At 37.2% G+C, this 72089-nt stretch overlaps 2 protein-coding genes across 5 annotated transcripts; both read right to left on the bottom strand.

Moving 5' to 3' along the window:
- Positions 1-15212: 15212 nt before the first annotated feature.
- LOC121387496 (multiple epidermal growth factor-like domains protein 10) lies at positions 15213-40054 on the bottom strand. 4 transcript variants are annotated; one of them, XM_041518642.1, is made up of 13 exons: positions 39954-40054; positions 36605-36736; positions 32802-33011; positions 31670-31930; positions 31097-31300; positions 30562-30690; positions 29330-29486; positions 25953-26096; positions 24194-24334; positions 22747-22893; positions 17308-17459; positions 16965-17070; positions 15213-16323 (listed from the first exon to the last, which is right to left on the bottom strand). In XM_041518642.1, exons 7-12 carry the CDS (start codon positions 29481-29483, stop codon positions 16984-16986), a joined length of 825 nt encoding a protein of 274 aa, XP_041374576.1. In that variant the 5' UTR covers positions 29484-29486; positions 30562-30690; positions 31097-31300; positions 31670-31930; positions 32802-33011; positions 36605-36736; positions 39954-40054; the 3' UTR covers positions 15213-16323; positions 16965-16983. The 4 variants fall into 4 exon arrangements, with proteins under 4 accessions (XP_041374576.1, XP_041374573.1, XP_041374574.1 ...); XM_041518639.1 differs by having other exon boundaries at positions 29330-29473; XM_041518640.1 differs by having other exon boundaries at positions 29330-29473; positions 31097-31247.
- Positions 40055-46014: 5960 nt separating this feature from the next.
- On the bottom strand, positions 46015-66419 carry LOC121387492 (multiple epidermal growth factor-like domains protein 10). Its single transcript, XM_041518635.1, has 13 exons — positions 66249-66419; positions 65227-65441; positions 64475-64678; positions 62589-62717; positions 61796-61939; positions 58688-58831; positions 57890-58030; positions 57157-57303; positions 56248-56391; positions 52487-52630; positions 51939-52082; positions 48627-48744; positions 46015-47383 (listed from the first exon to the last, which is right to left on the bottom strand). The coding sequence occupies exons 3-13, from the start codon at positions 64500-64502 to the stop codon at positions 47035-47037; spliced, it is 1632 nt and encodes a 543-aa protein (XP_041374569.1). The 5' UTR covers positions 64503-64678; positions 65227-65441; positions 66249-66419; the 3' UTR covers positions 46015-47034.
- Positions 66420-72089: the final 5670 nt, after the last annotated feature.

The following is a 72089-nucleotide window of genomic DNA, read 5'->3' as shown; positions in this document are numbered from 1 at the left end:
TCAAAAGCAAATATATGTAACAAAACAAAAGTCACACTGAGCAATACAATATGTGAGAGAGAGAGAGAGAGATGAGAGAGAGAGAGAGAGAGAGAGAGTGCGTGAGAGAGAGACGAGCCCGACAGTCTGACACAGAGACACAGAGAACCGAGTTATGGAGTGGCAACGTACCGGCTGCTCTCTCTCTCTCTCTCTCTCTCTGTCTCTATATATATAACTATATATATATGCTCAATATAGTTCAATCCGTATCGAGAGAGAGAGAGGAACTGTCGGAGAGATACAGAGAGAGAGGCAAAGAGAGACCAGCACAGAGACAGAGAGAGTGAGAGAGAGAGAGAGACAGAGACACAGAGAGAGAGCGAGTTATGGAGTGAAATCGTACTGTCTCTCTCTCTCTCTCTCTCTCTCTCTCTCTCGAATATCTCTCTCTGTCGGATATAATATATATATATATATATAGCTATATATATGTATACCGTGGGGAGAGTGTTGATGAGAGAGAGAGAATGAGAGAGAGAGAGAGAGAGAGAGAGAGAGAAGAGAGAGAGAGAGTTATAACCCATTTGTTATGGTGTGCGTTCGTTTTGAGAGAGAGAGAGAATGGGGGGGGGGGACAAGCAGTGAGACTGAGCAATACATCGAGAGAGAGAGAGAGAGAGAGAGAGAGAGAGAGAGAGAGAGAGAGAGAGAGAGAGTGAGAGTGTGTGTGTTATGGTGTGAAATCGTTCGAGAGAGAGAGAGAGAGAGTTATGCAGTGAACTCGTTGTCGTTGTAATGATTGGCAAGAGGCTAGACAGTGGGCCAAGTTAAAGGTATGAGTAGTTATGCAGTTGCATGTGCAGTGTGATCTAATGTATCAGTTCAGGCGACACACTGGTTTTAAACAGTAGGATTTTGCTATTTTTGTTTGTTTATTTAGTATGGTCTTTAAATATTTTGATGTTAAGGTTGTGCAATTTTCCGATGTGTCGTGTGACATACATTGCATCGTTTTGTTATTATTTAGGCCAATTTGGACAAAACCCATTCATACCCATTTTGTTTCGTCCCTGGCCGATTCGAACACACTGCTGTTTTATACCCTAGACGATTCGTACCCAGTACATTTAGGACAGGTTTTATGTTGAATTGCTCAATGATAATATTTGGTCTGTCTCAGGCAGTTGTTCGCTTGAGGGATTTTAACTGTTTATATATGTGTATATGGGGAAAACTATTTACATCTATTCTAAATTAAACAATAACTATATTTCTTGAATCGACAGAAAATCTCAAGGAAAATCAAGCATGTTTTCACAAGAATTATAGTACAACTGACAATAGTTTTTCATTATATGCCTTTTTTGAAACTGTAAAACAACGAAAGAAAAAACTATATTGTGCCTTTATTGATTTTTCTAAAGCATTCGACACAGTTTGGCGAACAGGTTTATGGCAAAACAAAAATCTTAAGTTTAGATATAAATAGAAAGTGTCATAGAATTAGTTATAACATGTATCAAGGAATTAAGTCATGCATTAGTCACCATAACGAATATTCTGCTTACTGTTTATGTCAAAACGGTGTACGCAAAGGCAAACACCTTTCACCTATTTTATTTGCTATGTATCTAAATGATTTATAAGATTCATTAACAGACACACCATGTAATGAAATCAAATTAGATATTGTAGATAGTTAGAAATACCTAGGCATCATATTTTGTAGAAATGGATAATTTATTCAAGCAGAAAAGACGCTTACATCGCAAGTTAAAAAAGAATGACTTTGTTCAAAATTTAAATTTACCTATAGATTGTCAGTTACGCATTATTGATAGTACTGTTGTTCCAGTTCTATTATATTCTTCAGAAATATGGAAATTTACAAGTAATCAAAATATTTAACACATATAGTTATTTGTGTTTGAAGACTTATTAAAACATAGAAAAAAGTACCCCACTACATATGATTTATGGCGAAACAGTGTGTTTTCCCTCTGAATATTCGGATCAAAACCAGGATGCTTAGCTTTTGGGTCTCTTTGATTACTGGAAAATGTTTCTAAAATATCCGCAACAATATATAGAATTATGCTATATAAAACTGCCAAGCATGGATATAAATTTAAGTTGTTAATTAATATAGAATATACTCTAAGCTAATTGGGTATGGGCAATTATTGGTTAAATCAAAACATTATCAACAAGAACGCATTCGTTCATATTGGGTATCAAAGGTTAAAAGATCAATACAGACAGGTATGGAATGATAATTTAAATATCTATCCAAAATGTATTACCTTATTAGAATATTCAAATCAACACATTCATGCGAAAATTATATTTTTCACTTACTGGAGAAACTATGGACAGTCTACATTCGATTCTGGACTAGTAATCATTATTTAACAATTCAAACTGGCCGATGCCAAAACATTGAAAGACAAAACAGAATACATCCTATTTGTAACACTGCTTTAGATGGCAAATATCACTGTTTATTTCAGTGTCCTTATTTAACAAATGAAAGATCAACATATCTAAACAAATACTACTACAACAGGCCAAACACTTTCAAATTGTATCAGCTATTTAATTCTACAAAGCTATCAACCATAAAGAAAGTATGTATGTTCATCAATGCTATTAAAACCTTTTTTTTTTTAAACATGTATATGTTATAATTATATCCAGTGTATTATTATATGATATGTAACACGTCACAATTTGGCGTTCTAAAACGACCAAAAACAGTTTTGTTTTCGTAATATTTCAACCAATCGAACAAACCAGCTACCAACCAAAATTAGTTTGCTGGGTGACATCATTTGCATATACCAAAGTTCAAATCATGTTTTCGTAATATTTCAACCAGTAGAAAGAGCTATATAAGTACACTTGCGCACTTATTAACAATAGTTTCCTTGGGATGTTTACCGCACGATACGTCTGTTAAAAATCATGCAACGTGCGGAGCTGTAGTTAGTGTGGTAGGGATGTTAACTAGTCTTCCCCTATCAAATAAATTCCCCAAACTGAAAAAAGACATTGAATATTATTTCTAGTTCTACATATCATAAAATGATTTTAGACGATCTAAATATTAAAATGTTCTCAAAAATAGCATTTTAGTATTTAATTCTCCATACCATTCCCATCCCGAGAAATATAAACTACGTCCCTGAGTTTTAATATATTCCGATACCAGTACAGCCCTAACACACACTGATAAAACTACCTCATACTGCATTTGCACGTGCGATACGAACAAGTGAAATAGACTGTTTCATGTTATTTTCGTTTCATTATTTACTACTTTCTAGTTATTGATTTTATTTGCCACAGAACTACTATAATAATTCACTCGACCTTAAGTGGGGTATAAGTGAATTATACCCACACTTACTCGGTGTATCGGTGAGTATCCCAACAGTGTTGGTCGCGAGAACCTCCGAGACGAAGCCGAGGAGGTCCCACGACCAAACCTGTTGGGATATTCACGATACAACTCGTGAAGTATGTTTCAAAGTGTCCATGTAACCTGCATGTGTGTGGATATTATATTGTCAGTATGATAATGTTTTGCCTATAAAGGACAACGTTTTGGTTATTATGCCTTTGATTTGTAACACAGCAACATGACATTATAATGATAATACATTTGCCAATTTTGTGGTTACACCGATTTTCACAAATTATATACTAGTATATAAAAAAAATGTTATCGTCACCACTAGAACACATTGAGTTACTAATCATCGGCTATTGGATGTGAACCATTTGGTACTTTTAGACATATAGTCTTAGAAAGGAAGGATGGAAAAAGAGTAAAGTTTGTTTTATTTAACGACGCCACTAGACTAGAGCACATTGATTTTTTTTATCTTATCATCGGCTATTGGACGTCAAACATATGGTCATTCTGACACTGTTTTTTAGAAGAAATCCGTTGTCGCCACATGGCCTAACCACGACGCCACCGAGGCCGGTGGAAGGAAGGAAATGGTTTATTTAACGACGCACTCCACACATTTTATTTATGGTTATATGGCGTCGGACATTATGGTTAAGGACCACACAGATATTGAGAGAGGAAACCCTCTGTCGCCACTTAATGGGCTACTCTTTTCGATTAGCAGCAAGGGATATTTTATATGAACCACTCCACAGACAGGATAGTACATATCTTTGTTACACCAGAAATAGCCCGATGGGCCCACCGACGCTATGAAAGGAAATCCGCAAATGTTTTCATTACTAGCAAGGTATCTCTTATATGCACTTTCCCACAGACAGAACAGCACATACGACGGCCATTTGATATACCAATTTTGCATTGATTGGGAAGGGACAGAATGCAGCCAGATATCCGCTGGGATAGTTCGATTCTACGACTCACGTACCACTGGCGAGCGCTCTACCGAATGAATGCCGTCCCTCACAAATCATATAAGTAAACAAACGAGGTGGAGAGAGTGTATATGTTTGTTTAGTAACTATATACTTTTTGTAATTCTCAACAATAACAGCAGCCGCCTGTTTGACTGGGACTGAAGTGTCCTGGCCCTGAAAAAGAGCTCAAATACCGGCCTTGACGACGTAGTGGTTAAGCCATCGGGCTAAAGACTGGTAGGTAATGGGTTCGCACACCGGTACCGACGTTCCACCTAGAACGAAGGAAGGAAATGTTTTATTTAACGACGCACTCCACACATTTTATTTACGGTTATATGGCGTCAGACATATGGTTAAGGACCACACAGATATTGAGAGAGGAAACCCGCTGTCGCCACTTAATGGGCTACTCTTCCCGATTAACAGCAAGGGATCTTTTATATGCACCATACATACCACGGCCTTTGTTTCACCAGCTGTGGTGCACTGGCTGGAACGAGAAATAGCCCAATGGGCTCACCGACATGGATCGATCCCACACCGACCGCGCATCGAGCGAACACTGTACCTCTGGGCTACGTCCCGCCCCTCACACAGAGACAGAGTGGATGGGTGTAGGTAGGTGAATGTTTTTGTCTGTGGCGTATGTATGTGTGGTGTCTGTGCATGTGTGCGTGTGTGTATGTGTCTGTGTGAGTGAGAGGTTGGTGTACGTGTGTGTGTGTGTGTGTGTGCGCGCGCGCGTGTGCGTGTAATTGTGTATTTGTATAGTGTGTGTGTGTGTGTTTGTGTGTGTGTGTGTGATTGTATATATATGAGTAGTGTGTTTATATTTGTGCGTGCGTGTGATTGTATATTTGTGTAGTGTGTGTGTGTGTGTGTATGTGTGTGATTGTATATATATATATGAGTAGTGTGTGTGTGTATATATTTGTGCGCGCGTGTGATTGTATATATGTGTAGTGTGTATGTGGGTGGGTGTGTGTGTATGTATGTGTTGTGTTATCATTATAATGTATTGCTAACGTTACAATACAACGCAAGACAGCTGAATGGCTTAAAGAAATTTTTAAAAACACAAAACACAAAACTACTAAATAAACCAGATCTCCCTATACATGTGAGTAATAGCACGTGTGTGCGTGTTGCCTCGAGTGTGTATGTATATATGCGCGTGTGTATATGCATGTGGCATATCTAAAGGTTGAGGAAAATTGATCATGTGTGTGTGCGTGCGTGCGTTTGTGTGTGTGCGTACGTGCTAGCTTGTATGTATTTATATGCGCACGTGTGTTTGTTTGTTTCTTCGTTTATTCTTCAACAATAAAAATAAGAAGTGGTATACCGTGGAAAAAAAAAAAGATACCGAGTATGAAACCACTATGGTACGAAATGACCAAACATTATGGTACGAGATGGTAAAACGTAGGCACGAAATGGCTATGGTACGAAATGACTGTGGTACGAAATGACCAAAGCACTATGGTACGAAACGACTATTGTACGAAATGACTATGGTACGAAATGACCATAAACTATGGTACGAAATGGATGGTACGAAATGACTTTGGTACGAAATGACTAGTAACCGTATATATATATGTATGTGTGCGTGTATATATTTTGTTGTGTTTGCGTTCCTGTGTATATACGGCATGTAAACACCTGTAGTTGAATACCTACTGTATATCCTAAACCGAAATCCACACGCTTATCACATCTAGCAGTTATTATCCTCATTACGATTAAACTAACACATAATACTTTATGACAAAAGCTTTCTTACCTGACTGTGAGTAAGTTTTAAAACAAATCCACGATGCCACGAGAAACAGACACGACCAAAACGCCGACATTTTCGGACGGCTCTCCGAACCAGGAAGTAAAAATGTCGTCCACGGTACACGATATACGGGGTACACGGTTGTTTTGCGTTGTGTTTCGTGGTTTGGGGGTGGGCAACACAGGGACAAATGAATCCGGTAGCCTAGCTATCACGGTCTGATCATATATATATATATATATATAGTTCTGTCGCCTGTTCGTTGAGGGTTAGCCTGAGTACTCTGACTGTAAGAGAGCTAGACGGATATTTGGACATAAATACGCTCTCATTACAGTCAGAGACCAGTTGAGGGTGTACACGACAAAATCAATTCACGTAGGCTACAATAGCCTCTATTATAAGCATACTTATCTTCCCTTGATTTGCGTTTAGCGGCAAGAACATCCACGTTCAGGTTCTAATAGACCAAAGCAATTCCTATTGCCGATAATGTTAACATTTACTAATAAAATTGGTATAAGCAGCGTATCAACACACCCAGTAAATAAAAAGTGTGGCACCTCACATCCAATCTACCTGCAAGAAAATGGGGGGGGGGGGGGGGGGGGGGGTCATATTTAATTAATGTTTTTATTCATAGGCGTCGGAAGATGACAGCAACTGGGGAGGGGGGGCACTTATTAAATGCGAGTTCATATTGTGCATTATTGTGACACCCCCCCCCCCCAGTTTCAGAGTTGCGGGCCAGTGCCCCTCTGCCCCCCGCCCCTTCCGACGTCTATAAAAAATAAAAGTGTAATTATTTATTGTCAGTGGATAATGTCAATGTATTTGCACAAATAATCAACGTCACATATTACTACCAATCCCAGCCACAGCTGTTTTACTTTGTAAATATACACCTTGAACTATGAAACGGAACTATCTTTTTCAGTACCATGCAACCTCCAGTTGCTTGCAACAAATGCCCTTTTGTTAGTAACAATGTACTACTGAATCGTGGATGTGTACTTTTTGTAATTCTCAACAATAACAGCAGCCGCCTGTTTCTCTAGGACTGACCTGACCTGACCTGGCGCTGACAAAGAGCTCAAATACCGGCCTTGACGATCTAGTGGTTAAGCCATCGATCTGAAGACTGGTAGGTCAGGGGCCTAGCTTGGGATTATCAGGTGGTACGCAGACTTTTTCGGCGATGAAATATAACGCATTATACACGCATATATATCATATATTTAATTTGTTTTTAAATATATTATAATCTCAGGTGGTACGCAGCTGGAAGCTCGAAGCTCGGCCCCTGTAGCTACTGGGTTCGCACCCCGGTACAGACTTTCCACCAAGAGCGAAGGAAGAAACGAAATGTTTTATTTAACGACGCACTCAACACATTTTAGTTACGGTTATATGGCGTCGGACATATGGTTAAGGATCACACAGATATTGAAAGAGGAAACCAGTTGTCGCCACTTCATGAGCATGAGCTACTCTTTTCAATTAGTAGCAAGGGATCTTTTATATGCACCATCCAACAGACAGGAAAGCACATACCATGGCCACGGTCTTTGATATACCAGTCGTGGTTCACCGGCTGGTATATCAAAGAGTTTAATTATTCCATGTGTAGGTGCAAGACCACTATACCGACTTCTCTCTCGCTAAGTTACAACTAACCACTACCCCACAGGCGATAGGTTGGTGACGTCACAGCAGTTTGCTTCCAAGACTTTGCAATTACAAGGCCTGCTACATGTCATAAATTCCGTGGCTAATGCATAATCAAAAACTAATAAATTAAATAAATAGCACGTCAGCGAAACCGAATCACATTGGGATGAATTCACGAAGCTTTCACGAAGCCTCTGTCAATCAATCTCTATCAATCTCTCTCTCTCTCTCTCTCTCTCTCTCTCTCTCTCACTCACTCACTCACTCACTCACTCACTCACTCACTCACTCCACTGAACCACTTTCTGGACCGACACGATATATTGCTATTATTGTAGAGATATATCTTGCTACACCTAGCATAGCTAGAGAAAATAATTATTAAATTATTGTCTTCTATTAATAACGTTGTTTTTGTTGTTGTTGTTGTTGTGTGTTTTTTGTTGTTGTTGTTTTGTTGTTGTTGTTGGGGTTTTTTGTTGGTTGTTTGTTTTTTGTTTTTTTGTTTTTTTTTTTTTTCTGGGGGGTGGGGGTGGGGTGGGGGGTGGTGGTGGGTGGGAGGGGTTATCTTACCATTATTCGTGGAAGTTACATTATATACACCCAGACCCTAGTCTGTATGGGGATATTTACATAACAAGATCAAGTGTCGAAATAGCCATCATCCCGCCAGTTTGTGATATAACCGGTTTAACGAACCGACAGAGAAATATGTGTAACTATCAAGGTCAGGTGACTGGACTCGCATGACTTCAAACGTGTGTGCCGACAATCAAATTCCGCAACACTGCTATAACGACAGCTCAATCATGTCATAAAGATAGAAAAAAAGTTATTATGATCAACCGAACTTACATCCATGCGTGAGTATGTGTGTATGTATGTGTGTGTGTATCTGTGTGTGTGTGTGTGTGTGTGTGCGTGCGTGTGTGTGAGAGAGAGAGAGAGAGAGAGAGAGAGAGAGAGAGAGAGAGAGAGAGAGAGAGAGAGAGAGAGAGAGAGAGAGAGAGAGAGAGGGGAGGGAAGGGGGAGGGAGAGAGAAAGTGGGTGGGAGGGTGCAGGTAGGTGTGTGTTTATTTTGTTTGTGTGTGTGTGTGTGTGTGTGTGAGAGAGAGAGAGAGAGAGAGAGAGAGGGGGGGGGGAGGAGTGTGTGTGTGTATCTGTGTCTATGTGTATCTGTGTCTGTGTGTGTGTATATATGGCTGTGTGTGTGTGTGTGTGTGTGTGTGTGTGTGTGTGTGATTGTATATATCCGTGTATCGTGTGTGTGTGTGTGTGCGCGCACGCGCATGTGTGCGTGTGTGTGTGTGTATGTATGGCTGTCTGTGTGTGTATGTGTGTGTGTTTGAGTGTGTTTGTGCGTATGTGTGTGTGTGTGTGATTGTATATATCCGTGTATCGTGTGTGTGTGCGCTTTGTGTGTGTATGTGTGTGCGTGTCTGTGTGTGTGTATGTGTGTGTGTGTGCGTGTCTGTGTGTGTCTGTGTGCGTGTCTGTGTGTGTGCGTGTGTGTCTGTGTGTGTGTGTGTGTTTGTTATCATTACAATATATGTTGCTAACATTACAATACAATGCAAGACAGCTGAATGGCTTAAAGAAATTAAAAGACAAAACACAAAGCTACTAAATAAACCAGATGTTCCTATGCATGCGAGTAATAACGTGTGTGCCTGTTCGCGCAAGTGTGTATGTTTGTCTATGTTTGTTTATAAGCGCGCGTATATATGCATGTGTCGTATCTAATAAAGATTGAGGAAACTCGACCGTGTTTATTTGTGCAGGCTCGTAGGAACCGGTGGGGGGGGGGGGGGGGGGGGGGGGACGTGCGAAAGCGAGTCAGATACCAACACTGTTCACGAGTTTCATAAAAATGGTATGAATGGTATTTTATTTATTACAAACCAACTGCAAACAAGCCGCAACGCAGATGTAAGCAGATGTCGAGATCTACTACACGTTATTTTTCTACGAATTGGGTCAGCAAGTGATCTACGCCACGCTGATATTATACTAGTTAGATATTGAGTGATTGTTATGACATGAGCAATATCTTAGATTGGTGTGTAATATATCTCTATATATGTACATGTATATATATATATATATATATATATATATATATATATATATATATATATATATATATATATATACATACACATACACATACACACATACATACATACATACATACATACATACATATATATATATATATATATATATATATATATATATATATATATATCGTGTTTGCGTTCACGTGTATTTACGGCATGTGAAAACTGGCAATTGAATACCTATCACTAACCCTTACCCTAAACCTTAGCCTGAATGAACTGAATGCTGGAACGTTCGGAAGTCTTGTCAGTAACACTTTATTGACAAAAGCTTTCTTACCTGACTGTGAGTGAGTTTTAGAATAAATCCACGATACCACGAGAAGCAGACACGACCAAAACATCGACATTTTCTGACAACTCTCCGAACCAGCAAGTAAAAATGTCGTCTTCGGGGTAGACGGGCAATACTACACGGATTTTTTTTTTTCGTTATCTTTCGTGGTTTGGGGGCGAGTACCTCCCAACACAGGGAGTCGGAACGGTCTGATTATATATAGGCCACAGTTCTTTCGCCTGTTCTGTTCTTTGAGGGTGTACACAAGAAAATCAATTCACTTAGGCTACAATAGCCTTTATTAGTAACGGACTTATCTGTCCTTGATTTGCATATTATGAGTTAAGCGAAGTGGCGCGAACATCCACGTTCAGGTTCTAATAGACGAAATCAATTCCTATTGCCGATAATGTTAACGTTTACTAATCAAACTGATATAGACAGCGTATAAACACACCCAGGAAGTAGAGCAATAAAAAGTGTGTGTCACGGGGATCCTATAATACCCGTAACTGAATAAAACACGATTATCCAAATATCTCTCCTAACTGTATATCTATTAGATCTCTCTGTAACGGGCAGTTATACCCACGTTGCTCGTCTAGGTATGATCAGAGATAAGATCTTATATTAAGTATATAGAATATAGCACGTTAGTTCACTAGAAAACACAACAAAAACACAATACACTTTGGAATCTGTATTAACCTACGCTGACAATGTACTGCCGCAGTAGTTAATTAACAACAACAAATAATAACAACCCAGAACTGATCACTTATTTAGTTAATCTCTAGGTGTCTAGTTTACACAATATTCTAATCACTTCACCGTGACACAACACCCACACGTGCGATACTTGAGAAACGCTTCCAGGGGAACTTAAGTAATAAAGGAATTACAACTCTATTCCTAACTGGTTAATTTTTAATTAACCCTTAACTACTTATTCAATAACCTTGTAATACAGAATTAATACTGGTACTTATCACAATAAAGACAATAACCTACAGTTTACCTAGGTCCTCTAGGATGACTGGTTAAGCTTTATATATATAGAACAGTGAGCCTACAGTTTACTGCGTCAGATTACCGGCAGCACCGTCTAAATAATATTGGTATTATACAGTATTAAAATATTTAAAGTCACATCAATCACATCAAGGTTATACAACAGAGCAGAAATAATATTTACCAAGTCCAAACGGACGCGTTCCCTGGAAGCCTTCCAATATGTTTCTGTCCGATATCTCTAAAACCCTAGCTATTTATTATAAAACCCGAATATCGCCTGGGGGCACATCGCGGTACCGAATACCTACAAGTGATATTTCCACAGCGACCAAGACGTCAATTTTCCTTAGATGGCCAGACTTGCTGACGCCTAGTCGCCAAATCACGGTCGTAAAAACCGCACTCGCGGAGGTATTACGTTACTACTGGCCGCATGGCCTCCGCACCTGGGCTGGGTGTGTAATAGGCACAGCTCGACCACGGTCGCGCGGAGGTATTACGTAACAAGTGCCCATCTGGGCTTAAGTGTATATTGGAACTGCACACGGCCCTCTAAAACAATTAATATCGCCACAAAATTAAGAGCATGTTCCGTCACAGTGTGGCCTCTCACATCTAGTCTACCTGCAAGAAAATGGTGTGTGTGTGTGTGTGTGTGTGTGTGTGTGTGTGTGTGTGTGTGTGTGTGTGTGTGTGTGTCACATACTATTTAAGAGATTTAATTAATGTTTTTATTCGTAGACGTCGGAAGATGGCAGCAACTGGGGGGGGGGGGGGGGTGGACTTATTAATTGCGAGTGCACATTGTGCATTATTGTGGCCCCCAGTTTCAGAGTGGGGTGACAGTGCCCCCTGCCACACCCACACACCATTTCCGACGCCTGTGATATTAGCAACCGTCATTTTTGCAAAAAATTGCAGTTCTATGTTTGGAGGTACCCTGCATTAGTTTCAACCTCTGGTATATAGGTTCTAATATACCAAATCAATTCCTGTTGCCGATAATGTTACCGTTTACTACTATAACTGATATAAGCAGCGTATCAACACACCCAGAAAGTGCATTAATAAAAAGTGTGGCACCTCACACCTAATCTACCTGCAAGAACATGGGGGGGGGGGGGGGGGGGGGGGGGGCATATACCATTTAAGAGATTTAATTAATGTTTTTAATAGCAACCGTAATTTTTCTGAAAATTGCAGTTCTATTTTGGGAGGTACCCCGCGTTAGTTTCAATCTCTCGTATATACTGCATAACAACAGTATAACAATTAAAAGTGTATTTATTTATTGTCAATGGATAATAGTATTAGCACAAATAATCAACGCCACACATTGCTAACAATCACACCCACAGCTGCTTTTACTCTGTAAATATTTAACGGTGCACCTCGAACGGAACTCTCTTCTTTGGTACTATGCAACTTCTACTGCATAACAACTGTAGAACAAATAAAAGTGTACAGTGGCGTAGGAAGGTGCCAAAAAGTGTGTGTGAGTGTGTGTGTGTGTGGGGGGGGGGGGGGGGGGGGCACACTCTTATATTTGCACACTTTTATACTATTATAAAGTTATTATAAAGCAAAACATCTGAAAAGTGGGGTGCACATGCCCCCACGCCCTCCCCCAGCTTCCTACGCCAGTGGTGTATTTATTGATTGTCAGTGGATTTGCACAAATAATCAATTAGGAGATAAACATACTCTGATTTCATTTTCGAGGTAGGTTATCGTGGATTTAACACCGCTAAATGTTACATTTGAAACCTTACGCGCTAGAAATTCCCCGGTCCTCCACTACACATCTCGTGCCATGCTTAACAACGACCCTGATCATTAACCCACCCCACTTTAAAAAAAAAATGCTTCGGCGGGCCCCACAGCTCATATACTAATATTTATTAATGCAGCTTGCGCTACAGAAAACTACAGCTAGTCATTTAGTGTACACTTCCTTTCGTACACTGTGATATATACACAAACGCATTCATATTAGCGTCAAATATTAAAACTTTTATTAAGATGCCCTTTAAACGAGCCAATGTGCCCATTTATTCTTGATCCCCCTCTAAAATTATGTTTTGGATCCGCCCATGTATCGGCCCCCTATTTGTCTCTCTCCCTCACACACACACACACACACACACACACACACACACGCAAACACACACACACACACACACACACACACACACACACACACACACACACACAGTGTGTTCTTTGTATTCTTTGATGAGTAACAGATTAAAACACAACACTAAATATATTTACCCAACAACCTTTACTTCAAAAAGAACGTGGATGTATTTATTTATTTACTAATACAATCATTAGTACCACAAAAATATTATACTACATTCTAGTGTTTGCATCTTGCCTGTCAAAACACATGCCTACTAGTTACTTAAACACAATCATTTCAACGAAAACATTTCATCCGTTATATATCATTAAGAAGATGTTAGGATTTAATTAAAATGATACAATAACAGAAGAGAAAAAATCATGGAATATGTATAAACCTGATGCTCTTTAGCTCAACCATAAGCATGGGGCCTACAAGCTACGCGATCGATCACGCTTATGTCCACGATCCAGTATGTATTGATGTATGAATATCTCTATACTGTATGTATGTCGAGGTTAATTATTATATACATAGATATTAACGCACTGGCGCACGGGATAATTAAAAATGTTCTGGCCTCACAAATTATGTCATGCTGTTCCTGGGGCTCGACCCTATGACACCGAATCGCCTGCAACATGTATACTTGCCATATATCCCATTTCTAATGCTAACTAGTGTGTTGAAGCAGAAACATAGACGAAGAACAGTACATATACGCATGTATGTATGTATGTAAATATGTATGTATGTGTGCGTGCATGCATATATGTATGTATGTATGTATGTATGCATGTGTGCGTGCATGCATGTATGTATGTGTGTGTGTGTGCATGCATGCATGTAGGTAGGTAGGTAGGTAGGTAGGTAGGTAGGAAGGTAGGTAGGTAGCTATGTATGTAGGTAGGTAGGTATGTATGTACTGATGTATGAATATCTATATATTGTATGTATGTCGAGGTTGACTGTTACATACATAGATATTAACGCACTGGCGCAGGGGATAATTAAATCCTTTCTGGCCTCACAAATTGTGCCATGCCGTTCCTGGGACTCGCACCTATGGCACCTAATCGCCTGCAACATACATACTTGCCACGGTACGTTCTGATCTATCCAGACATCCAAATTCTAAAAAAATATGTATGAAGTCGGCCCAAAATCTCCCAACTGCTAACTAGTGTGTTGAAGCAGAAACATAGACGAATAACAGTACATATACGCATGTATGTATGTATGTATGTATGTATGTATGTATGTATGTATGCATGCATGTGTGTGTGCGTATGCATTTATGTAGGTAGGTATGCATTTTTTATATTTTGAATAGCTCTATTCTATGTATGTCGGGTTTTGACTTAAACATACATATATTCAATGACGCACTGGCACAGGGGATATTAAAACCCTTTATTGCCTTCACAAATTTCCACATGCCGTTACTGAGGCCCGAACCTGTGGCACCCAATCGCCCGCAATTGTTGGGCCGGAACGCTACCAATCAGACCAAGTACGTTCCATACTGACACTGGCGCTGGCGCATGGGATAATTAAATCCTTTCTGGCCTCACAAATTGTCCCATGCCGTTGCTGGGACTCGAAACTGTTGCACCTAATCGCCCGCGAATTGAAGACTAACCACGATGCGTTCTGTGCTATCCAGACATGTATGTATATATGTATGTATGTATGTATGTATGTTTGTATATGTGTGTCTACCTATCTACCAGTCTGTCTTGTCTGTCTATATGTATATATGTTAAAGTTAAAGTTTGTTTTGTTTAACGGCACCACTAGAGCACATTGATTTATTAATCATCGACTATTGGATGTCAAACATATGGTAATTTTAAATTAGTAGAGAAATATATTTTTTGTGCACCATCCCACAGACAGGATAACACATACCAAGGCCTTCTAATTTGTTATGGCTTGCTTTTTTATTATTATTGGAAGGTCGGGAAGGTAATTCGCATGTTTTCCGTGTATTTGTTTTTTTTGGCAAAAGTAACTTTAGTTTATAAAAACATTGTTTCTACGAATACAAAACAGCATTTTATTTTGTTGAAATATTTCTTCTTCGACTACAAAATCCCTCTTAAACATAGCATATATTGTAACATTTGTATCTTTACATTGGTAAATAGTCCTGCAGCAGAGGCTGAAAAAGAGCCTTAGTTTTTGGGGTGCTGAAGGAAAAAAACACACATATATGTTGGCCATCTGCGAAATTGCGTTTAGGGGGTCAAAATTACAACAACAAAAAATTGTAGTATACGAAATTAGGATTGTGTGGAAAATACATTGTATCTGAGTATAATAGAGTGCCACACGCCATGTTTTTTTATGTATCTTTGTTCGATTATTTCTTTAGGATTCGTTTAAAGTTAAAGGCCGTAACTGTTAAAACACGGCAAAATCCTCATGAAAATCAAACTTGACCCGTAACCACACACGATAAAGTTACACACAACATTCTAGTTCGATATCTCGAGTCGTTGTGTAATAAATCTCATAATGACAATACCTGTTTAAAACCGCAAGGTCAAAGTCTGAACGTTCGTCAACCGAATGTTGATATCGTCAGGAATATTATTTGCCGTTTGTCTAAACACCAGTTATCCTATCGTAGTCATTTTCCGGTGGGTTGGATAAATCAAGCTTTTCGTATTCATTCGTTTGGCCTGCATTAACATAGCCACCTCCAATGTCAAAATTACTCGGTTGGGCATCCATTTGATCACGTGATCTTGGATAATTGGTCGAGTGAGACATGGCGACGTCTTGGGAACTGGAACCTCTGGGACTGTTGTGGCCGCCATCTTGTCTATCGACGATTTCATATTCTACAGCACTGGGGTCTGTAGGATGGCTGGATGGGTTCGTGTTTGTTTTTCTCATCTCTTGCTGATACGAGTCTGACTTCATTCTGTGAGTTTTAATGTGCCTACAATATATATATATATATATATATATATATATATATATATATATATATATATATATATATATATATATATATATATATATGTATATATATATATATATATTATACACGCTACTGAACAATTACAACAAAATAAAAGTTTACATTAGATCATATAAATTTATTAATTACCGGCTATTGGATATCAAATATTTGATATTTTTTAAACTGCTACATTTTGCAAGCGATCTTTTATATGCACCATGTCACAGACAGGATAGCACTACGACACCAATAGAGCACATTGGTTTATTAATAATCGGCTACTGAATGTCAAACATTTGGTCATTCTGACATAGTCTTAGACAGGAACCTCCTACATGCTTCTTCTAGTAGCAAGGAATCGTTTGCATGCACCATGCCATAGGCATGATAGTATATACTACGACCTTTGATATATCAGTCGTGTTGTGCTGGCTGGAACGAGAAATAGTCTAGTGGGCCCACCGACGGGGATCAATTTCAAACCGACCGCCATACGTTCTGCCCCCCCCCCCCAAAAAAACCCCACCCCACCCCCTCCCCCAAAAAGAAAAGAAAAAGAAAATAAAAGTTAAAATAAATTGAAAATAAAATTAAACATAACAGTGAGATCTACTTGCCAGAATAAAACACTCGTCACTATGACCAACAGTACAAAAAGCACCCCAGCCACAACGGAAATGGCAACAATGGCGGAATCACCGTTACAGTCTGTAGCGGCTTGGGCTGCAAAAAAAGAATATGTTCGAATATAAAATGTTCGTGCTACTCTTAATGAGAGTGCGTTAGGGTCAATTGTAAATCCTTGTACACTCCCATTTCTATTATCAAATATTTTATAACGAACTAAACGGTATATTTTATAGTTAATATATTTAGTGAATAATTTAAAAAAGAGGTTCGGTCGCATCCTGAATCCCCACTGTAACAGGCCTGATTGTTTTAGTTCGTAATCGCACTTACCTTCAACACATGCAAGTCCTCTCCACCCTGGCAGACACCCGCCACTGCAGTATCCCAGTTCATGATGATAGAGTCCCCCCCCCCCCCCCCCTTGCAATGTCTGTCTGCACATATTGATTCACAATTCTGACCATAATGATCTGCATTACAATCTGAAATTTAAAACATATATATAATATATAGGAAGAGCTTCACAAAACATGTTATGTAATTATTTCTAAACAAAAATACATACAAACCCACCAAAAAACCCAGTATACATGCACTCACAGATTGGTACTCACGCACTCGCAGAATATCTTTCTGCTAACATTTAGTGCTGGGGTGTCGTTACACATTCAGTCATTCATTCATAAAATTATATATGTCCCATTAACCTTCATGTTTTTATGGTAGTGTTTTGTAGTTTTGTCATAGCGATATATGTTGTATCAGCTCAATATACATGTATGAGGTTTGTCGTTTTGTGAGAACTCTCAACAAATAACGATTCGCTGCTAAATAACGCGTTGAACACGATATCCAGTTGTACAGCCGTATTTAAGCCTCGTTGACATCAACAAATAATAGCAAGTATGTTTGAAATAGATATTTTATGATATGAATAATTACATAACTAGATTTTTAGGTAATCACTAATCTTCAATTTCTTCTACTAAAATATGTAAAAATGTATATATGCAATATTTCTCGTTTATTGATTTGGAATTTGTGTAATCTACTTACATAGAATTAGTTGCATTGTAAAATAATATTATAGAAAATGTTTGTATATTAAAATTATTCTGCAATGATATATTTCATTTCTGTTGATAACCGTGAACAACCAGTCTGAGAGAAATGTTAAAGCAATACATGCACCCTATCGGGCCCCACAATCTTCTAAGATCAAGGGTTATATTTCTGTTGATAACCGTGAACAACCAGTCTGGGAGAAGTGTTAAAGCAATACATGCACCCTATCGGGCCCCACAATCTTCTAAGATCAAGGGTTATATTTCTGTTGATAACCGTGAACAACCAGTCTGAGAGAAATGTTAAAGCAATACATGCACCCTATCGGGCCCCACAATCTTCTAAGATCAAGGGTTATATTTCTGTTGATAACCGTGAACAACCAGTCTGAGAGAAATGTTAAAGCAATACATGCACCCTATCGGGCCCCACAATCTTCTAAGATCAAGGGTTATATTTCTGTTGATAACCGTGAACAACCAGTCTGGGAGAAGTGTTAAAGCAATACATGCACCCTATCGGGCCCCACAATCTTCTAAGATCAAGGGTTATATTTCTGTTGATAACCGTGAACAACCAGTCTGGGAGAAGTGTTAAAGCAATACATGCACCCTATCGGGCCCCACAATCTTCTAAGATCAAGGGTTATATTTCTGTTGATAACCGTGAACAACCAGTCTGAGAGAAATGTTAAAGCAATACATGCACCCTATCAGGCCCCACAATATTCTAAGATCAAGGGTTATATTTCTGTTGATAACCGTGAACAACCAGTCTGAGAGAAATGTTAAAGCAATACATGCACCCTATCAGGCCCCACAATATTCTAAGATCAAGGGTTATATTTCTGTTGATAACCGTGAACAACCAGTCTGAGAGAAATGTTAAAGCAATACATGCACCCTATCGGGCCCCACAATCTTCTAAGATCAAGGGTTATATTTCTGTTGATAACCGTGAACAACCAGTCTGGGAGAAGTGTTAAAGCAATACATGCACCCTATCGGGCCCCACAATCTTCTAAGTTCAAGGGTTATATTTCTGTTGATAACCGTGAACAACCAGTCTGAGAGAAATGTTAAAGCAATACATGCACCCTATCAGGCCTCACAATATTCTAAGATCAAGGGTTATATTTCTGTTGATAACCGTGAACAACCAGTCTGAGAGAAATGTTAAAGCAATACATGCACCCTATCAGGCCCCACAATCTTCTAAGATCAAGGGTTATATTTCTGTTGATAACCGTGAACAACCAGTCTGGGAGAAGTGTTAAAGCAATACATGCACCCTATCGGGCCCCACAATCTTCTAAGTTCAAGGGTTATATTTCTGTTGATAACCGTGAACAACCAGTCTGAGAGAAATGTTAAAGCAATACATGCACCCTATCAGGCCCCACAATATTCTAAGATCAAGGGTTATATTTCTGTTGATAACCGTGAACAACCAGTCTGAGAGAAATGTTAAAGCAATACATGCACCCTATCGGGCCCCACAATCTTCTAAGATCAAGGGTTATATTTCTGTTGATAACCGTGAACAACCAGTCTTGGAGAAGTGTTAAAGCAATACATGCACCCTATCGGGCCCCACAATCTTCTAAGATCAAGGGTTATATTTCTGTTGATAACCGTGAACAACCAGTCTGAGAGAAATGTTAAAGCAATACATGCACCCTATCGGGCCCCACAATCTTCTAAGATCAAGGGTTATATTTCTGTTGATAACCGTGAACAACCAGTCTGGGAGAAGTGTTAAAGCAATACATGCACCCTATCGGGCCCCACAATCTTCTAAGTACAAGGGTTATATTTCTGTGTAAAATGAAGAAGTTCTATGTTCTGGCAGAATTATGGCACCCAACTGAAAGTGAAAACTGACCTGTGCTTAACTGTGTCGCACATGCGCAAATCGCAACGAAAGTCAAATTGCATATCTAACTCTATCTACTACAGGATAAACTATTTAAATTCGATATCTTGAGGCATTGTGTACAATGGTATGAGAAATTATATGTGGGATAGACGGACAGATAGATAGACAGATGCGAGGTCGGTCGGGGATCGACCCCCGTCGGTGGGCCAACTGGGCTATTTTTTGTTCCAGCCAGTGCACCACGACTGGTATATCAAAGGCCGTGGTATGTACTACCATGTCTGTGGGATGGTGCATATAAAAGAACCCTTGCTAATAATCAAAAAGAGTAGTTCATGAAGTGGCGACAGCGGGGTTTTCCCTCAGTATCTGTGTGGTCCTTAACCATATGTCTGGCGTCATATAACCGTAAATAAAATGTGTTGTGTGTGTCGTTAAATAAAACATTTCTTTCTTTTCTTACTGAAATCGGTGATTTCTCCTGTTTTGGTATCTGTAACACGATCATTTGATCGTTTGACATATGAATTTACATGTACATGTACATCACACAAGTTGAATACACGTAGAAGTGGCACTATTTTCACGCACTGTCGCGACTATAACTGATAAATCAAAGTTTCTAAGTTTTGTGGAACCGCAACTCTTAAATATGAAGAGCGGTTGTCGGCGGCCTATGCCCCAGGATGAACAATGAATATAAGTAAGTAAGTAAGTAAGTAAGTAACCCGTATACGTCCACTTATTGCTGAATATACCTGTACAGTCGATTCCCAACCATCCACTCTGACACGGACCATTAATCTGACACGAGGGCTAGACGATCTTTTTGTTTTACGACGACTGACGTTATAACTCATGGTTTTCGAATTTATGTTTGCCATTTCACGTTGTATCATTGTTCTAAAAATATTTAAACAACTTAATGTTTTCAACTTTATTGTTAAGTTGTTGCATTTGTATGTCGTTGCATAAGTTGGACTATACTTTTCAGCGTATGATTAAATGAGTTTCATTGTTTGTAGATGAAGTGTTTACGAATCGGCGAACAATAAACAAACCGTACATAGCTTACAAAATTATTGTTTTGTTACTGTAATTAAATGGGCAAGAAAAAGAATCAATCACCGTTGTGAGATATAGATAAGGCAATTCCAACCCTCGGGAAAAAACGTGTTTATAAAGGCCTCGGTAAACCTCGACCCCCTCAAAAAAAACCCATTGTGTCCCTCGTGTTGAAATTGCCTTATTTATACCTCACAACGGTCATAGATTCTATTAGCATGATGTTGTGGGTAAGTTGTGTTTATTTCCTTCCTATAGACGAGGCACTAGATGGAATGTACCGCAATTTTGCCAAATGCCCTTTCTACTCCACATTTTGGCCCTGATCACGTATTGTAATTGAAATTCCAACACAGTGTCCCATCAGCGAGTGGCGTCTGGTCCATATGCATAATTGAGGATTTCTTAGTCAAACGTAAGAGACAAATACCACTGTCTGACTGTCCACTAATTATACAAAAATATTTCACCATTTCTTAAAACGGCTCTTAATCCAGTCGCTTATAGATTTCTTGATTGTTCTCATCTAACGACACCACTAGAGCATATTGATTAATTAATCATCGGTCACAAAAACAACCAGTCTTCAGAAGAAATCTGCTACATAAGCAGCAACGGATCGTTTATATATCTGTACTAAAAAACCGTTATCCGCGGTCAAGAACGTAGCTCTGCACAATCCTGCATAATTCCATGTATCATAGTGTCAGGAAACTACTGTCTTTGATATACCAGTCGTAGGGCGTTGAATGACACAGAGTAAAAACACATTGGGTCCGACGGTGAGGTTCGATCCTATATACTTAAGTACCTCAAGCAAACACTCGACCGACTGAACTAGATTCCGACCCTATTATGAAATTTTCGCAAGAATATATGTTATGGAGGTAATGGCATTAAACATAAACGAAATGAATAAGACTTACTAATAATATACTCTAATATATGAAAACACCAAGCTTCAATTTACAGACTGCGAACATACTGCACCGATAGGTATGGTTCTGAACCTACTGCACTGATATGTATGGTTCTGAACCTACTGCACCGATATGTATGGTTCAGAACCTACTGCACCGATATGTATGGTTCAGAACCTACTGCACCGATATGTATGGTTCAGAACCAACTGCACTGATTCGCAGATTACTGACTGATCATCGTGTGGTATCAATACCACCGATGACGTATCATTTGAACCCAATATAATATTCTGACTGTGTATCCATGCATTTGGTTAGATTAAACGGGCCAATCACAACTTGCATTATTACCAACAATACGTACAAATTAAAACCTATTTTCCTATACATAGCTTTATACATCTATATTATTGGGACATCAAATAAGGATAACCGATATGAGAATGAATGACGTCACAGATTCAGCGTGAATCTGCATGTTGACATATGGCTGGCTGCCATTTCGATGGATACGTTGTGAAGGTCTCTAAGTATTTTCTATTGTATTCAAGGATTTTTGTAGGATCCACAGTTTGCACTAAGCTACAGCACATTACAAGTTTGGCATATTGATGTTGTGCTAAGTTTAACCATATATCGTATGGATTGATTTGTATGTGTGTATCAAAACCATTTACTATCAGTCTGTATGAAATTATTAATTAAAAGTTAAAAAAGTGGGAAAAAACTTGCTGCTTTGTAATGGAAATGTTTCATTTAACGGAGTACAGGTTACACACGAAAGACAACATAATTACATAAGAGTAAAATAATATGTATATTATGTTTGATTACTTACGGGTGTTACAACTTGGACTCTTCCATCCCGGCTGACAGCCATGCTGACATGAACCATTCTGAGCATCACAAGATGAGCTGTCTCCTTTACAGTGTCGTTCACTACACTTTGACTGACATCCGGGCCCAAATGTACCACCTTGACATTCTGTAGACATATACACGAAGAAATCTTAATTTAACCTACTGGTATGTAGTTCAAATTAATTTTAGCTTTCGGGGAATTTGGTAGTGTTCCATCAATCAGCTTATGTGCATCATTAATTCCCTTGAGAGTACACTCTGATTGTTGGTCCACGATTTTAATATGAAAATTGTATGATATATACATTGCTATCTGTGGGAAATTGTACATACAAACATAATAATAGTTTATAATGTGTCAATAGCAGTGGTTTTGTGTCAACGCAAAGACCATGAAGTTAATTTGTTTTTGTTTATTTGTTTTAATGTTGTTCATTAAAACAATAAAGATATCTAAAAATATTTGCAAGATGTTGCAAAATAATCCTACAAAAAATATATACTGATTCCTTATACTACAAATGTCAGTTCAGTACAAATATATAGTACAGTTATGAAAATAAAAGAAATTATTGCTTAGCAACACGTCAACACGCTAGTTACTGTTTAATCTCTCTGAGAAAACTAATGTAAAGGGAGTAATGTCATATATATGATGTTACAATATATATATATATATATATATATATATATATATATATATATATATATATATATATATATATATGCAGTATTTGACAATGATACATGGGTGAGTCCGTTTTGGGGTTTTTATCAATACCACGCCTCTTCATGTTTATATACCTTACACAATATTGCTTAACTCTAACCTACGCTACTGAAACGACGACCAGAGATGTCACATTTCTCAGTAAATGAAGGTTCAAACACTAGCAAACTTGATAAGCGTAGATACATAATATGGTAATGGATCCCCCAATCGTTCAATAATATCGAAATGGTCTGTTGAATTCATGCCAGGACGAGCAAGCCTTGGGGATTATCCAAGGTCTGTAAGACCATCTTGTAAATTGTAGAAACAAATAGTATCATGTGTACAAATATACTGACGTCCAATTGAAAATTTACTTACATAAAATGTGAATAAATGGATAAATATTGTTGCTGATCGAAAATAACCTATTGAGAAACCACCTTACAAACACTTTGGATGTATTACTAAATGCATAGATCTTGAACTTTATCAAACTTTCATATCTCACCTTACCATTTCTGGGTTTTCTATAATACACTTTTATGCTTTGGACATCAGTATACATACTGCATCACAAACAGGAACAATAAAACCGATAACAACAACACTATCATCATCATCAACAACAACAACAACCAAACCAAATTACACCACAACAGTATAATACGTTTTTCATAGTGATTCGTAAATAATACTTTGAATCACCTACCAGTTGTGCAGTCAGGTAACTCCCAGCCAGCTTGACAACTACCTGTACAGTTTCCATAAAACACGTCACAGTCCTTACTACCACGACAGTGTCTGGCATCACACGACTTGTTACAGTTAAATCCATAGGTAGCCTGACATGCTGAAATGTATTGATCAAAACAAACATGATTAAAAATACAATAAATAGCTATGCCTGTAGACAAATGTGAAAACAAATGGAAAAAAACAAGTCGAAATATAATATGGATTTTGACATACTGGGAATATAAAACAGCCCACACTAATTTATTTTCTCAAGCCAAATCGTGATGTTTCATGACGAACTGGAAAGTCTGTATAAAAATAAAAAGCATTTAATTCAAGTTCAGATTTATAATTTAATTAAAAAACCCCAATATATTCAATTTAGCAAATCACTTTATTTAAATTAAACGCAAATCATTGTATTTACGTTCAAAGCAAACCACTGTATTTAATCTTCAAGCAAACCAATGTAATCAACACTGCATCTTGACATACCATACGTTTTACTGAGGTAAAACAAAATCAGATTAATTTGAAACAACCATCTTGAGAGTACTGCCAAAGTTATACATGCCCCCTACCGGTCCCAACACGTACTTGTATCTTCTAAATTCAAGGGGCATAACTCTGTGAAAAATGGGTAAATCACCATGAAAGTTAAACTACATCTGCAACGGTACAGGATAAAGCTATATACAACATTTCGTCTAATTATCTTCAGGGATTACAAAACCAAGTCCAGAAAAGAGAGTTTCATATCTCTAACGTTCAATGGACATAACTCTGCGAAAAATAAGTACATCGCCATAGAAGTCAAAATTGATGCGTAACACAAAATTTAAGGTAAATATATCAAGGCATTCTGAAAACAATCTTTATAACAGACCTCATATTTACACAAAATACCAACTTGTAATCATTATCCTATGGTGATAGCAAACAAACAAGAAACAAAACTACTAAATTCACGTAAATAAAAATGTTATATTGTATTCACATGCAGAAACATACACAAAACAATTCCCTAATTTATTTAACCCCACCCCCACCCCCACCCCCCCCCACCCCCCAAAAAAAAGAAGAAGAAAGAACAAGTTGTTTTGCTTAACGACACCACTAGCGCAGACTGATTAATTAATCATCGGCTATTGGATGTCAAAGATTTGGTAATTCTGACTCATAGTCATCAGAGGAAACCTACTATATATTTTCCTAATGCAGCAAGGGACCTTTTATACGCACTGTCCCACAGACAGGAAAGCACATAACATGGTATTTGGAGAGTTACTTGTTGGAACGAGAAAAAGCCCAATCAGTTGAATGGATCGACGGAGGTGGTTCGATCCTGCGACGCAAGTACCTCAAGTGAGCACTCAAATTGCAAAGTGGATCATGATATGCTGAATAATAATATACACAATCTATTTTAACTCTGGCTATAGCCAATTACGTACACAGTTTACTTATGAATTGGAAATAAACATTTTAAAATTATATATTATATTTAGGATTATTAAAAATGTGAAACACGGCGTGAATGCAACCCCACTCATACCCCACGGAATTTCCATTTTGTTTTTGCATCCATCTGTACTCGCGACATCATACAAAAACATAATAATGACAGCACAAAAACAACATTAATTCAAATATCATAGAAACAAGAACATACCCAACACAAGTACTTAATACTGAAACCGATTGAGCGACCCAAACTACTATGGAACACCTACGGATTGTACAGTCGAGCGAATGATATCCTCTATCACAGCCCCTGACACACTCTCCAGTCACGTGATCACAATCTGAGTTCCCATGACAATGTCTGTCTTTGCAGATACCTCGACATCCCTGTCCATATCGACCATGTGGACATTCTGAAATAGAATCAAACATGGATAGTATAATAAGAGGTGTCCCAAGGATGCTTTCATTTACTTAATGGTTAGTGGTTAATTGTTAGATTAAATTTGTGTCGTTGCTTTACGCCCCCTCACTAAGCCATAGTAACTCAATCTGGCTGAAAGACAGTATTAGCAGATGAACCCGGTACCAACCAGCGTTACGGGCAGTATCTTAATTTCTACGTAATCAAGACAAAATAAATCTCACTAGACATGTTGGTTGTTTCTGAAATACCTTTAATAATTATATATTATCGTGTATGCATGAAATATGGTTTGGGTGGGTTTTTTAACCACACCACCAGAACATTGATTTATTAATCATCGGCTATTGGATTTCGAACATTTCAAAATTGAGATAATTAGTTTTAGAGAGGAAACCCACTACATGTTTCAATTAGACAGGATAGCAGGATAGTCATGGTGCACTAGCTAGAGCGAGAAATAGCCCAATGATCAGGCTACGTCTCCCTCTGGTGTGCAAATGACCATATTACATGCCCTTACTGCTACTAAGTCTTGCTATTGCAACTTACTTATTAACAAATATTATGAACACACACTTGATTAACATATGAACAGAATAAAACTATAGCATAGATGTGTAGCAGCACGTGCATGTTTTATTATAAACAAGTCAGACTTGACTTCGCTACATTGTCTCAGTATTCCCGTGACAAGCTAGTCGATCTTCAGAACAAATGTGATGAATTAGAAGAACTAGGAGTGTTCCGACGTCCGGAAAATGTGGAATATTGTGATACCATGGAATATTTTAAACCATCGTTCCTAGTTAAAAAAAAACTAATGAAGGGTTTCGGCTAGTCACAGCTTTCGCAGATGTAGGCAGGTACAGCAAACCTGAACCTTCACTTATGCCAGATGTTGATTCAGTTCTTCGACGCCTTGCATCATGGAAGTACATAATTGCAACTGACCTTACACATGCATTCTACCAGATTCCATCGGCACGCCACTCTATGAAGTACTGTGGAATTCGCGTGTATTTATCCATCGCTGTGGCCACAAAACATTTCTTTCCATACATCATCCAATCCAAACACAAGGCATGTATTTTTACGGACAGCAAACCCTGTGTTCAACCCTTTGAGAACCTATGCCAAGGTGAATTCTCTGCAAGCCCACGTGTTTCCACCTTTCTCTCCACCGTTAGCCGGTACCAAGCCTCTGTTCGACACTTGTCTGGGTCTGCTAACATTCCATCTGATTTTGCCAGTCGCAATGCATCAGACTGTGCTGACACGTCTTGTCAAGTATGCTCCCATGTACAACGTACAGCAGATTCGGTTGTTCGAGGCATTTCTATCCAGGATATCATGGGTGGGCGTGCTCATATACCTTACACCAGCAGAGCTGCATGGCTATCTATCCAGTCCGAATGTCCAGAATTGCGACGTACACATGCCCGTCTGAAACAGGGACGAGTCCACAAACATCAAAGACATTAAACATTATCTTAACATAGCATCCATTGCTAAAGATGGTCTTCTCGTTGTGAAACGCATTGAGCCATTAGTACCTGTACGTGAATGCATTGTTGTACCACGAGAAACACTTGATGGTCTTATCACAGCTTGATCACCCATCATGTCATCAACTGAAGATTGCGGTGCGTCGGCACTTCTATGCTCTTGATACGGACACCACAATTGTATGCATTACCAGCAGTTGTCATCAGTGTTCATTGTCCAAGTTACCTCGCACTCTTACTACACAGTCCACCTGTGATGCTCCTGACACCACTGGTCAATCATTCGCTGCTGATGTTATGAAAAATGACCGTCAGTTAATCTTTGTGGTTCGAGAATGTGTTACCTCTTATACAGCAGGCTGTATGACTGAGAACGAACGTAGTGAGGCCTTGCGAAATGCATTGGTTCAGTTGTGTTTAGAACTTAAACCACTTGATGGCCCACCTGCTTGATGGGCCACCTGCTGTAGTTCGTGTTGATTCGTGTACGACTAGAAATTGGCAGAGCTAATAATGTAAACAAGAACCCTGTGGCTGAACGAGCCATTCAGGAGCTGAGACATGAATTACTATGCCAGGATTCCATTGGAGGTGCAACAACCCTACTGACACTTTCAATTGCTGTCGCACGTCTCAATTCACGAATTCGCTCAATAGGTCTCTCATCTCGTGAAATGTGGACCCAACGTGACCAATTTTCCAACACTCAGATACCACTTTTAGTTATCAACCGTATCCAGAAGCAGCATGAGCTACGTCACGTTAACCACCCCTACAGTGAGATGTTCAAATCCCCATCCAGAAGAAAACCTACTACTCAGCACATTGAGGTTGGTGATCTTGTGTATTTTTACAATGACAAAAGCAAGTCTGAGGAGGACACTTCACATGATATTCCCAGCACCTCGATTTCGCCTTTATCGGAAGTACCTTCTGAAATATCCATGTCTGCAGGAGCATCTCCAGAGTTCTCAGCATCCAGCAGTCATCCATCCGATGACCAAATTCCTATCACTGATAATGACTTTACCGTACCTGAGTCCACCATATCTAACACAGGCTCTACCCGCTCAAAACGTCTTCCTATTAAGTTCAAAGACTACGACATGAACTGATAATTCCTGATTGGTGATACCTCCAAAGAACACTTGTCTATCACCATTATTAAGTACATTTCAGTGTTTTATTATTGCTATTTTTTTTATTTTTTTTCACTATATGAGAGAGAACCTGAGGCCAGTATTTATTTTCTCAATGTCTGAGAGCACTTAATTCGTTTTTATTTATGTTACCAATTAGATTATAGAGAATAGGAAGAAAAAGAGGTCACGCCATAGTGGTTAAGTGTTTAGCAAGCAGTGTTGTTAGGAAAACAGCGATGTCTTAAATATATTGGTTTCCGTTTCCGGTTTTTCCTGTTGTTTGGAGTTTGTGAAGTCGCTATTGTACCGTTACTTGTGGTGATTAAGTTCTGTGCTATTAACATTCTATGCGCATGGTACAAAATGGACGCTCGTTTTATATCCTATAAGTAATATTGCTTATTCTCCCATCTTGAGTCTAATGCTACTGCCAGAAACTATTTATATTCATCATTTATATTAAGGCCACCATGTCGAGAAGACGCGTGTTGCGTAAAACAGATCATACAAAGCATGACCATGTTTACAGGCAGATGTTTATAAAAAGCAATATTAAAGTAGTTTCGACTTACTTGTCTTGCAGTCTGCTTTGATCCATCCTGCTGTACAGCCATTGTCACACTGTCCTGTGATCCTGTCACACGATGATGATCCACTACAATGTCTAGTGGAACAGTCTTCACTACACAGTTTACCATAGTGAATGGAATCACAGGCTAGAAACATGAACTATTATTAAATAAGAGATGTTTTACTAAGAAAACCCCCAGAAATAATTGAAAAATAAATTTTATAATGGCATTAAATGATGGTTTATTTAGTTTACAAGATGCACGTGTTTTGTTGTTTTATTTGTGATGTTTCTGTTTATTAATGCCTTTTTACGTGTTTGTATGTGTGTGGTTGTTTTTCGTGTGTTTTGTTTTGTTTGTTTGTTTGTTTTTTCTTTCTTTGTTACACATGGATGTTATAGTAATATTCCGAATATAAACGTGTAGCAATGTGTGTGATATATTAACATATTTATGATTTATTTATTTTTTATGTAGGTTTTTTGTTTTGTTTGTTTTGTTGTTGGTGGTGTTGTTTGTGGTGTGGGTTTTTTGTTTGTCTGTTTTTGGTGGTTTTGGTTGTGGTGGTGGTGGTGGTGGGGGGGGGGGGGTGTTCTTGTTGGGGGGGGGGGTTTGTGTGGGTATTTTTGTTGTTGTTTGTTTTGTTTTTTTGGGTGTGTGTGTGGGGGGAGGGTGTTTTGTTTAAAACACATTATAGACATTTTAAAACTCAGTACCGAAAAGTGAAACATAATAACAGTAATTAGTTTCAGAAGATGACACATTTCTATGCAGGAGTGCGGTATGGTACCTGCGCCCACACTTGAGGACACAAATATACGATTGGTTGTCCTATTCTATATAAAGGTAAAATCTGGCTTGTGACACTGGAGATTGTGAACCCCCACGAGAGATGTGCCCACTCCAGACACCGTTCCTATGTGTCTGGTATATTTGTGTTCTTGTGAAAACAGTTCGGTTTTAATATTTAAAAAAAAGTACACCTGTGTACGTTTTTGTTCTTGTTGAACAAAAAACAAAAAGAAAACATTCTGCATATGTATGTTTATATTATTGTTAAACGATATTTCTCTTTAAGTTAAAAACAATCACACATGCAATTATACTCTGGTTGAAAACTACTTTTGTTTTAAGGTAAAATATTACACAAGTGTATGCATTAATTCTTGGTGAAAAGATTTCTGTTTTAAGGAAACTGTATTGTCGTTTTATTTACTGTACTTATATCATACCACTGCACGTGTGTCCAGTCCAGTTTGTTTTACATCCTCCAGTACATTCTCCAGTTGTGTAGTTACACGGTCCACTCAGACAGTGACAGGACGAGGTGCAGTCATCACCGAAAGTGCCAGCATCACAGACTATAAATAACATTACACTACATTACATTACATTTATATAAACAAATGAACGAACACTGGTTTACAACCATGCATGGAAGTAGAACGAAAATGTAGATCGATTACACAATAATATTTAATTATATAAGAATAAAGCTGACATTGAGCATTATATTTCAATATTATACACATAATATATATGCATACATACATACATACATACATACGTAGACACACACACACATACAATCAAATCAAACATACATGCATACATGCATACATACATACATACATAGACACACACATACAATCAAATCAAACATACATACATACATACATACATTTTCACAAAAGTATTCAAAAACTACTAGTATATGTACGTGTATATTTGTTGATAATTAATACAAATATTGGTCGATTGTCTTACCATATACTTCAATTTCACAAAAGTCCATTATTGAGTTACTACGTCCTGTGTTTCTGTACAGTGTAATGTATCTAGCGGTGTCGTCGCAGGTCAGACGTGTTATATCTGGACTACTTGATGTAGTGTGTCCACAAAGGTGTCCAGTATTACTCTGGTTAGCAGACAGAGAACTGTATACATTTACACCACTTTTATGTACTGTGTCTGCACAAATAAATATATAATAAAAATCACTTCTTATTATTTACTACATAATCATGGTATTACATGTTTGTCCTTTGGAATGAATGAAAAATAGCATCGGCTTTTGGGTGTTAAACTGAAGTGATGAACAGCATCCATTTCGATATAAATACCCATGTCCCAATACTTCGTTAAAGGTAATTTGTTTTTGTTTTTGCATTGGGTAATACATATTTATCGTTGGAAATGAATAGAGTGGATGTTTAACGACACTCCAGCACGTTGCAAATGCATGTGCATTTTAAGTTTTATACAGTATGGTCGATTCTAACATTAAAAATACTACCAAAAGAAGAATCAAGTTTGGTTTTTAAAATGAAATCTTTAAACCTGCACAAGACGGAACGCCGCAACTACTCCATCTAATTTTCGGATCTACAGTGTAGCACCATGGGGAACCTTCGCCGTCAGGGTCGCGACAGAAGTTCTCTGCTGCAGCCAACGAAGCATCTATGAAGTAGTCCGAGTTGTTGTTGCCGTGCTTGTGAGGAGTCTGCTTGTCCCACCTCTGACACGAAATCCCCGAGGCTGTTGTCCGTTTTGTACCATAGTATATAGCCTTCTTGTTGACAATGCTGTAGCATTCAGGTACTAAAAGGAGTTGGTAGAATTGCTTGAACGTGTGTCAGTTTAAACTCCCCATCATTTACTAGTACAAAACACAAACTATAGCTTTTACAAACTCGTTTTCTTTATTAAACTGTCAACGATTAGTGTCTACTACTATTACGTGTCATATAGTATCTCTACTTGATGGTGCTGACATGTGTGTGTGTGTGTGTGTGGGGGGGGGGGGGGGGGGTAAATGATAATAACTATACGGGCATCGGTAGTGTCGTGGATAAGGCTGGTAGACACAGGGTTCGCAGCCCAGTATCGGCTCCCATCCAGAACGAGTTTTAACGACTCAACGGACAGGTGTAAGACCACTACACCTTCTTCTCTCCCACTAACAACTAACCTACGGTCCTGTCCTGCCGACGTGTGTGCCGGTTTGTCCTGTGGATGCTCATAGTGTATTTGAAACAGGTGATACTTACCTACACATGTCTGTTAGAAAGACATTTGAAGTGGTGCTGGAGAGATACTCGACACAAAGGTTACAAGGCTTCACAACATATTCATTTTTGTAATCTTTTGAAATACAAATAGATCAATACAGAGTTGTACGCTTAAAACAATGACTACATGTGATAACAGTTTGACAACGTCTTCTATTTCAAAACGGAACTCATAAGCTACTAAGGATCTAATATTGCTTCTATGGAGAATGTGTTGCAACCATTCCCGTGCATAACAACACATACGTACACACATGCTCAGGTGCATGTGCGTACGAACACACAAAACCCGTCAATAACTACATATCGAAAATAAATAAAATAGCCAACTAAACAATCATACACACAAATAAATATGCAAGCGTACGCTTTATACATATATTGTAAATGCAAATACTTACAATCGGTCCGGAAGTATATAGCTAGTTTGTATATGTAGTAGTTTCTCCCCAAGTCTACTTCCCACCACGTGTATGGCTGTGCATCTGTTAGTATGCAAGCTGTTGCCCCATCAGTCTTACGCTTGCCATCTACAGCAAGTACAGACGAACTCGGCGGAATGCCAGTATAGTATGAACTCTGGTAGGTAGTTTTGAATAAAGCTACATTTTCTGAAATACACATTACAAACTTGCTCTATTATATTTACAACACAGCTCAGCTAGGAAAATGACTACTCAAGATGTTCTGTTTAGTGATTTAATATTCCAACTTAATATGTGGCAACAACATCCAACCACGCCATCCCACCCTCCTTTTGTTTTTTCAAAAAAATATATAATATTCATTAAATATTAGTATAAATGTTTAATAAATAGGCTAACTGCAAGAGAAAACGGCCAAGAACCCCGAGTGTGATTAAAATGTCAATTAAAAGAAAAGATAGCCACATTTGTTTAACGGCACCTCAGCACATTTTGAAATTCCGTTGTAGTACACTGGTTGGAACGAGAAATAGCCCAATAGCCCCACCGTCGCGGATCGACCCTAGACACAGCGTATCAGGCGAGTGCTTTACCGCTTGGCTACAAATACTGATTAAGGACAGTAAAAGCCAGGGTCCATAGAGGGCAGTCGTTTACATGACCCATCATATCCCAGGCGAATGACTACTAGGGGTGTATATCACGCGCCGCCAAGTTAAAAAAGAATCGCTGAAACAAGCATATTTTTCTCGATGTCATTACCTGACAGAAAACCAATTTCTTTTAACTTGCATGCGACATTAAAACCAGATGGTGCCATGGTGTGAAATACTCATTACAAAATATATATGGTGTACACATTACAAAGTAGTAATGGCTGTAGTTTCTACTGCACCACCTAAAATACCAAATATGTTTGGTCTTTGCACTGTATTATCTTTCACTGACATTGACGAAACGCTGAGAACATTTTGTGGTTTACATAGAGACTTGATTTGTTTCCATTGAATATGCATGGACATATATCACCCGCAATTTAAAGCTTTACACCTTGAATCAGATTTAGAATGTAACAGCAACACAAACAACAACATCAAATATTCCGATGAAGACGGCCTATAATCCGAAAATACAGTGTTGAATGAATTATTTTTATGGAAGATAAACTTTGTTTTGTTTAACGATACAACTGGAGCACATTGATTTGTTAATAATCGGCTATTGGATGTCAAACATGTGGTAATTTCTAATTTGTAGTGTTAGAGGAAACGTGCTACATTTTGAGGTCTTTTATATGCACTTTCCCTCAGACAGAACAACATATACTACGGCCTTTGATATACCAGTCGTAGTGCACTGGATGGGACTAGAAAAAAACAACAACCAGATAATGAGCCCACTTAGGTGGTTTGATCCTACGACGCATGCTCATCGTGTGAAACTATTTTGACTTGTTCCCAAAGTGAACATGCGGTTTAATATATAGCTTAACTATCAGACTAGCAAGCGTTAGCGATAAACGGTCGGATGAACGTACGCCAGGTGTTCGCGAAAAAATAACATCTCCTGCCACACAGCTGACACCCGTCAATAACATTATAATTCCTATTGTGTATTGTCCTAGCCTGTAGACAATAATATATATATATATTTTTTTATTTTTTTTATTTTTTTTAGTTTTATTGCCAGCCCCTTGTTTACAATTAGAACAACACATGCCAAGGGTAAAACATGGGTTGTGTACATAAAAATAATAAAACAACATAATATAATACTTTAGGGTACTGGCTTGCAAACCCCAACTCACCCCACCCCCACCCCCACCCCCACCCCCTCTCCATCCCCGCCTCTCTCTCTCTCTCTCTCTCTCTCTCTCTCTCTCTCTCTCTCTCTCTCTCTCTCTCTCTCTCTCTCTCTCTCTCTCACTACATATCTAATCAATGTAGCTATCGATTTATCTTTCTCTCACGCAAAAAACCAACAACAACAACACACTTTCATCCTTTTCCAATCTAAATATTTAAAATACGCACATGATATATATATATATATATATATATATATATATATATATATATATATATATATATATATATATATATATACACACATACATATAAAAAAATTAGGTCTGTTCAAAGAGAGAATAATACACTGACCACTTGGTGAAGAATTTATTAAGATTGTTCTTACTAAGATAAATACATTTTTCTACTTTATATCTTTGTTTAGCTTTGTTTTGGAAGTGTATAATATTTAATTGGACCCTTTGCACTTTACATTTATATATAAAATATTTAGCTAATATTAGTAGCAGGTCAAAAACCTTATCTGTTTTAATATTATCTTTACATCCAAATATCACTAGCTCAACAGAAAGCTTTAAATTACATATATGCTTACATGAGTTTGATAACCGATTTAAATAATCATTCCAAAAGTTCTGAACAATTTTACATTCCCAAAATAAATGCACTATAGATTCTTTTCCTTCATGACAAAACGTACAAGTTTCACTGTGAATTAATTTTAATTTATATGCGAAACTATCAGTAGTTAATATTCTATGAAGTATTCTATATTGGAACCATCTAAGTTTTATTTCTTGCGTGGTTACAAATGGTTTAAATAAATAGTGTGCCAATTTGAGAATTTGGCTTTTCAGAAGTTACAAGTGTGTAATAATATAGTTTCGAGCCATTTCTGATAGAACAAAGTTTTCTTTGAACAGGAGAATCATCTAAAGGAATATTTGTTTCTATTATATTCAGTTTCGTCTTCCTAAAGTAAGCCTTAAGTGAGTTAATAACTCCTTGATACTCTAAAAAAGATGCATTTAATTTGTATAAATTATTAAATGCGGTTAAAGTTAAAAAGTTGCCGTAGTCATCAACAACATCACAGATTTGAGATAGACCTTTCCCAAGCCATGTCTTTTTAAAAAAAAGATTTGCTGTTAATTTTTATATTGGAATTATAAAAAAAATTGGCTCTGATAAAAAGTCTTCAAAAGATGAAACATTAATTAATAACGAGAAGTCACGGAATGCAATGATACAGTCTTTCCAAAATAGATTTGTTACATGTTTTAAGCACAATTGTGGGACAATGCTATTAATAAACACCGCTATTAGTTTACCCATACATCTAATGTACTTATGTGATATCATGTTTATGTCCCGAGTGAAACCATTTTCGATTGTCACGAGCTGTAGGGAGTGACAATGCAAATTATTTCTCGAGAAACATAAACATGATACCAAATGGTAGCAAGTTTAATATCCTACTTATTCCCCTTAATGGATCTTTATTTATTTCACTCAACTCGATTGGTTGACGTTTATGGAAGTTTATAGTGCGCCGAGCGATGACGTCATCGTGTTGTGTCGAAATGTTACGTCCCATTTGGCGTTCTAGCGGGACGTATCATTTTAATACGTACCTAAATATTTTTAACCATAAAGTTATAAATATCTTGGTACATATCAAAGTGATACATACAACTAGAATGCCAAGTGGAGTGTAACACATTTGACGTCACACGTTGACGTCAGCAACGGGTGCAAAACAATGTTACAGGAATGTCAGCGAAAATTAAGATCGATTATGGGTAATAAATAGGATATTAAACTCGCTACCATTTCGTATCATGTTTATCTCCCTCGTGAAACAATTTTCATTGTCACTCGCTAAAGCTTGTGACAATTGAAAATAATTTCACTTGGGACATAAACATGATACAAAATGGAAGCTCGTTTAATAACCTATAATTATTTTACCTGTTGTGCACTTAGGTCCAAACCATCATTTGTTGCAGTGACTAGAACAACCTGTGACAGCATCGCATATGGATACGTCACAGTGACACGTGTAGCTACAGTCCAACCCATAAGTTCCAGATAGGCAGGCTCCTAGTGAGAAATACATTAGTATTATCATCATCATCATCATCTTCATCATTATATGTTCAGTTATCCTACAATGTAATGCACTGTGTGTTTGTTTATATCTATGTGTATGTATATATTTCTGTCTATGCATCTGCCTGTCCGTCTCTCTCTCTCTCTCTCTCTCTCTCTCTCTCTCTCTCTCTCTCTCTCTCTCTCTCTCTCTCTCTCTCCCCTATATATATATATATATATATATATATATCTGTGTGTATCAGTGTGTGTAGGAGTGTGTGTGTGTGTTGTGTCGTGTTGTGTGTGCGTGCCTGCGTGCGCGTGCGTGTTTGTGTGTGTAACTATATGTGTATGTATGCATGTGTGTGTGCGTCTGTGTTGTGCGAGCGTGTGGGTGGGTGTGTTTGTTTTACAACATATCTCACCTACAAAATGTCCTCTATCTCTGCTATGTTTGTATGTTGTTCCAGGGTCCCCAAATCAAAGCAAAACCGTTATCTCAGTGTATGGGTATGTGCGTGTCAGTGTAAGGGTATGTGCGCGTCAGTGTATGTGAGTGCGTGCATGTGATGCATGTATATGTCCATGTGTGTAAATGCGTGCATTTGTGTATGTGTGTGCTTGTCTATTTGTGTTTGTATGTATGTTTGCACGTGTATTTGTGTTGTGTTTGTGCGACGGATGCGAACACACACCCCCCCCCCCCCCCCCCCGCAAGAATTGGAGTTCCGCCCAAAAATATATTATGTTTTTTATTTCCTATTATAAGTATTTTAACGTTTATCCTAATAGATGTCTGTATTAAATACTAGTTTATTCGAAACCATTAATGGAAGCCCGCCGTCCATTATTTGGCTCCTCTCTGTGGAGACTCAAATATTAATTTCGGAAATATTCGTAAATATTGTTTGGCCTAAAATGGTACATGTTACACGAATGATATTGCAAGGCGTCGTTATGGGTATATTCAATTGAAAACCAGTCTATCATGTAAGTAATTGTGGCGCGCTATTTGTCGACTTACCGGCTTCGGTGGCGTCGTGGTTAGGCCATCGGTCTACAGACTGGTAGGTAATGGGTTCGGATCCCAGTCGAGGCATGGGATTTTTAATCCAGATACCGACTCCAAACCCTGAGTGAGTGCTCCGCAAGTCTCAATGGGTAGGTGTAAACCACGTGCACTGACCCGTGATCCATAACTGGTTCAACAAAGGCCATGGTTTGTGCTATCCTGCCAGTGGGAAGCGCAAATAAAATATCCCTTGCTGCTAATCGGAAAGAGTAGCCCATGTAGTGTTGAATGCGTAGTTAAATAAAACATTTCTTTCTTTCTATTTGTCGACTCACAAACTACGGCTATTATGGGACGACCTGAGCAAAGAGAGCGAAGCTAAACACGTGTAGCCAAGAGCTGCCAAACGATGTACGCTTTTCTTACGAAAAAGAAAAAAGGTATAATATAACCTGTCAATAAAATAAATACGTTTACGAAATATCTTTATCAACTACGATGACCCCAAACATCAATGAATGTCAATTAAATATGACTATTGACTTCGTTGCGTTGGACGAATTGATTTTTATATTGCATGTTGTTTAGAGATGAATTTATTTAACAGATGGCACTGTTGAATGCGTTCTCAACTCAAACCGTGTCTGGATATGTGATTGGTATCGGTACCGTACACTTTTAAGTTTAACATGTCATACATTTCATTCCGTCTCGAATAAAGTCATTAGTGGAATTCGATTGCAATACCCTTGTCGAATTAAAAATCAAGGAGGAGCAGCTGACTTAAAATTCACAAAAGCGAATCCGATGCCCTCAGTACACCAAACATAAAACAAAAGCTATGCCCAATACCAAAATATAAACACATTGAATGAATGAATGAATGAATGAATGTTTAACGACACCCCAGCACGAAAAATACATCGGCTATTGGGTGTCAAACTATGGTAATGCAAATAAATAAAGTGATGATCAACATCAATATAAAAATTCAAGGTTTAAACAAAAACAGTGTAAAGAACTGTGCAAAATACAAATACAAATATCACAGAATTTTACGGACACCGAATTTTACTCTAAACTTCAATTTGTGCTGTATTGGCCATTCTCAAAGAGAATGTTACACCCCTGCACCACGGTGAGGTTACAGCACGCGCAGGGGTAAACACATTGATGACTTTTTGTTGGTTTTTTACCACACGCACGTTTAGTGATTTAATTGTTTAATTTCTAGATTCCTGTTTTCACAAACTATGAATCCTTGTCTGTTAATGATAATATTATACTCATCATACAGCCCCTCACAGGCGTACGGACTCTAAACTTTCAGGGGGGGGGGGGGGGGGGGGGGGCGGGGGGCAGGCTGAATTTTGCCCGAATTTAGAGGGGTTTAAAAAACACACCCAAATTGCCCGAACCTCGATAACTTTTATTCGCATTTGCATTAAGCACTACCAAACAACTATATAGGGTTGCAAACGAACCACTACGCATTTTACATGGATTACAATTAAAGAGTATTAAAGTACAAAATAGAAATGTATTGTTTCACAGTGTAACTAGTTCTGTTCACTTATATGCTGGTCTTAGAAAAAAATATGCGTCTCGCCTCTTGCTTCTGCCAAATATGTCAATGATCGTATCCATATTTTGAGCGATCGTTCTATGTTATGAGAGCGACACTGCTCAGTCGTACCTGGCTAATAGTCGAGCACAGGTAGGTTTTCACAACGTGTCACACATTTAATGTACTTAAAGTTTACTGCTGCTCTTGAAGTATTATCAAAAAATGTACGCGCTACGAACTCAAAATACCTGAACTAAAATATTAAAAACCCATCACAAATAGCTCAAAATGCACCACTGAGCATCTACATTTAAAAAACAATTCGGGGAAGCATGTCCCCGACCCCGTAGATCTCTCTCGCCCTTATACATATAAATTTAGTTCCACCCAATATCTCAACGCACCTCCCCGCAAATATGGCCGGCTACGGGCCTGGTTGATTCTGTGTGCGCGTGTGTGTGTGGTTGATTCTGTGTGCGCGTGTGTGTGTGGTTGATTCTGTGTGCGCGTGTGTATACGAAGCGTGAAAACCTATTGTAGTAGAACGCCTAATCCTAATCCGTAATCTACACACAGACATGTGGTAATTATTATCCACTTTATTGTTAAATTAATACATAGTATTTCATGAAAGCTAACTTTCTTACCTGACACTGAGTGTGTTTTAAAACAAATCAATGATGCGACGAGAAGTAGACAAGCTGAACGCTTCGACATTTTGTGATGTCTCGCCAACCAGGAAGTTAATATGTCGTCTTCGGGGTATAGGGGTGCACTGCGTTGCCTGTCGTTTTCTTTTTCAGTGGGAGTAGCTCCAGTAATGGTCACAGTCTGATTACATATATGTATAGTTTAAGTAGCAAGTGGATAATAATTGTTAGATGTCATTATGCGTGTGGAGTTTAGAATATAGGTGCTCTACTACAGCATGTTTACACACTTCGTATATACAAACAAGCCCACACAGAATCAACAAACACACAAGCGTGAGTGCGCGCACACAAACACAGGCAGACATGAGGTATCTGCTTCAAGCATCACGTATTAGGAACGCATTTGATAGATTGGCGAGGTACGAAGAGTAGTGGTGGGTTTAAGAATACTGGTACGAAGTTGAAAGACTGTTATATGTGAATTATCAACAGGGATTTACGCAAACCATGTGTTTTCTATTTCAACTTATTTCCGTGCGTATATCCAATTACGGTTCAAGCACGCTGTCCTGGGCACACACTTCAGCTATCTGGGCTGTCTGTCCAGGACAGAGGGTTAGTTGTTAATAGTTAGTGAGAGAGGAGATTGTGTAATAGTCTTACACCTACCCATTGAGTCGTTAAAACTCGCTCTGGGTGGGAACCGGTACCGGTCTGTGAACCCTGTACCTACCAGCCTTATGCCCGATGGTTTAACCACGACACGAAGTTATAAATAGATATTTCCGGGGTTTTTTCTTGTATTCTAGGAGCACGTGTTCATATTTGGAGAAGCGCACGACTGCGCTACAGTTACTAACACTTCGTCACGTTCACACTTGCGATATTCGGTTGCAATGCATTCTCTAAAGGTTTTAGGTATCCATATTGAGGGAATGGTACACGTCCAGCTGTCATAACCTGTATTATACAACACCACTTGTTCTTGACTCCAAAAGCATTTCTCCTCCTGCAGTTAGAATGTTAAATCTTCTTGATTGTCCAAATTAATATGCACAGAAAATGAAATCCATTTAAGTAAACAAAAAACCCCTCCATTTTGACCTTCAAACTCCTTTTTTCTCGGTGGCTTAGTTTCACACCCGCGACCGCCTTTGATAATTTGCCGTTACAAAATAAGACAAAAATTGTTTTGCTTGGTGCCACTAGGTTTTCGTAATATTTCAACCACTAGAACAAGCCACCTACAAAAATTAGTTTGCTGACTGATATCATGTGCATATACCAAAGTTCAAATAATGTTTTCGTAATATTTCAACCAATAGAAAAAGCCATGCGCACTTATTCACAATAGCTCCCTTGAGATATATACAGAACGATAGTCTGTTAAAAATCATGCAGTTTGTGGAGCTGTAGTTAGGATGATAGGCGTGTCAGCTACCCCCTATCTAGTAAATTCTCCAAACTTAAAAAAATAATCATTAAATATTATTTCTAGTTCTACATATCATAAAAGTTGGGTGTTGGAATCCTTTCGATTCCATCCAGAACTTTTATTACAATTTTTACGTGATACTGAGTTTTATTCTAAATTTTAATTATATCTATGTGTGATATTTGTATTTTTACACAGTCCTTTACACTGTGTTTTTATTTACCTGTTGAATTTTTATATTGATGTTGATGATCACTTTGTATTTCCATTACCATAGTTTGACACCCAATAGCCGATGTATTTTTCGTGCTGGGGTGTCGTTAAACATTCATTCATTCATTCATAAAAATTGTTTTTTTTTAGACGATCTAAATATAAAAATGTTCTCGGAAATAGCATTTTAGTACTTAATTTTCCATACTATTCCCATCCCGAAAAATATAAACTACGTCCAGATACCAGTACAGCCCTAACACATACTGATAAAACTACCTCAAACTGCATTTGCACGTGCAACACGAACAACTGAAATGGTCAGCTTCATTGCTCCAGAACAAAAAGTGAGGGTCACGACGTCTTTTCCACGTTATTTTCCTTTCATTATTTACTACTTTTTATTTATTTTATTTGCCGTAGAATTAATATAATAATTAACTCGACCTTAAGTTGGGTATAGGTCAGTTATACCCACACGTACTCAGTGTATCGGTGAATATCCCAATTGTTTTGGTCGTGAGAATCTCATCGGCTTCGCCTCGGAGGCCCCACGACCAAAACTGTAGGGATATTCCCTGATACACCTCGTAAAGTATGGCTATAACTATTAAACGTAGGCCCCTATATGTGCATGTATGTATGTATGTATGCATGTATGTATGTATGTATGTATGTATGTATGTATGTATGTATGTATGTATGTATGTATGTATGTATGTATGTATGTATGTATGTATGTATGTATGTATGTATGTATGTATGTGTGTGTGTATATATATATATATATATAGTTGCTATCATTATTTAGGAATACAACAATTGTATTAAGCGATCCACTGACGAGCATAATACATTATTTAGCTTCCACCACCCCACCCACCCACCCAACTAGATCCCACTCTGGTGTCTATACAAAATCTTTGTGACTGAATTCTTGAGTACACCACAGCCTCACAGTAGCTTTAAACATAAACTAGGACGTCTATGAACACTGTCGCAAAATTACACAGCGAGAAAATTAAGGTTATGTGGTTTGGGTTGGGTTTTGTTTGAATAAGCTATTTGTCGCTGTCTGTACACAACCCTCAGTCTACATCATAAGATCTAGAAGAAGCCGGAGTGTAGGCAGGATGTGGTTACGCCTTCCTCTGTCGATGAGGCTAAAACGATTTTACAGTGCAATATTAGGCTATTCATATATCATTTTTGAAATATATCAATCAACCGGTTTATCATACTGAAACATACACAATATATTGCGTGGGTTTTAATAGGGTTAAAAATGTACCTGTAAATAAAATATGATACCAACAATATAACAAATGAGAACATAACAAACACGTAACTGTAAATAATGATAAATGATTAATTAATAATATGTATAGTAGTATTAATAATGATAATAATATAGTAGTAGTGGTGGTAGAGGAGGAAACAAGAATTTTGACAGTGACGTTTTACGTCTTTGCATTGCATCATAAATAAATTTTGATATATTTAATATATATACAAACTGGTTATATGAATGCTAGTCACAATACTATTACTTCAAGACTCGTAATCTAATACCACGATAGCAAGATAAGCGCAAATATACAATAAGAAAACGGATAAGAAAAGAGAACGCGTGCAGGTAAAATGGGAAATAAACATATTATCATCATCTAAGAAGTAGTCCACTTGTGTATTAATAAAAGTCACGGATATCTATGCCCGAATTATTAAATAGTCCGAGCCTCACTTCTTTCTCTCATTTATTTTTGAACTGGCCTTCTAAAATGATACAAATTATACAAATATTCGGCCCAGTAGTCAATTCCTTTTCATTTTAGCATTGTAACTTTCTTGTTTAAAACCGGCGTCGGTGGCGTAGTGGTTAGACCATCGGTCTACAGGCTGGTAGGTACTGGGTTCGGATCCCAGTCGAGGCATGGGATTTTTAATCCAGATACCGACTCCAAACCATGAGTGAGTGCTCCGCAAGGATCAATGGGTAGGTGTAAACCACTTGCACCGACCAGTGATCCATAACTGGTTCAACAAAGGCAATGGTTTGTGCTGTTCTGCCTGTGGGAAGCGCAAATAAAAGATCCCTTGCTGCTAATCGGAAAGAGTAGCCTATGCAGTGGCGACAGCGGGTTTCCTCTCAAAATCTGTGTGGTCCTTAATCATATGTCTGACGCCATATAATCGTAAGTATAATGTGTTGAGAGCGTCGTTAAATAAAACATTGCTTTCTTTCTTGTTTAAAAAATAAATATATATGTATATATATTAACTGTTTCACTAATTGCTATTTAAACATTCTGCCCATTTCCAACTCACCCACCCTTATCTCCCGGACCCAGTCTCTTGCGATGTTATATATTTAATAATATTTGCTAACCATTTTCCGATTTAGAAAATAAAATCATATCGTCTACATACATAAGGATAAATAAATAAAGATCATCTAGTAATCTAAATAGACATAGCAGTCTAGATAAAACATAGGTAAAATAGTCCGCTTGGTTCATATTCGACCACCCTATGCAACGCTCGACAAGATGGGGTCTTATATTTTGTCAGATGATTGGTTGACTTGGGTATTATCTTCTATTTGAGACATTATTGAGTACGCTTGTTTCATATTTGACCGTCCCATGCGACGCTCGACAAGATGCGATCTTCTATTGTGTGAGTTGATTGGTTGAACCGGGTATTATTTATGACCCAGCTTCTACTATTTGAGACATGATTGGGTAATACAAAATTAGCAACAGTTATGGATATTGGTTATCGTCAAATTTAGTATATATCAGGTGGCCCGAACATAAAATTAAAGAAAACAAAAAAGAAACACAGATTACCATACTGAATATGGAATTATTTAAAAGGCATCGAGACTGTAAATTATACATTTCATAACGATTACTATATAGATATTTGGCAGCTTCACTGAAAGTAGCAACAAATTAAAAATTGTAAGTCACAAAATGCGACGCCGTACAAGACGGCAATGAGTCGCATTGTGTTTAATTACTATTTTGAACCGGTTTATATCTTAACAATATCTGATCTATGGGCCTACACGTGTTGCCGATGGTGGCAAGTATCCATATAATATATATATATATATATATATATATATATATATGTGTGTGTGTGTGTGTGTGTGTGTGTGTGTGTGTGTGTGTGTAATATCAAAGTTACATTCCCCATACCTTTTTATAATAATGTCAAATTCAGTACGATTAACAGTGTGTTTTTCGGTGTGTGTGTGTGTGTGTGTGTGTGTGTGTGTATGTGTGTGTGTTTGTGATTTGTTTTGCTTTTTGTTTCCTAGTTTTGTTGGGGGGGGGGGGTTTGTTGGGGGGTCTTTTTTTCTGTTGTTTTATTTTGTTGTTGTTGTTTTGTTTGTTTGTTTTTTGTTGGGGGGGGGGGGGGGGGAGGGGGCTTAAAAAAATGCTAATGCATTTGAAGTAGAACATATCTTATTACAAGTTCTAAATAATGTATTATACTTATATATAACACATGTACAGTCCGACAGTCAAAACGAAGCTCCTGAATTAACATGCAGCTCTAAAATTAATAATACTAAAACTCAGATAAAAATTATATCATCCCACAAGATTACATTTCACATTTCACTTCACATTTTATTTAAAATTGCAAATGTATTATAAAACATGTACCATAAAGTTCTGAGGGGAAACGATTCAATTTTGGTAGACAGAGATGTGCAAAAAGAGATTTAACCTATACATTTTTATGACAATTTGTTTTAAAATAATTATGCGAATTGGTAATCTACAAATTGTTATTTTATTCTCTACATGCTACAAATGGAACTCGTATTATATCCAGGCACGTAAATAAATTGAAAACTAGATGCCCTGAAATGCAATTTTATGCAGTATACAAGTAAACTGCATCTCTGCCTTAAGATTTACTACCAATAGTATTTTTGATTCAGAATTATGAGTACCCCCTACCCCTGATTTGCCATGCCGTATATTTGTGTATGCGTGTTTCTATATATATATAGATGTGTGTGTGTGTGTGTGTGTGTGTGTGTGTGTGTGTGTGTGTGTGTGTGCAACTATACCATATTCGTAATAACCTTTGTTTGTTGGGATTTACACATGAAATTGTGTTCGATTTTATCAGATCTACAATACAACGTGTCTTAAAAACACATTTTCATAAAGTGGTGCTACGAATGTTTCAGCGTTATTCTTTCAAAGTTCACCCATAACATCAAACGTGTATAGTACAAAATAGTACAGCCATTACACACCCTGTCAAAAACATAGAGTTAGTAGTGTTTAGACAAGGATGTCGGGTTTCTTCTAATAGCATCTGTGGTAACTCATAAATCTGGTTTTACTTGGAACCTCGAAAAGAATCAATGAAAAGATCTCTATCGTCATATTTAATGAAATACGTCTATTTTAGATACCAAATTTGGCGATCGTTTACTTGGCAAAAGTTAACAATCTGTTGCATAAAGTATACTCTAGCCGTATGCTTACATTAACAGATAACGGCAACATAATCTAGATCTACAGTTTGTATTAACGTATAGCAAACATGTATTAACAGCATAATATTATACCAATTAAATGATATCCGTATAACACCAATCTTGTATTATTATTAAGAAATCTCCAGCTTATACAAAACACACATTCTAAGAGCTTTGTTAAAGCAATGTATGTTCCCTACTGGGCCGACACATTTTCGTATTGTCTAATTCAAGTACCGTAACTCTCTTAGAAAACGGGTAAATCCTAATGTAAATCAAACTTGATCCGTAATTCAACATGTTAACGTTATACACATCGTTTTAGCTCAATATTTTGAGGCATTGTGAAACAAATTCCTGAAAATGTTTCTCTTTAAAACAACACGACAAAAGTGTTAACGTTCATCAATCTATTATTAATATCGGCAGGAGAAAATTCCAGAAATATGTGGAACAAACGGACAGATAGAGGGACGAATGGACCTATAGACGGAGACAAAATCTATAGTTCTGGTAGGGTATTAAAATGTTTTCATTTCCATATAATTAAATTTCCATTACATTCATTACAAGTTAACTTCATCCCATTGGTCCATCATCCGTAGCAACCCGAGTTTGTTAATTCCTCGATGAACGTAAAACTAACGGTGTCAGAGAACGTCATATCTGACGACGTAATTTTATATTGGTATTTACTTTTACTGAACCTTATCGTTTAAGAATGGAACACTAATTCAAAAGAAAATAAGAAATCTTAAGGTTATTATTAGCAAGTATGATTCAAACTTAATAATAAGTATTGTCTGTTATTTTTTTTACGTTCATCTGATTCGCCGATTCACACATTTTGCGGATGATTTATTTTGTTCATACCCCGATGGACGTAAACGAAATAACTGTCAATCCTTAATTGTCTAAACACCGGTTATCTTATCGTAATCATTCTGCAGTGAGTTGGATAAATCAAGTTGTTCGTATTCATTCGTTTGGCCTGGATTTACATAGCCACTCCCACTGAAAACGCGACTGGGCTGGGCTTCCATTTGATCACGTGACGTCGGAGAATTAACATTATTGGCTGAACGGGACGTGTCGACTTGTTGAGAACTCGAACCTCTGGGACTGCTGTGACCGCCATCTTGTCTATCGACGATTTCATATTCGACCGCACTGAGGTCTGTAGGTTGGTTGGACGTGTTCTTGTTTAGTTTGGTCATCTCTTGCTGATATTTCTCCCACTTCGTCCTTTGAGTTTTAATATGCCTGCAATACGTATATAATGTTTACTGATTACCATCGTTATCCACAATATCATTTATAAGACTAGAGGTATAAAATATTGGTGTAAACGTTTCAGATTACCTCATCAAAATTATTTGAAGCTAAGGTCCCTAAATGACGCTGGTTATATTATCTGGGACAAACAAGTGAAACGAATTTTATTTAACATTGGTTTTGGTTTTGCATTGACAAGTCAGACATTAGGTAATATTGATTTGCTTATTTCACTCTTTAAGCAAAGACTTTATGACAAAATATGACAAGATTGGTTAGCTGGTATAAAAAGATCTGCTTCATGTTGTTATTATAGACAGCCTTTTCTAAACATGGAACGGTACCTAAAACTAAATTGTTTTCAATATTTGAAAAAGGGTCTTGTCGAAGTTTAGATTAGCAGTAGATAACTGGTGAATTTAATAATACAGTGTATAAGCAAATATAGTGCACTTTCTGTGGACATAATAACAAGATCATTCCACATATAAATTGTGTGTTAAAGGTACACCAACTTGAGAAAAAACTTTTATTTCTTTTATTTATAAACATTCATATGTACCACCATCAAGTATTTTTGTGAAGTTGATGTCATCTACAAATGAACTACTGTTATTTAATGTATCACTGTTTTTATAGCATGTATATGTAATACGAACGCACAGTGATAATATATGGTATTCCACACGCATGCGAAAAGCTATTTGTTTATTATTTATGTATTTTGGTCCACTGGCCTTAATAGTGAATAAAGCGTGTCTAGTATAGTCTTGTATTGTCTACATCGCTAAAAATTAATTGATATCACATGTACTCTTTACACAACGATAATTAACTTGATAAATATCAGTGGCTTATTCACGATTATTGGCGACAATATAAAGTATATAGAAAATATCAATCACGAATCTGTTAAAACAGCAGCCATCTTCTTCGAGTTCCTATTCAAAATGCAATTAAAATTCAATCGTGTGTCATGCATTAATCTGCCGATCACCTTTACTGGATTGTGCAGTGCTACAAAATTATATATAGTAGTAAATGAAATTATTTCATATAAAAGAGTGTGGGCATTGTATGGTCAATATGCAACTCTACACATATTTAAAGTAATGATATTATGTACACACGGTATACAGGATAGGGAATGGTCAACACCACAGATAATTAAGACAAATTGTCAATAGAATTATTAAAAAAAGAAAAAGAAATGAAATAATAATCTACTAACCAGAATAAAACACTCATCACTATGACCAACAGCACAAAGAGAACACCCGTCACAACGGAAAAGGCAATGGTAGCAGCATTACTGTTCCCAGTGTCAGTGTTGCCAGTGCCAGCTTGGCCTGTAAGAAGAATATATTGCCAGCTTAACTAACCAATTGTATATCCTTGTTTTTTCTTGGTTTTCTTGGAGCATTCGTTATAATTGTGCAATAAAAGCAGCCGATTCAAACAAAACATCAACGTCGTTAGATAATCAACCAAGATAGGACACCACTAATTATCGCCTGTTTTTTTGTAGCACTCTCATTGGTCCAATCCTGCCAATCACGGATCAAGAACCCCACTACACCTAACTGTAAATAAACTGCACGAATTTGTCTTTTCACCCGCACCATGTTTGTTGTTGTTGTTGTTTTGTTTTTTTTATTACTGATGCATTCCATCCTAGATAACTTAGATAAGTCAACTAGGGTTCCAGAAGCAAAGACATGCAGGAAAACCGATACCCAACTATCCAGATAGCCTGAAGACAAACCAAGTAAGCCTACTAAAATCCTATATTTAGGGGGCGGGAATCAAAATTCTTCAAACTAAATACCTAGATTGGTGCATATATGTATACAATTGCTACTTGCCACCGTTAGTTTCCTTTATTGCATTGGTGATAAGTTAAGTATGCCAAGCACGAGGCTTTTTAAACCAATACCTACACTATAAGGGTTTAACCCTTCAAATTAGATAGCTAGGCTAGTTTAACTCCCCCTCCGTCATTGTATTCAATGATATACAAGGACGGAGGGGGATGGGTGGTCATGAATGACCGTTGAACTGACTAGAATAGGGACTTAAGACAATTGGGTACAACCTTAACACAAAACTTGGATTCACACACAGACTACACGCTCACTGCATCAGTACACAGGGTGCATTAACTAATGATAACAATGCACCCGCCCCCATTTAATGGCCCAGCACGTACTCTAATAAGGAACCGGACAAAAGAATACCGTTCCGAGTACACAATTGCAATGCACCCGGGGGAAGCTGAACAAAAGAATATCGGCCTTCCCCACCCAAACCCCCAATACTTGCTGCTGGTAATAACTTGGTACTTGGTGATGCCTCGACCAGAAGCGGTCAGGCCCTTTATAAGGGCCCTATGGGCAACCTAGGGAGACACCACAGCATCGTAAAGGTCTAAAATTAACGAGCTACTCTCGATTCACTAATATCAAAACCTATATTAGCTCGGCCATTTACCTTTCGACCGACCGTTCAAAATTGCACCAAATTCCCTCAGTCAAAATTGCGCACCCTTTTCTCTTTGGCATTTAACTGCTCCATTCAAATTCCATAGCACCACCACAACCCCTACCCGCCTGCTACCGATTTGATCGGGCTGCTAGTGCTCCGTTGCACCTGCCAGTGCAGGCGGTCCCTCCTCTCCCCTCCCCCCACCTTTCCTGTCATGGACAGGCGTGCGCTACAACAGCTTGTTCTGAATGTGCACGTAAAACCCTATGACATGACATGACATGACAAAACTGAAGTAGCAACAGAGAAGTTCAGGGATCCGACTTAGTTTACAGCATAACACTTGCCAAAACCACAACTGATCACCAATTATATAATCCATACAGAGGTAAATTCATGTGTTTTTCTTACAGCGTTACTACTTAGAACATCACATTCAATATAGTCTCTGTAAGTCTCTATAGTTAAATATATTACTTATTAGAGGATGGGTATGATTGTTTTATTAGGACTCAGGACTGCATATCCCTCATGTTCGAATGCAAAAGGTGGGTGTTACGTTTGATGAACGTGTTAAAAGGAATACATGTATGGGTATAATCCTTGTATACTGACATCTGCTTTATCAAATCTTTGATTGGTCCATGACGGTAGTGGTTTGCAACTATATTAACCAATTTGATTTGATCATAATTATGGCTGATGTTAGTTTTCGCGAAATGTGGCACCCATTATGAGTTCTGTCATCACAGCCAACAGTATGTCACTTCATCTAAAACAAAAGTGATGCATAATATTTGGTAGATATAGGCTCTTATATAGGAAGACAGCCACTCCCGATGAGGTTTTTTCTGATGGTATCAGATGTTCCCAAAAGGTGAGCATATTCTGCCCTATCGGTGGTACCTGTTACGAGTACTGTTACCAATGCAGTCATGTTTGTCACGTCATCTAAAAAGATGAAAATATGTTCAAGGGTTTCACCAAAGAGATAAAAAGGTATGAACAATTTCAAAATATGCAACAGCATCAGCCATCATATTGGTCAATATATTTAGTAGATTTTGCATCCAAATGTCTAATGTTTTGAATGCCCTCAGGAGTCCCTGGACATCATAATCCTGGTGCTAGAATGACATGCCGTTGTTTAAATTGCCTGTCTGGATGGTAGTAGTTCGTCGTCCGATTCATATATCGAGGTCGAACACTGTTTTTTTTTTCTCTTTTGTTTCTAAGTCTTGTGGGTAAATCAAAAACAGGTAATGCGTTATCTTCCTATTATTGAATGATATAAGATAAAGTTAACCAGTTTTAGCCCTTTTCCATTGTTTCGATTTTTGAAGATTTGTCAGAAATTCTGATTCATATGCATAGAGAAAAAAAATAGCCCAGATGTGGAGCACAGTCGGTGCCCAGTGTGATTCCTATTTTCTGTATATATATTCTGTCCCCTAATATATGGTCAGTGAGGAAGTTCAGCATTTCACATATGTGTGCTGGAATTGACCAGATCAGTGGAAAATAGTTATGTATTTAAATATCCGTTCACCAATATTTGTAACAAATGTCACTTTGATTGAGGAAGGCAGATATTCCTTACGTTTTTCGTGGGGGGAACATTGTGTATAATTTTGAAAATCATCTGTTTTAATATTAGTGAACATTGATCAGGATTGATAGTGAATGGTTTGAAGTAAATTTTTGAAATTCTTACAAATCCATATATGATTAACACCACTCGTGTCGAAGACGTTTCGGCAATACTTAGAATGGTTAACCTTGATAGTGATTAGAATAATGGACCAGGATTCGGTGGTGCATTTGCTGGACCCCCGCGATCTATGTCTCCTCGTATGGATCAATGTGATATTGGTACTGCTGGATCCATGCTGGATTATTAACCTTGTTATGTTTATTTGTATATTCAAAATTTCAGAATTAACAGATAGTAATGAATACGTGATAGACAAGTATAATTGCCAAACAATTAAGGAAGCACAGATATGTAAATGATGGTCAATTACTTATTCTTATTAAATGCATGAGATGTAGTGTATACCTTCCGTGCAGGTTGTGCCTTCCCATCCAAATACACATCCGCCTATGCACTGTCCTGTCTTATGGTGACAAGATGCGGTGTTACTACAGTGTCTGTCTGAACACAGCATTGCACAGTTATCACCATAGGTCGTGGCACTGCACTCTGAATCAAATAACACTATTTTAATATTCAAAACAACATCAAGAAACATCAACATAAACAACAAGGATAGAAACAAACCTACCTTAACCTTCAATAACCATAACACATTTCAAGAAATTAAAAATAAACCCATCAAATATAATTGTATATGTACTCGGATGTAATTAGCAAGAGGAATATCACGTTTTAATAGGTTTCAGAACAATAGTATATATCCAATCAAATATATCTGTAAATACTCACAGGAGTTGTTGCGCATTCCCAAAACAAACAGACACGCACACATAGCCATACTGAATCACGTGTAATATCCTGTACAATAAGCAGAACTATTATTTGGCAAATTCTCATGTTTTAATTTAAAGTTTAAATATTTCTAAGAACAGTATTGTTGCAGTACTTACTGTCAGTACATGTATCACCTCGCCAACCAGGCAGACACTCTCCTTCACAAGATCCGATCATGTAATCACACGGTGCCTTGTTGGCTTTACAGTGTCTGGCATCACACGCTAATGAACAGTCTGGACCGTATTTCCCATCACATCCTGAATTATAAAGAGACAGTCCTCAGTCGGTAATATGTCTCCAACTAACGGAGACGTTTTTGTTTAGAAATATGAATCCCCATTTATCCTATAACTTACCCATGATATCCATGTCATAAACCAATGTGATAATTTACTTTATTAACCCGGTTAATAATGGTATGCAAATTTGCAAGGTCTCTAGGTTATGTGCTTACAAGCCAACAAGACCCGTGTACCTGAGCGTAACGTTTTCAAAGATTTGTTTAAAATGCGTGACATCAAACTAATCTGCGCTAATCGTGACGATGTCATATTACCGATGGCGGCGACTTTAGTACTGTGATTTACTAAACAATTAATTAAAATGTTATTTTAGAAGTGTTATAGGATAACTAGAATTCGCTACTCTTTTTTTTTAATATGTAAAATATCAACCTCGTCTAGTTAATCGGTATTTGTCTCGGCAGAGCCTCGACACATACCGATTAACATAGACTCGGTTGATATTTTCCATATTAAAAAATACTCGTGACGAATCCTCTATATATTCACTGTTTCTGATAGTCCTAATATATATATATATATATATATATATATATATATATATATATATATATATATATATATATATATATATAATATCTAAAAGAAGGTTCCACGGAAATAACCTATGATGTCCAAAAAGATAGTCAGTATTATAACGGTCGTGTATGTCAAGGTCACTATGACACTATAAACATATAGTTATGGTAGTCCATTAAAAGATGTTGGTAAATTATGTTTTCTTAGGTATCAATATTCCAAGATTGCTGTACGGTCTACAAATCAGTCAAGAACCTTTTTTTTAATACATTGAAATCTTGATTTAACACACCCCCCACCACAAAATTTAATTTTATTCTCTCCCAATAACACACCTTGGCAATGTGCAAATTTGACGAACAACTTTTGGTATCTGCATTTGAGGATGGGTACGTACAACACAAACTTTGGGGGTGGGATGTAGCATTCATCTGATGGTATAACCTCTATCTGATGTGTGGTCAGTCTGGGATCCATCCTCATCAGTGGGCCCATTGGGCTATTTCTCGCTCCAACCAGTACACCACAACTGGTATATCAACGGCTGTGTTATCCTGTCTGTGGTATGGTGCACATAACAAATCCCTAGCTGGTAACCGAAAAGAGCAGTCCAGTGGCGACAGCGGGTTTTATCTCTCAATATCTGTGTGGTCCTTAACCATATGTCCGACGCCATGTAACCGTAAATAAAATGTGTTGAATGTTTCATTAAATAAACCATTTCCTTCCTTCCGTCTGATGTGTGTTCCGTCTAGGAGCGATCCCCGTCAGTGGGCCCATTGGGCTATTTCTCATTCCCTCCAGTGCACCATGACTGGTATATCAAAGGCCGTAGTATGTACCATCCTGTCTATTGGGTGGTGCATATAGAAGATCCCTTGCTGCTAATGGAAAATGTAGAAGGTTTCCTCTCTAAGACTATATGTTAAAATTACCAAATGTTTGACATCCAGTTGCTGGTGATTAATAAATCGATGTGCTATAGAGGTGTTGTTAAGTAAAACAAACTTTAACTTTGATTTAACACACCTCCCACCCTCACCCTCAGATTTTTTTTTCTCTGAGTAATACATCTTGGCGATGTGTAAATGTCACGAACAATTGTTGGTTTCTGCATTTGAGGATGTGTACATACAACACAAACTTTACGCACACATTTTGCAGTTTACAGTAAACCGAAATGTCAATTTTACATCTTTTTGCTGGAATTCCGGTTTTCCTAAAAACTGTTCATGACTTTGTTCTATGGTAGCCCAGTGGTAAAACGTTGCCTGATGTGCGGTCGGTCTAAGATCGATCCCCGTCAGTGGAATCATTGAGCTATTTCTCGTTCCAGTAAGTGTTCCACAACTGGTGTAACAAAGGCCGTGGTATATATTATCCTGTCTGTGGGATGGTGCATATAACAGATCCCTTGCTGCTAATCAAAAAGAGTAGGCCATGAAGTGGCGACAGCGGGTTTCCTCTCTTAATATCTCTGCGGTCCTTTACTATATGTCTGACACCAAATAACCGTAAAAAAATGCATCGTTAAATAAAACATTTCCGTCCTTGTTCTATGGTAAAAACTTCACAGGAACTCAATAATTTTGAAAATCCATCAATATTTTTCTGTATTCTGTGTGATCAAAATATGTTTGCTAAATTATCTCTAATAAGCTTTGAAAAATTAAAGACACACTTGGTTATTTACCAATAAAATGTCAATCATTACACGAAATCATTACACGAAATCTCTATTGTGTGTGTGTGTGTTGTGTTTTCTAAAATACAGATTTTGACAACTGTGACATCATGGTGTACGAGGAGGTGAAGAAAGAAAAAAACAAATGTTTTATTTAACGACGCACTCAACACATTTCAATTACGGTTATATGGCGTCAGGCATATGGTTAAGGACCACACAAATATTGAGAGGAAACCCACTGTCGCCACTTCATGGGCTACTCTTTCCGATTGGCAGCAATGGATCTTTTATATGCACCATTCCACAGACAGGATAGCACATACCACGGCCTTTGATATACCAGTCGTGGAGTACTGGCTGTGACGAGAAATAGCCCAATGGGCCCACCGACGGGGATCGATCCCAGACCGACCGCGCATCGAGTGAGCGCTGTACCACTGAGCTATGTCCCGCCCCGAAGAGTTGAGCAGAATGGTTCCGTTTCCGAGGAAGATCCTGGTACTGGTCAGGGCCCAGTGGATAGGCCGACGCTCGCTCAAGGAAACGCTGATACGCGAAGAGTCAAGCAAATACGCTGCAGCCATGCCACGTATGTATTAGTCTTCATAGGTGATTATTTTATCGACTGTAACTGACGTTACAGATATAATAATGTTTAGTCGCAGGAGTTATCTGTGGTGTGGGATGCATCTTCCAAAAAACTCACCTACGGTATTCCAAAGTACACTAACATGCATTGCATAGAGGATTTCCAGAATGCTTTAAAGTTCGATGACTGATTCACGGACGGTCAGGGATTGTTGGGCTATTTGTCGTTCCAGCCAGTTCACCATGACTGGTATATCAAAGGTTGTGGTATGTGCTATGCTGTCTGGGATGGTGCATATAACAGATTTCCATAATGCTTTAAAGTTCGAGGGAGGAGGTGCACACATCCCTGCCCCACGGTCTCCTCCTGAATTCATACCTGTTACTATATCTATGTGTAAGTTTCAAGCAAGTAACAAAATGGTGCACAATTCAGTCGAGGTGGGATGTGCATTTGTAAAGTGCTTGACTGATTCACCGACGGTCTGGGATTGTTGGGCTATTTCTCGTTCCAGCCAGTGCACCATGACTGGTATATCAAAGGCTGTGGTATGTGCTATCCTGTCTGGGATAGTGCATATAAAAGATTCCTTGCTACTAATAGGGACATGTTGCAGGTTTCCTCTTTAAGACTGTATGTCAGATTACCAAATGTTTGACATCCAATAGCCGATGATTAATTAGTCAATGTGCTTCAGTGGTCCAATCTCATAAATCAATCATACACAATAAGCAATATTATATTATTTTAATTAATAAGTTTTAGTAAGTAATATACCTGTACAGTCGATCCCCAACCATCCATTCTGGCAAAGACCCTCACATGAACCAGTGATGTGATGACAGCTGGTCGTACTCTCTTTGCAGTGTCTTTGTGTACACTGGAATGTACAGTCAGCGCCATAGGTACCACTGTCACATGCTGAAATACATTACACATATACTGAGAGGCATAAATAACGCAATGGGTATTTCATTGAATAATCTCTTATAGAAATGTCACATCACATATATTAAATATGCGGACACATAACATATTGGTAATAATTGTAAGCGAAAAAGGATTTTGTTCAAATCAGAGAAAAAAAGAAGAAAAAAAAGAAGAATTTTCAGCAAAACGTATAACTGGTATGTTTATTACAACAATACAGCATTGTATATGAAAATCGTTTTGCATGTGCATTGCCTGCTCTCGTCTAAAAGCAAGCATTAATGCGTTTTCTGTCTTTTTGTACATCTAAAATACATTTTGAATATATTATAATACTATAACAGATTCACCATACTGTACATTATTTAAATACACAAAATGTCAACTGACAACGTGTCAACCGTCGACTATAACAGTTCAACCATACTGCACCATATTTGCATTTATAACTATAACTGTCAATTATAGGTGTTAACTATAACAAAGTGTCAGCTATCTTCACTATTCTGCACCACATTTGCACTAATAAATAATATTTATGAATACCATAGTCCTATTTACTAATTTTTATGAAACATTCAAATTTACAAGCCATTAAGTGCCATGTAAAATATATTTTGAACATACTGTACGACTATAACATTTTCAGCATAGTACATACGAAATTGTAATGGAACACAAATTAACTAGTACACACAGTAATGCATGTGAACTTATTAAAACATTTTTTTTATAATATGTACATTAATTACTAACGTATGTTACAACTTGGACTCTTCCATCCAGGCTGACAGCCATTTTGACATATTCCATTTTGAGCATCACAAGATGAGCTGTCTCCTTTACAGTGTCGTTCATTACACTTTGACTGACATCCAAGTCCAAATCTACCACCTTGACATGCTGTAAACATATGCACACAACGTTTTACTTTAACCTATTGGCGAGCAGTTCAATTCAGTATTAGATTTCAGGAAGTGTGGCAGGATTCTGTCAAGAACCTTGTGCGCAACAAGCAATCACAGGTCACATAATCAAATCCCGCATAGTGACAGATGATTAGTCTAATCCAATCAACTGATCTGCGATTTTAAAATGTTTTTTCTTAAATAATAAACAACAAATATTAAATTTAATTTTCTCACATTGCAAATGTCACTATTGTATCAGTGTAAATTAAGCGAAAGAACGAAATGGTTGTTTAAAACACACTAGCGCACCAATTGGCCTAGAAATGTTTATGTTTTTACCTGACTCTGACAGCTGATTTACGGAAAGGAAAGTTATAGTTACGAAATTTCAATTTATATGCAGTTTCTCTCAGAATACTTGAACACATACACACACACACACACACACACACACACACACACACACAACACACTTTAAAAAGTCATATTGCGTGTAAAATGTATAAAACAGTAACAGAAAAGTACTATTTGAATACAGGTAAAATAACAAATTATATTTAATACTATGAATCACCTACCAGTTGTGCAGTCAGGTAACTCCCAGCCAGTTTGACAACCACCTGTACATCTTCCATAAAACACGTCACAGTTCTGACTACCAAGACAGTGTCGGGCACCACACGACATGTTACAGTTAAAACCATAGGTAGCCTGACATCCTGGAAATACATATGAAAACTGCATATTTACACAAGCTTATTAAGTGCGTTATTTGATATGTTGGAAGTATTTACAGAGGCATTAATTGTATAACGTGTACGATCTTAATATTGAAAGGCACACAACGTAGTGACCAGCATTACACGTCTTGTTATAGTTTAATTCATAGTTCTAATATATATATCAAGATAGACAGAAATCTAAATGCAATAAATATCATCACTTTCTTCGCATTCTTTCAACATAAACAATTAAATTTGTATTAATATTTAAATGTATTTATAGCATAACTCCATATGGAATGACCTTTATATTATTTATTAAGAAAGTTTCTTGTGTTTTACTGTGTATATATTGGGTGAGACTTTACTAAAATATATGTTTGTTTGTCTATTTTAAAAACTTTTATAGTTAAATTTTGTTCTTGCATTTCAATACACCTAAACAAATCCCCACCCCACACAAAAACACAAACACCTTTACTAACGACACATTACCAAAACGAGCATTATCTCGATTGATCCACCACTACCCCACCGTCCCAACAGCAATGACAATCTAAGAAAGTAACAATAATATATAGAATCAGGAACATGGACACACACACAAGGTATTCTACTGTAAGAAATATTGACCAACTACTGTGGAACACCTACGTATTTTACAGTCGAGAGAATGATATCCTCCTTCACAGCCACCGACACACTCCCCAGTCACGTGATCACAGTCGGAGTTTTCACGACAATGTCTGTCTTTGCAGAGACTTCCACACCGCGGTCCGTATCGATCATGTGGACATTCTGGAATAGAATCAGACAGGGATGGTATACTTTGAGGTGTCATAAGGATGAACACAACTAACTTACTTTTGGTTGAGAGCCGGTACTACGAGACGAACGCGGTACCTACCAGCTTTAAGGCCGATGCATTAAGATTACCAAACTTTCTCACTAGACTGGATATTAAAGGGACTATCCTGAGTTTGTTTCCCACTTTATCATGTTTACGAGTAACAGAGGCTTTCTGCTGACAAAAATTACATATTGATTACATATATTGTTTAGAATATCAGTGTCTGTATAAACAAAGTATTTGTTGTCACCATAGTATTTGTCGTAGCCCAATCGACATTTCAGCATCCAAATCCATGCGTACGAAATACTGTGTATATTATTATTACAAAGTAAAATGAACGACTGGTGGAAACATTACCATACACCCTAAAACGCATTGAATATACAGACACTAGTATTCTAAACAAGAAAATGCCATTTATTAATATGTAATTTTAGTTGCCAAAACGGAAATATCTTACAATGGCTGCACACGCATGACAGTCCCTTTAATAATATGTACTTTCTATCATGCACTAGGAAAAGAGCTTATTACAGACACTTACGACTACTGAGGCTCAAAACACACCGATGATAAGTCTAGTTCTAGGTGGCAAGCGTTTTGAGGTATGGGTTTGCATAGGCGTATGGGATATAGGAGTGGGGGTGGGTACGTGGGCAACTCCCTAGATCTGGAGCAAATCTACTAAAATAGACAGATACATTGAGACAAAATGAGCTGGCATGGAGACTTGTCACCATGCATTTTCACATTCTTTTGTGGTGAATTTTACTAGTAGAATGCAGACAAATGCATTTCACGACACCTAGTTTTCAAACTTGTTTTCGGGTAAGCAATGCCTCGAACCTCCAGAATTGTTGTGAACGTATTAAACCAATTCAGCATTTTTGTTTTTTTTAAAATGGGCCTACATAGCCCTATGTAATAACTTGAAAATAATACATTGCAAATTATTCATTATATTTTCGAGTGTAATTGTAATGAATTATTGACTGGATTGCACATAAGTTTATTTTAAGTAGTAAAGGTACGTTTCATTTCATAAACAAAATTGGTATATGACTGTGGTCTTTATATATTCAGAGTATTGATATTTATAAGATTATATATCGTAAAATGTGCATTAAAAAGTGCCCATATTTTGACACCAATGTATTATTCGTGGTGGCGTGTCCTCAAACATTCGCTCATTCATTCATTAATTAAAAAAATTGTTGTATTAACCACCATTTATCATGATGAATTGTAGTTACTGCAAATTGCATTTCAGTCATCTAGTCTTCAGGTATACTAGTATATTAAATAGGTTCGTATATTTAGATACATTTTCTTTTATAAACACCAAAACTAATTAAGAAAATTCCACATAGATTAATATATACCTTTCCTGTTAGTTTGTTTTACGAAATATTAAAAAGTAAGGTTCAGACAATGTTCAGCTGCCAGTTTGGCAGTGCGAAAATATTATGTTCTATGTCGCCTTTTGCTAGGTCCGTAGTTCGCCGTGAGCACATTCAGTTCAGTGTGTTTATTTTATGTCTGGTGCCATATTCGTCAGAGCAACACCCAGATCAAGACGACCCAGACATAACTGCAGTGTGTTTTGGTTTTTAGTCTCATAGGCGTCGGACACAACGGGGAGCACTGGTTCCTCAACGCCAGTTGAAAGGTATGTAAATACACACACACACACACACACACACACACAGAGAGACACATGCGTGTGTGTGTGTGTGTGTGTAATTACAAACATTCCGCTTGTACACGATTACCTCAATTCTGACTGGACGACGTCGAAGAAAAAATAAATGTTAACCTTCGATAAACCACAGAAAATGACGTCATTACGTAAAACAGGTCATGGAAAGGACCAAAAAGCTGATTTATGTGTATTTTAACTAAATATGATGTGTCCAGGGGTTTGTGTATACATTTTAAAAGAGGGTGAGATGCTAAACTGTGGCTAACGAAATTTATGAGTGGTTAAGACATGCTTCCCCGGAAAAATATTGAAGAAAAGGAGAAATTTTGCTTGATCAAGGGGAGGGTTCGACTGTTGTAACCCACCCTTTGCACAAGCTCCTGTCTCTGTAATTATATAAAATATGTTTCTCTCTTTTTTTGCAGTGAATTTATCCATGTACAACTGTCACAAAGTGCCAAACATTGCATAGCATAGTGAAGAATTTTAAACTAAACACCTCAGAAAATGACGTCATTACGTCCAAAGAGACGTCATAACGTAAAGCAGATCATGGTAAGAACGTTAGAAACTGATCTGTGAATTATGTGTAGTTTTATCTAAATAAGTTGTGCTGTTTGTAATTATAAGAATTGTTTTGAGAATTTATCGATGTTTAACAGTAACAAATTGTATAAAATCGTGTAGCGTAGCGAAGCGATTTTATGCTAAATTTGTTACTGTTATAATTATAATTATATATATATATATATATATAATATATATATATATATATATATATATATATATATATAATAAAAAAATCTTCCGACAATTCCATATGTGTAGAAATAAATATAACAATAGTTGATTATAAACATTGTACGACCTAATGTTTAATACCTGACCCCTCCAGTTGCAATCGTAATGTTATCTTGTCACATCGGAGACAGTCATATTGTGTGCGATATATATTCTACCTAGTGATCTCATAATGACTCGACTAAAGCAAACATTACGCTAGTTGAAATTGCGTTATACAACTCAGGGGCAACAGACAACATAAATAATGAAAATAATTTTCACATGAAGATATTTATAACAACAACAACAAAAACAAAAACACCCACAAAAACAACAAACAAAACAAATGTATAAATAAACATTCAAACAAACAAACAAACAAACAACAACAACACCAAACAAACACGAAAGTAGTTGGTCTCACTTGTTTTACAGTCGGATCCGATCCATCCTGCTGTACAGCCCTTTTCACACCGTCCTGTGATCCTGTCACATAATGATGATCCATCACAATGTCTAGAGGAACAGTCTTTATTACACAAGTCACCATAGTGACTGGAATCACAGGCTGAGAATATAAAATATATTATATAAAACATTTGCCAAAAACAAATGTTTTAATAACTGCATCAAATTTTATAAATTACAATAGGACATGTTTTATTTAACGACGCACTCAACACATTTTATTTAAGGTTATATGCCGTCGGAAAATTAAAATAGATGATGGTTTATTTTGTTTATAAAATACTCGTTGACCATTACTTCGTCGAGGCAGATGCGAATTATGTCAAGGGTGCAACGTCTAGTTTTACGTTAGACTCCATCAAAGGCTAGATCTATCATTCAGCCATATTCAGTTCCCTGGCATTGAAATGATACAATTAAGAATAATGTATTGACCATAAACTGTGAGGCGCTTTTTTGTTGTTGTTGTAAGTGTTGGGGTAACATTTCAGTCGACCGGTATTATAATAAAACATTTGTTTTGTTTTGTTTTGTTTTGTTTCGTTTTTATTTTGTTTTATTGCTTTTCGTTGTAGCTGTAATTGTTTTGGGTTTTCTGTTTCATTTCTGAAGGGAAAAAAGAGTGATTAATCTCAGTTATAAAGACAATTGTAAATAAATTATTACGTTTGTTTATATATTTGCTGAACAGGTTTCTGTTTTTATGTATCTGTATTATTACTTTAATAAAACTTGTTTTTATACCATACCACTGCAAGTCATCCCAGTCCAGTTTTGTTTACATCCTCCAGTGCATTGTCCATTTGTGTAGTTACACGGTCCATCTTGACAGTGACAGAACTGGCTGCAGTCGTCACCGAAAGTGCCACCAACACAGACTGTAAATAAAATTACATATGAACAAACGAACGGAAAATTTATTTAATCCCAGGGCCTGAAACAAATTATAGAAACTTAAAGAAAAAAATGTTCTTAACCGTTTAAGGAAAGCTTTAATCGATTACTATATACAACGTGTATTTACTTTTAAATATGCCTATTGAATACCCTCCACCCATCAAAACAAAAAGAAGAAATAAATTAATTGAAAAAAAGAAGAAATAAAATGATAATAATATTTTATGACTCGTAAAATATTTAACCCACAATTAGAATAGTTTGCATCTGATAGCATGTAGGTATTACTGTACACATATGGTCAAATATCTCTTATATAGTGACAGCTTAGTCGGATGAATGCGCGCTTGAGGTGCCTGCATCGGGTTTCTTTCGTTACAACCACTGCACCACAACTGGTCAAAGGCCGTGGTATGTCATTTCTTGTATATGGGGAAAGTGCATATTTGGTAAAATGTAGCAGGCTTCCTCTGATGGCTACTTCCTCTGATGCTACGTATCAGAATTACCAAACGTTTGACATCAAATAGCCGATGGTTAATTTATCAATATGTTCTAGTGGTGTCGTTAAACAAAACAAACGTTATCTTATATATTGACAGAATCAAAACAGCCTGTCAAAAGATGTAATGCCAGCAAGCTGCTTCAGTTTAACTTATATTATTTTACTTCAAAAGATATTCAAAAGTGCCACGTCATCTTCACAGACTAACCTCAGTCTCTTGTTGATCCAGTGTTTTCAGTAGTCTCAATAACATCGTTTTCAGAACTAACCTACTACTGATTCCCATAAACTTCCATCAAATTCGTTTTACTCCCACCTCTTTTCAGTAAAGCAAGTTCCAGTGATAGATTTGTCACCCTCACTGAATATCAGTTCGAAAAAGCTTGGAGTATCTGTATTATAAGAGACTTTCCATTAAATCAATAAGTCGAAACATACTCAGATAGGCTACCTGCATCTGCACCTGCATTTCAATATATTGTTTGACCCAACACAAATTAAAACAGAAATGTTCGGGGTTTTTTTGTTGTTGTTTTTTGTTTTGTTTTGTTTTTGCATTCATTTATGCATTTTATATAACATATTAAAAATCCGCTCTGGAAACTGCGTGCTAAATATGATTTTGGGGTGTAAAATGTTTATAAGTTTATAATAAGATTATATTCCTTCTTCGTTTTTGTGTTAGTCATTAAGGGGAATACAAACACATGCAAAATGTTGTTTCTGATTGGAGGTGGGGGTTGGGGCATAATGCGTGTTTTTAACCCAAAAACCCCCCATATTTTGAACAGAATCCCTAAATTGCTCATTTATAAAATTATTTGTTTTAATAAATTATCAAATAAAGCCTATTTTTATTGATATGTGTTAAACAAATGTATTAGTTATTTGATTATTTCCATACATAAGTGCAGATCTAGGGGTTTAGTAAAGGGAGTGGGTGGGTGGTTAATTCCAGTGAGACACCGTGACACTCGCCATATACCAGACAAGTACGGCGGTGGCTCTCCCAATACTTTTAAGACACTACATGCCTTGCGTCGTAATGGAAAGTATACCGATGGAGTTTTACTTGAGCAATGTTTAAGCAAGGTAATTCACTATTTCAATTAATCGTTTCTCCTACCACATTACTTTGAGACAGAAAACCTATATTGAAGAAAACATGTTGAAGAAGTATACATACGTGTACATTTAATGCTAATTACTACAGATATTCGTCGATTGTCTTACCATATACTTCCACTTCGCAAAAGTCCATTAATGAGTTACCACGTCCTGTGTTTTTGTAGAGTGTGATGTATCTAGCGGTGTTGTCACAGGTCAGATGTGATATGAGCGGACTACTTGCAGTTGTGTTTCCACACCAGTGTCCAGCGTTACTCTGGTTTACAGACAGAGAACTGTATACATTTACACCATGTTTACGAACTGTGTCTGTATAAATAAAAATTATAAATCATTGTTTAATTATAGTTATTACAGTACAACAGTATTATGTTTATCGTATTCATATTATGTACATGTAGTGAATTATTACACAGACATGTCCGTTAGAAATATGTTTAATGTTGGGGTTGGGGATATACTCAACATAAATATTACAAGGCGTGGTCACAAATGTGTTTTCCGAACATTTTGAAAGACAGATAAATCAAGACTGGTAAACAAAGTTGTTCGCTTAAAACAATGACATCAGATGTTAAGAGTTTGACCAAATGTTTTCTATTTCAAAACGGAACTCATAAGATATTGTAGGATCTAATATTGTTTCTAGGAAGATTGCGTTGCAACCATCCCAGTACTACTGTACTATAACAGCACAGCGATGACACAAATATCTAAACCCGCACAAACCCGCACACGCGTATCCACGTACGAACACACCAAAATCGCCAACAACGAAATATCGAAAACAAATACAACAGACAACTAAGCCACCATACAAACAATAAATATACAAGATAAAATATACAAGTACTTACAGTCGGTGCGGAAGTAAATAGCTAGTTTGTGTATGTAGTATTTTTTCCCAAGTCTACTTCCCACCACGTGTATGGCTGTGTGTCAGTTAGTATGCAGAATACTCCATTATCAGTCTTACGGCTGCCATCTACAGCAAGCGCAGATGAATTTGGCAGCATTCCATCAAAGTACATGTATGAACTCTGGTAGGTACTTTTCAATAAAGCTACATTTTCTGAAATATCAACAACAAAATTGGAGTATCTGTTATAATGCAGTATTTACAACACAGTTCAAATACGATAATAAATAAGCTAAGAGAAAATAGTCAAGAACCCATTTATAAAAGAAATGCCACTTTAAAGAAAATATTTTAAAACTACAACGTTACACTACGACCTTTGATGCACAAGTCATGGAACATTGGTTACAGTTAAAGTGTGTTTTGTGTAACGACACCACTAAAATGTTCAAGCACACTGATTTATTAATCATCGGCTATTGGATGTCAAATATTTTATATAATTTCTGACTAATAGTCTTAGAGGAAACTTGCGACATTTCTTCCATCAGTAGCAAGGGTTATTTTATATACACTTTCCCACAGCCAGAACAAGACATACCACTATATATCAGTCGTTGTGCGCTGGTTGGGACAGGAAATTCCCCACCAGAGAATGGACCCACTAAGGTGGTTCGATCTTTCGACGCAAGCACCTCAGACATGGGCTCTACCGACTGAGCTAGATCCCGCTCCGATATACATTGTAATGTAATACCTTAAACGTTCGGAAAGTATTTCCATTGGTTCCCGAAGTGGACATTCGGTTTAATGTGTAGCGTAAAACTCAGTCTAGATGAACGGCTGGCTGAACTTGATCCAGGTGTTCACGAAAGATGAGCATATCCTGCCACACAAGTGACACCCGTCAATAACATAATGATTCCAATTGTGTATTTATTTCCCGTTGTGTAAGCAATACTATTAATAAACCACGCTATTAGTTTAGGTATACATGTGATATAAATCAATTTATTTGACCTATTGTGCATTTTGGACCGGACCATCCTCTGTTGCAGGTGTCAGAACAGCCTGTGACGTTGTGGCATCTGGATACATCACAGTGGCACGTGTAGCTACAGTCCAACCCATACTTTCCTGATGGGCAAGCTCCTAAAGAGAAATTCATTATTACTTTTTCTACCATCGTCTTAATCACCATCAACATCACCATCACCATCACCATCACCATCACAAACACCATCACCATCACTATCAACATCATCACCATCATCATCACCATCACCACCATCACCATCACAAACACCATCACCATCATCACAATCACCATCACAAACACCATCACCATCACCATCATCATCACCATCATCACCACCACCACCATCATTAGCATCACCATCAACAGCAGCACCGCCATCATCACCATCACCATCATCACCACCACCACCACCATCATTATCATCAACATCAGCAGCAGGATCATCATCATCACCATCATCATTATCATTATTATCATCATCATCACCATCATCAACATCACCATAATAATAATAATTAATAATAATAATAATAATTATCATTACCACCATCATCATCATCTCCACTACCAAAACCAGTACCACCATCATCATTGTCAAACATTATAATCATCACCATCGTCACTGCCATCACCATCATCATCATCATTATCACCGCCACTACGAACGCAAATACCAACACAACCACCATTATTATTATCGTCATCATCATTAACACCATTTCACTATCATCATCACCACTACTATCATCATCATCATCAGTAGTAATAGTAGTGGTAGTAGTAGTAGTAGTAGTAGTGGTAGTGGTAGTGATAGTGGTAGTGGTAGTGGTAGTAGTAGTAGTAAATATTATTGCTATTATTGTTGTTGTTATTGTCATCATCACCACTCACCATCATCACCACCACTACTATCATCATCAGCATCATCATCATCAGTAATACTAAATATTATTGCTATTATTGTTGTTGTTATTGTCATCATCACCACTCACCATCATCACCACCACTACTATCATCATCAGCATCATCATCATCAGTAATACTAAATATTATTGCTATTATTGTTGTTGTTATTGTCATCATCACCACTCACCATCATCACCACCACTACTATCATCATCAGCATCATCATCATCAGTAATACTAAATATTATTGCTATTATTGTTGTTGTTATTGTCATCATCACCACTCACCATCATCACCACCACTACTATCATCATCAGCATCATCATCATCATCATCAGTAGTAAATATTATTGCTATTATTGTTGTTGTTATTGCTGTTGTTGTTGTTATTATTATTATTATTATTATTATTATTATTATTATTATTATTGTTATTTCATCATCATCATCATCATCATCATCATCATCATTACTGAGACATGTATTCAGACATCATACAGTGAAAATCACTATTAGTAGTAGTATTATATATTAGTGCTACTATTGTCGTTGTTATTATTATTATTATTATTGCCATCATCATCATCATCGTCATCATCATTATTGAGATATGTATTCAGACGTCATACAGAGAAAATCACTATTTGTGTGTAGGTGTATGAATGCATGTAAGTGCGCGTGTGCGTGGGTGCATGTGTGCGAGTTTTATTTGTATACCTGTGATCTACAATAAGTGTTCACACTTTCACGCATGCTCACCATGTATAACTGTTTTGAATAAAAAATTAAAAAAATGTTTTAGTAAAAGAGACAAAACACTCGTACCTGACACAGAGTCTGGCTTTAAATAAATCCACGGTGTAACTAGAATTAGGCATAAAAACGCCCAACTTCCCGACCTTTTGAATTAACCAGGAAGTTCAATTATTAATAAGGTCACAGCTTTCAAATATTCTTTTATTTGCAAGCTATACACAGAAAATAGTGACATACAAAACCGGTTTACGTTATGTACGAATATGTAGACCAAAATATATAGCAGGCTTTTTGTATGTGCAGGGCCGGTTAGGAGGGGTTGCATGTAGTGTCGGAAATATGACGGGCTCACAAAAAGGACATAATGCATGATTTTGACATGTTGGGAATGGGTTTTTTCTACGTTTGTGAAGGTAGTTTTTTTCTTAGCATGCTCTCACGACAAAAAAAACAAACAAACAACAATAACCCCCCCCCCAAAAAAAAACAAAAAAAAACAAAACAACAACAACAACAACAACAACAACAAAAATACGTCCATATCATTCCTTTTAACCATGCCACCTGTGCCCTTCACCTCTATCGTTCCTGATAGGAATACGAGGCGGGATATAGCTCAGTCGGTAGAACGCCTGCCAGAGATGCTTGCGTCGTAGAGCCGAATCACCTCAGTAGAATATAATTATCTGGGTGTTTTCCTCGCCACAACCAGGTATGTCAAAGACCGTAGTATGTGCTGCCCTCTTTGTGGGAAAGTATATATAAAAGATCTCTAGTTGGGAAGGGAAAAATAACAATCATATATTGGTTCCACTGATGTGATTCGAACCTACGACACAATGACCTCAGACAGGTGCTGTACCTACTGACATACGATCCCGACCCGGACAAATCATATAAGCAAAAACAAGGTATACTAAATAGTGATGGGTGTTACCAAATGTTATGGGCTCAGTGGTAAAGCGCTCATTTGATTCGCGGTCGGTTTGGGATCGATCCCTGTCGGTGGGCCCATTGGGCTATTTCTTGTTCCAGCCAGTGCACCGCGACTGGTATATCAAAGGCCGTGGTATGTGCTATCCTGTTTGTGGGATGGTGCATATAAAAATATTTTTGCTACTAATGAAAAAAAAAGGTAGCGGGTTTCCTCTCTAAGCTTATATGTCAAAATTATTAAATGTTTCATATCCAATAGCCGATGATTAATAAAGCAATGTGCTCTAGTGGTGTTGATAAACAAAACAAACGTCTTACTAAATGTTTTGTATTTCGATATATTGCGATACAGGAACTTGAATTACGATACGTACCACGATATATTGGTGCTGCTGATGATGATAATAGTGGTGGTGAAGATGGTAAGTGGTGATGATGGTGAGATGGTGATGGTGATGATGATGATAATAATGTTGGCGTTCGTAGTGGCGGTGATAATGATGATGATGATGGTGATAATAGTGACGATGGTGATGATTATAATGTTTGATGATGATGATGATGATGGTGGCACTGGTGTTGGTAGTGAAGGTGATGATGATGAAAGAAAGAAAGAAAGAAATGTTTTATTTAACGACGCACTCAACGCATTTTATTTACGGTTATATGGCGTCTGACATATGGTTAAGGACCACACAGATATTGGGATAGGAAACCCGCTGTCGCCACTTCATGGGCTACTCTTTTCGATTAGCAGCAAGGGATCTTTTATATGCACCATCTCACAGACAGTGCAGTACATACCACGGCCTTTGATATATCAGTCGTGGTGCACTGGCTGGAACGAGAAATAGCCCAATGGGCCCACCGACAGGAATCGATCCCAGACCGATCGGGCATCGAGCGACCGCTTTACCACTGGGCTACGCCAGGCCCATATTTAGAATAGTGAAACACGTGCGTTTGAGAAAAACTGGCTTCATAAATTCATCCCAATCTGATTCAGTAACAGTACTAATCGTTTAGCTAGTTCTGCAGATCGGTATGGATTGTGACTTAAAGTTAAAGATGGCGGCATTTTTCTAAAGTATTATTAATAATATAGTTTTTAAAGTATATATTATCCGCCAAATGTATTACGTGCGTCAGGCTTTTTAATCGTCAAGAGCGGGAAACAAATCGCTGTGACGTCACGAACTACACTTAAAGTCATCAAACATTATAATCATCACCATCGTCACTATTATCACCATCATCATCATCATCATTATCACCGCCACTACGAACGCCAACACTAACGCCACCACCATTATTATCATCATCATCACCATCTCACCATCATCACCACTTACCATCTTCACAACCACTACTATCATCATCAGCAGCAGCATCAGCATCAGCATCAGCATCAGCATCATCAGCAGCAGCATCAGCATCATCATCAGCTGCAGCAGCAGCATCAGTAGTAGCAGTAGTAGTAGTAGTAGTAGTAGTAGTAGTAGTAGTTTTAGTAGTAGTAGTAGTAGTAGTAGTAGTAGTAGTAGTAGTAGTACTAGTAGTACTAAAGTAGTGTCGGAAATATAATAAAAACGATTTTCCTCAATTAAGTAAATATTTTGTAAATATCTATTTGATGATACTCTACCTAATCTAGCATTTACTTGTTTGGGCTCTCATTGATGTACAAGGTGGTGTTTACTCTTGGAATTAAAATAAAGATGTCAGTAAGCAGGAGATTTGTGACCTTTATTGGGACAGACTATAACAAATTTTGATTATGTGTCAATTTCATTTACCTTTAAACAAACTTAATTTAAAATTGCAAGTTAACTGATTATTTTGAATTGCAGCATAAATTATTAATTATGACCAGCATATTTAGTGAGTATAAATTCAATATAAGTACATTAGAAATTTATACAATCTTACAACTACTTAAATGTGCTATATCAGAAGTCATATGTGAACATCTGTTTGTGATAAAGATTCTCCAATAAAAATGTATTTTTTTACTAGTAGATAAAATTGTTTCCTATAATCAAGAGCATATAGTTAAAGGTGTAGTTAAAGCAACATTTAATAAAAATATAATTATTTGCAATAGCTGTCATTATGCAACTTTGAGATAGCACCTTTAATACCGGTATCATAGATCACAAACTCAAAATGGTTCTTGACAGTTTTGCTCAAAAGTTACTTATAAATATCTACACATATTTTGTTTTGGAGAGGAATAGGGGTAAACTTTCACCAGAAACGGTCCCTCACATATTGTAACAGCAATGAAATTGACACGTTTACCAAAATTTGTTATAGTCTGTTTCAATAAAGTGCACAAATCACCTGTTCACTGATATCTTTCTTTTAATTTCAAGAGTAAACACCACCTTGTACATCAATGAGAGCCAAAACAAGTAAATGCTAAATTAGGTAGACTATAATTAAATAGATATTTACAAAATATTTACTTGTCTGTTTAACATGTAAGAAATAATCGAGGAAAATCATGTTTATTCTATTTCCGACAGTACTTTAGTAGTAGTAGTAGTAGTAGTAGTAGTAGTAGTAGTAGTAGTAGTAGTACATAGTATTGCTATTATTGTTGTTGTTATTGCTGTTGTTATTATTATTATTATTATTATTATTATTATTATTATTTATTTATTTATTTTTTTGTATTTATTTTTTACATTTTTTTTTAATTTATTGTCCCCAGACACAAGTATGGCAGTGTCAGGGTTGGGGACCCTGATTTCACTACCTTACATCCATGTTATAAGTACATATGAACATTATTTATATATATAATATAGTGTAATTAAAATCAATATAATAATATTAATAAGCATGAATACATGAAAACATGGAGTTCATTAATATGTGGGGTTAACAGTGAAGATAGAGGTAGAGGAAAGATTTGAAGGAAATGGTAAAGGGAGAAAGGAGAAGGTAAGGAAGGAAGAAGGAAAGAAAGAAAGAGTGAATTAAATACTTTAATTTCGAAAGAGAAAACATATTTGTTTTGAAATACCTCTAGAACATTGTATTGCCATGTCTTGTTTCTAGGTATCTGGACCAAGGTGCCCAATATTCCTCAAATTCTTGAAATTGACAATTTTTGAGAAGTATATATATTTTTCAATTTCTATTTTATCTTTTAAAATATTTAAAAAAGCATATATGTTAGGTCCATGTTTCTGCATTTTAGATCTATATATATAGT

This window comes from Gigantopelta aegis, chromosome 13 (assembly GCF_016097555.1).
Source record: "Gigantopelta aegis isolate Gae_Host chromosome 13, Gae_host_genome, whole genome shotgun sequence".
Lineage (NCBI taxonomy): Eukaryota > Metazoa > Mollusca > Gastropoda > Neomphalida > Peltospiridae > Gigantopelta > Gigantopelta aegis.
This window is presented reverse-complemented; position numbering and strand designations above follow the sequence as displayed.

Bases quoted from the DNA above. Each gene is read 5' to 3' on its own strand.
- LOC121387496 (XM_041518639.1), bottom strand. From the start codon at position 31,124: ATGGACTTTTGTGAAATTGAAGTATATG. The intron at 17,460-22,746 runs GTAAGTAATCAA...TTTAAATTTCAG, and splicing joins GAGTCCAAGTTGTAACACCC to ATTGTAATGCAGATCATTAT. The intron at 17,071-17,307 runs GTAAGTGCGATT...CTTTTTTTGCAG, and splicing joins AGGACTTGCATGTGTTGAAG to CCCAAGCCGCTACAGACTGT.
- LOC121387492 (XM_041518635.1), bottom strand. From the start codon at position 64,502: ATGGACTTTTGCGAAGTGGAAGTATATG. The intron at 52,083-52,486 runs GTAAGTACTGCA...TATTTGATTCAG, and splicing joins AGGTGATACATGTACTGACA to AGTGCAGTGCCACGACCTAT. The intron at 47,384-48,626 runs GTTAGTAGATTA...TACGTATTGCAG, and splicing joins GTGATGAGTGTTTTATTCTG to GCATATTAAAACTCAAAGGA.